Here is a 69,917-nt window from a genome sequence, read left to right as displayed (position 1 = left end):
AATTGCGACGCGTCTTCGCGAGAGTAAACAAATCGGATTTACACTATCTACTCTTCACCGCGCAAACCAGCCTCACTCCTAAATTCACTCCAGCTGCCAAGGCGGCCAATAGATCGAGAAAAGCTCTGAACTCGCCTCGCTCGACAACACCGTCGTCTCCACGAGCGTCGGGTCGCAGCAGCAGGCCTTAAACGAGCCTGGGCCGCACCCCCAGTTCTCACCGCAACAAAGCCCCACTCGCTTCCTGCTTCGGCTCAGCCTTCACCGCGGCTCTCCCGGCCGCAGCGTCGTATGCAGCCGGACCTCTAGCTTCTGCTTCCAGCATGCGCGAGGCAGCTCCCGCTAGCGGCGCAACTACCAGTGTTGCCAAATAATTCTCAGGTAAAATCGCTAAAGGCAAGTAATTTGTTGATTAAAGTGTTAAAAGACGTCACGACATCATTGGATGTTAATGTCACTATGTAACTGTGACACCCTAAAGTACGTGCACATTTTGGGTATTGTGATTTTGGAAGAAAAGGTTTATTTTCCATATACTGTGTCGTATCTTACATGTATTTTATGTCAAATGTATTGATAAGCTGAAAATCGTTGTCTATTGTTGAGTGAGATCGGGACTCTTATTTTATAAATGAGGACTCGTACAGGGCAGTAGTGTTTGTGCTTGCGCCGGCGTTCTCACAATTTCTGGAGATGATGTGCGACACAGACACGCTTGCTCCGGTCTTCTCAATTTTTCCTGTTTCTACAGGACTTTTTGATCTGTCAACACAGCCTTCTGTGTGGGGTGCTTAACGTAACCATGACACAAGTGCTCAGGATACAGACTGGATTTACTCAAACTTCCTTATTTTTCACCAGCATTTTTTTTTTTTTTACCTATAATTAATTTACACATTGCATTTCAATAAATGGATATAAAATGGATAAGATTAATTTCGTTTTATGGTTAAAACCAACAGTGGAAGATAATTTCACAGTTGATCACAGTGGACCAACAGTAAATGATTAACAATAGATACAAAAAAATAAAAATTCTGGCAACAAGCGCAAACTGCAACTTAATTCACCGGTATTAAAGTGTGCCAAATCATTTTTTAAATCACCATTTGTTGCTAAGTTGCTTGAAAAACAAGTTACTAGGGTAGTGCAACAAATGGCTAAATCGGCAATACTGCAAGCTACCTGGACATTCCAGCATGTCCAGCTAAAAGTCTCAAACCATTTTTCCGTGGCCTACAGCTACAGCAGCAGAAGCAAACACGAGGCTGCCTCCGCTTGCAACACAGGCCCACACATCTCAGTCTTTTTCCTCACGTTACTAATAACCCCCTTTTCTTTTTCAGTGGCCTCCAGCTCCCGAAGCAGACACTAGCGTGAGGCTACCTCCGCTAGCAGAGCAGGCTTCTCAAATTATTCAGGACTCCCTTCCTGTGGCTTATAGCTACGGCAGGTGAAGCAAGCGCGAGGCTGCCTCCGCTCGCAACAAACCCACACATCTTTCTTTTACCCCCTTTTTCTCTTTTGCTTCCATCTGTTTCCCACCTCAAGCCCCAGAGGCTGATATTACGCATGAGGCTGCCTCTGATAGAAATTTGGGCCCCTGCTCCTCTCTCTCTCAGCTCTCTACTTCATTTAAAGTCACAATATCCTCTTTTACAGAAACATCACTGCCCGTCCCACCAAATGCTGTTGCCTCGGAGCCACCGCTAGTGGCTTACAACATCCGAGTACGGTTCCCGGCAGGTGCGGGCATAGACCCCTCATCCTAGGCTATCACTAACGAGCAATTGGGTAACAGATGCATTGCAGGCCACAATAGGCCATAATAATCATTTTGAATAAAGTATCAAAAGTAAGTAACTTATGGTTCCGTTGAACTAACTTAATAATGTATCAAACAATATAATATGCATACGCATTCCATCAAGCCTACAGAAGACTCAAATAGCCCGACAATCGTCTACTTGTCACTGTGCGACCTAATCCCCATTCGGCTAAACAACTCTTAATCCAAATGTCCACTTAATCTTTAATATTTGGCCATTTATTTATGATAGAAATGCTGCAACAATCGTAAATCATTGTACGTGGACATCAAAAGTTGCCATTTTTAGGAGTTTTTCATTACGTTCAGCTGTTTCACCGTTGTAATCTGTTCATCTTTTCCCCTATAGGCGGCGCAATTAAACAAGGGTTCATGATCAGCCTTTTCAATGAACACCTTCTCAGTATTAGCCCATTGGAGTGGCTGCTAGGAAAATTTCCGGGGTAAGAAATGCATTCTAATCGATCTATCAGCTCTGCATAACTCCCCGTTTCAAGCATAAACGGCTCGATTTACTCTCGACGATTCTCTCACAATACCAGGACATCGATCAGGCAATCCGTTTGATAAAATCATTGGTCTCAGCGCCTGGCTGTCAAAAGTCGACATCACCTCCACTTCCAAAGCCATGCCTATCCATCCAGATTCATGGAATTTATTTGGGCTACGCTAGCACAGGAAATCCTATTTTTCATATGCTTAACTTTCGAACGCAAGTAGCACCAATATTTTTTACGTGTTATCAGAAGAAGCTTATTGGATTTGTCTACTTTTGCGCAAGTAATCCTCATAGCATCTCCCCTTTTAGCCGACTCAAATTATCCTTAGTATTGAACTCTCCGTCATATACGAAAGCAAATATGTTTCTCTGTCGACTACCGGTGAGGCTCACCCATCCGACGCTTTGATTATTGAATTCCTATCGAATGCCGGCGAGAGCCTCCCGGCCGAGCGCTTATCCATTCGATACTGTGAGTATTGAACTCCCTTCGAACATGGCGACAGCCTCCGGTCAAGCAAACCTTGGCCTTTCCCACTCGACTACCAGCGACGCTCATCCGTCCGATGCTGCGAGTATTTATCTCCCGTCAGATGCCGGCGAGAGCCTCCCGGCCGAGCAAACCTTGCCTTTTCCACCTAACTACCAGCTAAGCTTCTCCGTCCATTGCCGTGAGTATTGAACTCCCGTCGAACGTGGCAAGAACCTTCCGAATATGTTTGTCTTTCAACAACCGGTGATGCCTACCCGCTCGTGCCATGACTATTGAACTCCCGTCAAACGCTACAACAGCCTCTCGGTCAAGCAACCTTGGCCCTTTAGTCGGTCTACCGGCGAGGCTCAACCATCCGACGCAGTGAGTATTGCATATCTCCTGTCGGATGCCGCAAGACAACCCTAACCTTTTCCATCCCACGGTCGGCGAGGCTTACCCATCCGACACCGCGAGTCTTGATCTCCAGTCGGACGTCAGCGAGGGCCTCCCGACCACACAACTTTACCCTTCCGTCTTACGTTTCAGCGAGGCTTGCCCATCCAACGCCGCGAGTATTGATCTCTCGTCGAATGCCGGCGAGAGCCTCCCGGTCGAGCAACCTTGCTTCTCCGGCCGACTACCAGCTAATCTTATCCATCCGAAGCCGCGAGTATTGAACTCCTGTCGAACGCTTCAAGAACGTTCCGAAGATGGTTTTCTTTCAACTACCGGCGAGGCTTACCTATCTGACGCCGCGAGTCTTGATCTCCAGTCGGACGTCAGCGAGAGCCTCCCGGTCAGACAAACCTTACCTTTTCAAAGTCCCACATTCGGCGAGGCCTACCCGTCCGACACAGCGAGTCTTGATCTCCCGTCGGATGTCGTTAACAGCCTCCCGGCCACTCATCTTTACCTTTCTGTCTTATTTGTCCGATGCCGTGAGTCTTGATCTCCCATCAGACGCCGGCGAGAGACTCCCGGCCAGACAACCTTACCTTTTCAAAGTCCCACACTCGGCGAGGCCTACCCGTCCGACACAGCGAGTCTTGATCTCCCGTCGGATGTCGGCAACAGCCTCCCGGCCACTCATCTTTACCTTTCTGTCTTACCTGTCCGATGCCGTGAGTCTTGATCTCCCATCAGACGCCGACGAGAGCCTCCCGGCCAGACAACCTTACTTTTTCAAGTCCCACGCTCGGCGAGGCCTACCCGTCTGACACAGCGAGTCTTGATCTCCCGTCGGACATCGGCAAGAGCCTCCCAGCCAGACTGAACTACCCTATCCATTTATGGTCGGCGAGACTTACCCGTCCGACACAGCGAGTCTTGATCTCCCGTCGGACGTCGGCAAAATGAGTAAAGATGGCGCCGGTGAGATCGGCTGCCGTCACGACTGCTCCGACCAAACCTTGTCTTCTTTTGTTATTTTTTCGTGTTGTAAACTATAAACACCGGTTTCTTTTTGTAAGATGGCCATTCTTACATACGACAGGGCCACTCTTATTTCTATTGGTGCACAATGCACTCACTTTTCGCCGTTTTTGAACCCGGACCCATCCTGGCCGAGCGAGATCCTGAGGAGGAACAAAGGACGCGACCCGTACCGGCATCCTCGAGGGAAACGAGCCGGCGTCAGGAACAGGCTGAGGGCACGCGCACACCGCGCTCCCTTACCAAGTGTCCTGCTCGCCAATGTCCAGTCGCTGGATAACAAACTCGATGACCTCAGGGCAAGAGTCAAGTTCCAGAGGGACATTCGGGACTGCAACCTTCTCTGCTTCACCGAGACATGGATGAACCCAGCGGTACCAGACCACGCCATCCAGACGGCCGAGTTCTTCTCGGTTTACCGCATGGACAGAACGCTGGACTCAGGGAAGACTAGGGGAGGTGGAGTATGTCTGATGGTGAACAAACACTGGTGCGACAGCGCGAGCATTGTTCCCCTCTCACGCTCCTGCACACCCAATCTTGAACTTCTGACCATCAAATGTCGCCCTTTTTATCTCCCTCGGGAATTTAGCTCGGTCATCGTCAGTGCCGTTTATATTCCACCTCAAGCGGACACGGACACTGCGATATGGGATTTACATGAAACACTACACCTTCACCAGACACAGCACCGGGACGCCGCATTCATTGTTTTGGGAGATTTCAACAGTGCCAACCTCAAGCGTGCACTGCCGAACTTCCATCAGCACATCGGTCGCCCCACCAGGGACGAAAGGACATTAGATCACTGTTACACCCCATACAAGAACAGCTACAAGGCACAGTCACAACCACCGTTTGGGAAATCGTACCATTCCTCATGCCTGTTTACAAACAGAGGCTGAAACAGGAAGCCCCGGTGCAGAGGACCAATCGGTGGCCGCTCTGCTGGACGCGCTAGATGACACAGACTGGGACATGTTCCGGCGCAGCTCTGATGACGTCAGCTTGTTTACGGAAGCGGTTGTGGGATTTATAGAGAAACTAATGGATGATACGGTGCAGAAAACCATCATCAGGACGTTTCCCAACCAGAAGCCGTGGGTGGATAAAACCATCCGCGACGCCCTGAGATCCCGCTCCGCTGCCTACAACACAGGGCTCATCACCGGGAACATGGATGACTACAAGGCTGCATCTTACAGCGCGCGCAGAGCGGTGAAGGAGGCGAAGCAGCACTACGGGAGGAAACTAGAGTCGCAATTCCAACATGGTGGCTCTAGGAGCCTGTGGCAGGGACTTAGAACCATCACGGACTATAAAACACCACCCTCCAGATCGGGGAATGCGGGCGCTTCTCTGGCTGACGAGCTGAACACTTTTTATGCTCGCTTCGAGGCTGCAGCTAATCACGCTAGCGATGCTAGCAGTGCTAACTGCATGCACGCTGAGGAAGCCGGTGAGGACAACGTGTTCACCATCACGGAGCATGACGTGAGGAGGGCATTCAGGAGAGTGAACATCAGGAAGGCAGCAGGACCAGATGGCATCACAGGTCGTGTTCTGAAGGCCTGCGCTGACCAGCTAGCACCGGTGTTCACTGAGATCTTCAACCTCTCCCTGGAAAAGTCCATAGTCCCCTCATGCTTTAAGCAGTCCGCCATTGTTCCTGTCCCCAAGAAACCCCAGCCCACCTGCCTAAACGACTATCGCCCTGTAGCCCTCACATCAGTGGTGATGAAGTGCTTTGAGAGACTGGTCAGAGACTTCATCATTGCATCACTACCAGACACACTTGATCCACTACAGTTTGCATACAGGCATAAACCACTCCACGGAGGATGCCATCTCACACCTCCTCCACACCACAACAAGTCACCTGGACTGCAGAAAAGGGAATTATGTAAAAATGCTGTTTGTGGACTACAGTTCAGCGTTTAACACCATAATTCCCTCCACACTCACCTCCAAGTTGGAGGTCCTTGGTCTCAGCACATACTTGTGCCAATGGATCTCCAGCTTCCTGAAGGACAGACAGCAAGCCGTACGGATGGGTAAACACACCTCATCCTCCATCACCCTAAGTACTGGAGCCCCTCAAGGTTGTGTTCTGAGCCCCCTGCTGTACTCACTGTACACTTATGACTGTGTGGCCACTTCCAACTCCACCACCATCATCAAGTTTGCTGATGACACTGTTGTGTTGGGCCTGATCTCAGACAACGACGAGACGGCCTACATACAAGAGATTAAGAACCTGGAGAGTTGGTGCCAGGTGAATAGTCTACACCTGAACATCAGCAAAACTAAGGAGCTGATAGTGGACTTCAGTACGAAGCAGGAGCGGTCATACCAGCCGATCACGATCAACGGGACTCCAGTGGAGAGAGTGGACAGCTTCAGATACCTGGGTGTTCACATCACGCAGGACTTGACTTGGTCCTGTCATGCCAGCACCCTGGTGAAGAAGGCCAGGCAGCGTCTGTACCATCTGAGACGCTTAAGGGACTTTAGACTTCCCTCTCAGGTGCTTAAGACTTTTTACACCTGCACCATCGAGAGCGTCCTGACGGGCAGCATCACTTCCTGGTTCGGGAACTGCACTATGCAGGACAGACGAGCCCTCCAGAGGGTGGTGCGTTCAGCGGAACGTACCATCCACACCGAGCTCCCTGATCTGCAGGAGATCTACAGCAAGCGGTGCCTGACCAGGGCCAGGAAGATAGTGAAGGACCTCAGCCATCCCAACAATGGACTCTTTTCTCTGCTGCATTCAGGGAGGCGCTTCCGCTCCATGAAGGCGAACACAGAGAGAATGAGGAGGAGCTTCTTCCCGCAGGCCATTCGGAGTCTTAACCTCTCTCCACTCTAATCACATCACCCCACACTTCCACTTTGCACATTTTCAATTACAATCTGCACTAATTTGTAGAAGGTTACGTAAGGATAAATGAGTGGGATTTACATACCATTTGTCTTTAGCAATCCTTTTACTCACTTATACACTTTACTGCACTGCACAGCACACGGACACTTTATCACTGACATACACTTTACTTTTTATAGAATCTATATAGAATCATATTCTATTTTTATTCTTCATATCTATTTTTATTCTCATATCTATTTGTTATTTTATTTTATTGCTAGTTTATTTCTATATATATGTTTACTGTACTTTTTCTATTTGTATTTTTGTAAACTTGAGGTTTTTCTTAATTTTGTTGGACAATTTGTTGGACAGTCGTAGAATACATTTCACTACATGTCGTACTATGTATGTATACAGGTCCTTCTCAAAAAATTAGCATATTGTGATAAAGTTCATTATTTTCTGTAATGTACTGATAAACATTAGACTTTCATATATTTTAGATTCATTACAACACAACTGAAGTAGTTCAAGCCTTTTATTGTTTTAATATTGATGATTTTGGCATACAGCTCATGAAAACCCAAAATTCCTATCTCAAAAAATTAGCATATTTCATCCGACCAATAAAAGAAAAGTGTTTTTAATACAAAAAAAGTCAACCTTCAAATAATTATGTTCAGTTATGCACTCAATACTTGGTCGGGAATCATTTTGCAGAAATGACTGCTTCAATGCGGCATGGCATGGAGGCAATCAGCCTGTGGCACTGCTGAGGTGTTATGGAGGCCCAGGATGCTTCGATAGCGGCCTTAAGCTCATCCAGAGTGTTGGGTCTTGCGTCTCTCAACTTTCTCTTCACAATATCCCACAGATTCTCTATGGGGTTCAGGTCAGGAGAGTTGGCAGGCCAATTGAGCACAGTAATATCATGGTCAGTAAACCATTTACCAGTGGTTTTGGCACTGTGAGCAGGTGCCAGGTCGTGCTGAAAAATGAAATCTTCATCTCCATAAAGCTTTTCAGCAGATGGAAGCATGAAGTGCTCCAAAATCTCCTGATAGCTAGCTGCATTGACCCTGCCCTTGATAAAACACAGTGGACCAACACCAGCATCACTGACTGTGGGTACTTGACACTGGACTTCAGGCATTTTGGCATTTCCCTCTCCCCAGTCTTCCTCCAGACTCTGGCACCTTGATTTCCGAATGACATGCAAAATTTACTTTCATCCGAAAAAAGTACTTTGGACCACTGAGCAACAGTCCAGTGCTGCTTCTCTGTAGCCCAGGTCAGGCGCTTCTGCCGCTGTTTCTGGTTTAAAAGTGGCTTGACCTGGGGAATGCGGCACCTGTAGCCCATTTCCTGCACACGCCTGTACACGGTGGCTCTGGATGTTTCTACTCCAGACTCAGTCCACTGCTTCCGCAGGTCTGGAATCGGTCCTTCTCCACAATCTTCCTCAGGGTCCGGTCACCTCTTCTTGTTGTGCTGCGTTTTCTGCCACACTTTTTCCTTCCCACAGACTTCCCACTGAGGTGCCTTGATACAGCACTCTGGGAACAGCCTATTCGTTCAGAAATTTCTTTCTGTGTCTTACCCTCTTGCTTGAGGGTGTCAATGATGGCCTTCTGGACAGCAGTCAGGTCGGCAGTCTTACCCATGATTGCGGTTTTGAGTAATGAACCAGGCTGGGAGTTTTTAAAAGCCTCAGGAATCTTTTGCAAGTGTTTAGAGTTAATTAGTTGATTCAGATGATTAGGTTAATAGTTCGTTTAGAGAACCTTTTCCTGATATGCTAATTTTTTGAGATAGGAATTTGGGGTTTTCATGAGCTGTATGCCAAAATCATCAATATTAAAACAATAAAAGGCTTAAACTACTTCAGTTGTGTTGTAATGAAGCTAAAATATATGAAAGTCTAATGTTTATCAGTACATTACAGAAAATAATGAACTTTATCATAATATGCTAATTTTTTGAGAAGGACCTTTATGTATGTGACAAATAAAATTTGAATTTGAAAAGAGTCTCCCAACCACATAACTCTGCCCTTCCGTCCTTCGCGTGGCGACACATTCCTGACAGACGCCGCGAATCTTAATCTCCCGTCAAACACAACAAGAGCCTTCAGAATACGTTTCTCTTTCAACTACTGGTGACGTTTGCTTTTCGTGCCGTGAGTATCGAACCACGTCGAACGCTAAAGCAGCCCCCGGCCAGGCAATCTTGGCTTTCAGTCTGCCACCGGCGAGGCTTAACCATTCCGATGCAGCGAGTATTGATCTCCCATCAGATGACGCAGAGCCTCCCGGCCTGACAACCTTACCTTTTCCATGCTATGGCCGGCGAGGCTTACCCGTCCGACACAGCGAGTCTTGATCTCCCGTCGGCCATCAGTAAGAGCCTCCCGACCACTCATCTTTACCTTTCTGTCTTACCTGTCCGATGCGTGAGTCTCGATCTCCCATCGGACGCCGGCGAGAGCCTCCCGGCCAGACAACCTTACCTTTTCAAGTCCCACGCTCAGCGAAGCTTACCCGTCCGACACAGCGAGTCTTGATCTCTCGTCGGCGAGAGCTTCCCAGCTAGACTAAACTACTCTATCCATTTTTTCGGTCGGCGAGACTTACCCGTCCGACACAGCGAGTCTTGATCTCTGATTCGACGTCGACGAGAGTCTCCCGGCCACCCTACATTAACCTTCCGTCCGATGGTCAGCGAGGCCCAGCCGTTTGACGCCAAAGGTCTCGTCCCGCCCGCCGCACACTGTCCGAACCTCTGTGAAAACCTCACATCTTTTCCCCCGCCTGGCGAGGCTTACCCGTTCGATGTCTCGAGTCTTGATCTCCCCATCGGATGCTGCGAGAGCCCTCCCAGTACCGGTTTTCCTTTTCTCCCTACCCGCCCGGCGAGACTTACCCATCTGACACAGCGAGTCTTGATCTCACGTCAGACGTCGGCGAGAGTTCTCCCGGCGGGGCTCCTATACTCGACGCCCGCAAGCGAGGCTCATCCATCCGATGCTGTGAGTCTTGATCTCCCGTCCGATGTCGCGAGAGCGTCCTTGCCGGGCGTCCCAAACTCTTTTTACCTGTCAGGCCGATAGGACCCACTCATCCGACGTCCGGAGTCTTGATCTCCAGTCGGAGGCTTCATGGGCTCTCTCGGTCAGCTACCTGCCCTCTGTCCTCTGATTAGCAGGGGCCAACGGCCAGCAGGGTCCACACGCAGACTCCGTGATCAGGGCCCCCCTGGTCAGTGCCAATGACGCCGCTCCTCCTCCATCGGCCGGTAGGGCTCACTCGTTCCAACCCAGTGAGCACACTGTCAAGCATTGGTTCGAGCCCTCCCGACCGAGCACCAACCACGCAATCCACCAGCGGCCGGTCGAGCCTACCAATCCTATACCAAACCGCTCCCACGGAGCACGCAAATCCGGCCTATCATACAAGTTATTCTCAAAACTACCTCCCGCCAGACCTCAGTGCGTATTTGGGGGGTTCTTAGTCTGGCGGCTGTCCAATACAATTGCTTTTTGGGGGGTACTCTGGGTTCGGGCCATTCCTGGGCCTGGAGCCCTTCCCCAGCACAGCACGCCAACTACGCATTACTATACACGCCAAATACGCATTACCTTACTTGTGCTAAATATATGTAAGTGTGAACTCGTGAAATGATGTTTTATTAACAAGGTTCGGGAGGAGCGCGTCAGATACTTAGCCTAATTAACACAGGAGGTTCCCACTCCAGTTAATCAATGTCCGGCTATAAATACAGCTGACATACCTCTGTTCACTCGACGGATAATCAGCATCCCTCCTCCACCCCTTCTCCACTCAAAGAAGGTATCAGTGTGCAGCATCCAAGTGGATGCTGCACACTGGTGGTGGTTGAGGAGAGACCCCCCACATGATTGTAAAGCGCTTTGGGTGTACAGCAATACACAATAAGGCACTATATAAATGCATCATTCATTCATTCATTCATCACTAGAGTTCTCACCACACTACCAGGGGGGTACTCTGGGTTCGGGCCATTCCTGAGCCCGGAGCCCTTCCCCAGGACAGCACGCCAACTATGCATTACTATACACGCCAAGTACGCATTACCTTACTCGTGCTAAATATATGTAAGTGTGAACTCGTGAAAGCATAATTAAATCAGAAACAGGACGAAGACCTTGGTGTCTGGAAAGGCCCCAGCACCGACCCTCTCGGATATCTCCTGACAATTAACGCATAAATTCAATGATGTTATCAACCAGGAGAAACGGTTTTACAACCGACGTCCGAGCTAAGGAAATTTCCATATCTTCACAAACTCCTCCTCACATTCCAAAGGAAACGCACCTTTTCTTCTCAAAAGACTCAAATCTTGCTTAAGGATAACAAAAAGAACAAATTATAATTGTTCCTGCTATTAAAGCAATATACTCAAAAGCAATATGTACAATATATTTACAATATATATTCAGGTTGTATTTCATGGAATTAAGCTTGCTGTGTTATTGGAATCTATGGTATTGTTGTAATCTTTTGATGTCTAATTTTTCCCGATCACTATTGTTTAGTTTCACATGCTTGGTGTGATTATTTAGAATTTAGGATTGTTTAATCTATGCCTTAACCGCGTAATAGATAAAATTGATATATGTGCTTTGGGTATGCAAAATACTTTGTGTTTGATTTTGAATGAAAGCTAGTTGCGTCAGCAATAATTTGGTGTAGATTAACCCTCTGGGGTCTGAGGTAATTTTGGGGCCCTTGAGATGTGTTGACATGCCCTGATATTTGTGCTTATTTCAGCTACTTATAATATACTATTGACCAACATGTATTTTTTTTGTATTCAGCACAAACTATGCTACAATAATATGTGACCAAGGTGGATGTACATATTTGCATTTGTTAGAAAAAAAATATTATGCGTGGTTAGTAAGTTTTGGGGAAAAAAATGTAGCTGAAATAAGGCATAAAAGCCACACTAAATCGTCCTGAATAAGACTTTTGTGTAATCAGTCTTCTAGGCTAGAATATTTACTTCACAATTATGTGAAAATCATTCAGCTTACTCATTCACAGAAAACAATATATTGATTTAAATTTTTAAAGACATGTTTTGTGATAGAAAGCGTATATGCGAGGGAGTGGTAATGTCCTTGAATATTAAGTGATTCTCACCTGAGAGACAAAGGGCCCTCCCCTAAAGCTGCTAATGGGCCATCAGTGTGACTGTGACTGAGGCAGGTAAGACAGAGAGTGTGAGGAGACTGAAAAACTGGGGTTTTAAAATTATTTGTATTTTATTTACAACACAGTATAATCAAAACATACATAATGAAGGTCAAAGACACATTATTGTGCACACTGATCTAACCACAGAGATGTGAACAGACTTTGAGTCATTCCTGCAACAGATTCTGTTCAACAAGTGGAACAAGTACCTTACATTTACTTATTTCCATGGATTCAAGAAGAAAAAAACATAATCAGTAGTCAAGGATCTTGTTTTACCATAGAATATCAGTGTAGTTGACCATCTGATGTTGGTACAGCGCTCTCAGAGGAAAACATCTTGAAGAAAGTCATCAGGATTCATCTGTGGTTCAGGCACCTGATTCAATAAAATACAAACAACCAAAAACATTTGTGAGCATAGACTCATGCATGCTTTGTACTATCGTACACAAAAAAATACATTTTATATCTGAGAAACTAATTATTATTGTTTAGTACGTTATTAAAATCTATTTTTGAACAGAGTAGGCTATTAATAATAAACATGTTGTAAACATGCTTAGACTCGTAGCATTCATCATGTTACAATGTACTCTCATATTACTTTTATTGTTTTAAATAGAGCATGAAAACAACAGTTTGGGGGAAAACCCCCCCCCAAAAATACAACTATGATTTTGTAGTCATATAGTCTAGTATGCATGATTTTATAGAAGCTGTTATGATTCTGCAGCCATAGACTCATGTATGCTGTGAACCACAAAAGGATGTACTTTGTACTATAAAAAATATTTTATATCTGAGAAATTATTTATTATTGTTTAGCACGTTATTTAAATCTATTTTTGAACAGAGAAGACAATTAATAATAAACATGTTGTAAACATACTTAGACTCGTAGCATTCATCATGTTACAATATACTCTCATATTATTGTTTTATATAGAGCATGAAAACAACATCATATAGTCATATAGTCATTGCAGTCATATAGTCTAGTATGTATGATTTTATAGAAGCTGTTATGATTCTGCAGCCATAGACTCACGTATGCTGTGAACTACAAAAGGATGTACTTTGTACCATTAAAAAAAGGATATTTTATATCTGAGAAACTAATTGTTATTGTTTAGCACAATATTAAATCTATTTGTGAACATTAAACATTCTTAGATGCGTAGCATTCATCATGTTGTCGTTTGGGGAAAACCCAACTAAACGCGTTCAGATTTGTCACAATAACACGCTAACTAATGCAAAAAAGAAGCATTTACTTACTTATCAGATCGATCGATGTATTCTGGAAGAACTCTTGGCTCTTATTCTGAGGTAAATCCAGCCTTTACTCAGCGCGTCTTCTTCCAGAAACTAACAGCAGCAGATATGAACGGAGTCTCGTGACTGTGTGTTTGTTGTTGGGCGTCTCCAAGTGCGCGCGCGTCACGTGGTTATTTACATGTGAACACGAGGGGGGCGGGATCACATTAGAAATAATGAGTTAGACCGGACAGACTGAACATCGTGTCGGTGTCATACGGATTATTTTATCACAGTGTAGGATATCAGAGACTGAATCAGACAAAGTGAAGCTGCGATCAGAACATTGAAACATGAGAAGCTGAGATTCCAGAAAGAGAGGCTCCAAGAAACAGGATATCATAAATCTGTCCGGAGTCCTAGCTCCAACTAGCTGAAGCAATCCTAACTTAACAAGCCTCTTTCATCAAACAGCTTACAACCTTGAGACAAACGAACACTTATTGATAATTCCAATTCAAGAAGGAGACTGTCAAATTGGTTGCAAGTAATCAAGACTGATGTTCACACGTAAACCTGTGATAGAAAATCATTAGCTACAGACTCTTTCGGGCGTGTCTCCACACATAAAAGACCGTCCAAACCAACATTCCTTCGTTCTCCTTAGAACTATACAAAGACTTTATTTTTCATATGCACATAAAATCATCCTAAAAGGACATTTTTATGCAGAACCCCACATATGATTTTAATATCCTTGTTTTAATCACTCATTGTGTATGCCTTGCTTTTAATCATTATTGAATAGCTCGAGCCTTAAAGATAAATATTGCATATTTAGTATGTATGAGCTCGAAAATTCATGCTGTGAATGTTTCTTCCAATCAATTCTTTGTCAAAGGCATCATAGTCTTATTATGAAATCATGTTCAAAAAGGTATACTTTGCCAAAGCCTGTAAAATTCGGACCATGTGACTGATAACAAGCTGATTTATGATGTAAAGAACACACCCTAGCTAAGCAAGGACAGTTTCTAATTGGTCAAGACGTCCAGATGGGACGGTCCAGAAGCTGAGTTTAAAACCTCAGGACATCGTAAAATACACTCTCTTACTCCTCTCTCTGTTACATCACTCTTCGTACCCTTCTCTCTGACTCTCGTCTCTGGTCCCTCTCACCGCGTGCTCTGGCCTCATGTGCCATAATGAGAAGGAAAACAACTTAGTCTCGTTACATCATTTTATTTTATTATTTTACGTTAGTTTCTTTTCTTTCCGTGGAGTTTCGTGTTCTAATGTACGTTTGCTACAAAGTCCAGTTCCGACTGCACTCAAACGTCAACCAAACTTCAACTCCACACCCAAGAGACATCACTTCAAAGACTACTGAACTTCCAGCCAATCAGACACTTCGGGAACCCCCTTGTCTGCAACGAGGACACAACCCCGTTACACAGGCAAAGCAAGCAACACACACCTCCAGATTCTAACAGGTTCTAATTGGTGTATTTAATATAAATTTTAGCCTCATTGAGAAACTCAAAGCGAGGGTTAAATAAGTGATTGATGGTTGTTCAAGTCTATGCAATTGAACATATTGCTGTGAATTTGGGATTTCACATTTCCATTCTCTTAAACTCATCCTTTCCTCACTCTCTCTCTTTCTGCAACGTGTGAATGTGTGAATGCTTGTGTTCATGTGTTAGATTAGTTTATGTCTTAGGTTTATATAAATAAAATCTGATTTATATTTTAAAAGAGAAGTATCTTGTGTTTTCTGCTCACAAGTTAATGCCTTAATCTGTCGATTTCGTTACTGTGCTATTTAATAGTGTTTTCACTATATTTGGGATTTTAATATCCAGTGCAGAGTTTGTCATACGGCTCGTTCAGTGAATCGCCGTAACACGGACTCTGTTCAAATCCCTATTAAATCATAAATGATTCCCTTTGAGCTAAATTAAACTATTTGTTTAAATTACGTATTAATATTATAAAATGTAATAACCCCTAACCCTACAACAGAACATTTGTTTTCGACAACAAAAAGTTGTTTTCAACTTCAGTTGCTAAGCAGACACTTTAGGCTTTCTATAGATATAACTCTCATGTTTCTGTGTTGAGTATTTGCTGAGTTACACTTAATTTTAGTGACGCGTTACTATAAATATATCGCGGAGAAGGAGAAGACAGACAGCGCACCCTGTTTGTTTTCTTTTTTCCCCAAAACCACAAAGTTTTGTTGTAATCGTGAATGTACTCAAAAAAAAGTAGACACTTAACAGTTTCGATTGATGTATAACACTTATTTGTGTGACCAAAATCAACAGAGCATTTTTAGTGTCTTTTGCACTTATCTTAAAAAAACCGAGTTCGTATCGCCGGCGATACAGCCGACCCCAAAGGGTTAAAGTTAACCTTTCTCATCATAATGTATGATTAAAACACTTATAGGAATCTGCTAGGATATGCTCTTTATTTTATTAAATAATGCAGCAACGGATCTATGCACGGAAAACTGAGCCGTGCAGGGCAGGGCTCCGCCCTACAGAGAAACTTGTGATTGGATCAAACGGCAAAAGTGCGGACTGAAGTCAGCCCGTTAAAAGACTCACCCAACTTTGGTGAGTTCTCTTTTTGCTTGCTCGCGCGCTGTTTGAAACTTCGGCTCCTGCTCTGATCGCGCTGTTAAGCGCTTCCAGCCATTAACATCTGGTCGAGCATTGAACAACTATCAAGACTTAGTCAAACTTCTAAAGAAACATCTTTAACATCTGAAGCCGTAAGAACTGAAACAGACTTCCTAAGAGCGTCATCACGTCACAGAGAAACCAACCAATCGCAAGAGGGCATCCCCAGTGACATCACGCAACAGCGATTTCAGCAGCCAATCCGCACCCGGGGTTCCCTCAACCAGGAAAGGGACGGAAACTCAACTTAAAGCAAGTACAATCAAACAAATCCTCTTAATTCTGCTGGAAACTGGTTGAAGTCATTTAAGAGCAAAGACAGACAAGTTTTCTGTTTGAAATTCCCTCAGGGCAAAGTTTTCAGTAACTAGCAAAATAGTGCTGGTTTAAGCTTTCTTCAAGTTCATTGCCTGCAATGTGTGTGTTTGTGTGTTAGGTATTATGTTTTGTGTTATGTTAGCTTAGTAGTGTTGTAGAGTAGAAAATAAACTTTGGTTTATTAAGAAATTTTTGTCTGGTGCTGTGTGATTTCCAAGGCTTAAACTATTTGCCAAAGTTCGCGTTACCGATGCAAAAAATGTACCTAATCAATTCTGTGTTATTACTGTGGCCACGGGGAATAAAACGGAATTATTAAGAGATAACGTACTGATTTTAATGCCTGCTGGACAAGTCGTTAATGAGGTATTGTTAACAAGGTATAAGTTGGACGTTTTGATTAATATCGATTAATCATTTAAATCTCAATATCGAATCTTGAGTATAGATACTGTAAAAGCTTTACAATATATAGGTTTAACCCTCTGAGCCCGACAAACGCGAATACGCGTTTTGGGGCAGATTTTCCTGATAAGGCAGAAATGAGCTTGCATTTCTCTGCCATTTTTGATTGTTCAGATAAGAGCAATACACCATTCGAATCTGTAAGGGGTCTTCTTTTATTTGTATACACTCATAATAACAACTAAACGTTGTGCTTTTGAAGAATAAAGAAAACAAACAGGGTGTGCTCTCTGTCTTCTTCGTCTCCGCGATCTGTTTTCAGAAATGCGTCACTAAAATGAAGTGTAACTCAGCGAATACTCAACACACAGACATGAGAGTTATCTCTATAGAAAGCTTGAAGTGTCCACTTTCAAATGAAGTAAGTCATATCGAAAACAAATATTCTGTGATGAAGTAATCCGTATGAAACCAACACGATGTTCAGTCTGTCCCGTCTAACTCATTATTTTTAATGAGATCCCGCCCCCTCGCGTTCACATGCAAATAACCACGTGACCCGCGCGCGCGGAGCATAAACAAAGCGTCAGTGAAGAGTTCATCGCTGCTACTGTTACTTTCTGGAAGAAGACGCGCTGAGTAAAGGCTGGATTTCCTCAAGAGTTTGATGAATAAGTAAGTAATGTTTATGTTTTGCATTAGTTAACTGTTATTGTGACATAAACTTGAACACATTACTAGATGGGTTTTTCCCAAATTACAACACGATAAATGCTAGGCATCTAAGAATGTTTAGACCATGTTTATTATTAATAATATCTGTTCAAAAATATATTTTAATAGCGTGCTAAACGATAACAATTAGTTCTCAGATATAAAATATATTTTTTATAGTGCAAAGTTCATCCTTTTATAGTATAAAGCATGAGTGAGTCTATGACTGCATAATCATATCCTCTATACTATAAAATAATACATGATGTTCAGGATGGCTATATGACTACAAAATCATAGTTGGGTTTTCCCCAAACTATAATTCCTGACTAAAATGTTTGAAATCCAGTAAAACATTTTGAATATGATGGGCAATTCATTGTATTTAAATTTCTTACTGCACGAGTATGTTTTCATGCTCTTTATAAAACAATAAAAGTAATATGAGAGTACATTGTAACGTGATGAATGCTACGAGTCTAAGTATGTTTAGAACATGTTTATGATTAATAGCCTACTCTGTTCAAAAATAGAGTATAATTGCATGCTAAACAATAATAATTAGTTTCTCAAAAATAAAATGTCTCTTTTTTTTTACGACAATACAAAGCATGAATGAGTCTATGACTACAAAACCTATATAAATATATATATATATATATATATATATATATATATATATATATAGATGCTCCTGTTATAAACATGCTCACAAATGTTTTTTCTCTTTTTTTGGTTGTTTGTATTTTATTGAATCAGACACCTGCACCACAGATGATGAATCCTGCTGACTTTCAGTCTCTTCCAACTGTTTTCCTCTGAGAGTGCTGCACTAACATCAGAAGTTCAACAGTTTCTTCTTGAATCCATGGAAAGTAGCAGAAACACTTAAATAACACGTAAATATCAGGTATGATTTATCTGTTTCACTTGTTGAACAGAATCTGTTGCAGGAATGACTCAAAGTCTGTTCACATCTCTGTGGTTAGATCAGTGTGCACAATAATGTGTCTTTGACCTTCATTATGTATGTTTTGATTGTACTGTGTTGTAAATAAAATACAAATCATTTAAAAACCCCATTTTTTCAGTCTCCTCACACTCTCTGTCTTACCTGCCTCAGTCTCAGTCACACTGATGGCCCATTAGCAGCTTTAGGGGAGGGCCCTTTGTCTCTCAGGTGAGAAACACTTAATATTCAAGCCCATTACCACTCCCTCGCATATTGGCTTTCAATCACAAAACATGTCTTTAAAAATTTAAATCAATATATTGTTTTCTGTGAATGAGTAAGCGGAATAATTTTCACATAATTGTGAAGTAAATATTCTAGCCTACAAGTCTGGTTCTCAAAAGTCTTGTAAACAATTGTTCTGTATGTGTTTTATGGTCTTATTTCAGTGACTTCAAAATTTTAGTTTTTCACTAACCACGCATAAACGTTGTTTTCTCAAAAACACAATCATGTACACAAATGCTGCTAACATAACATTGTAGCCCAGTTTGTGCTGTTTACAGTGTTATTAGACTTTAGCCATTTATATTTTTATAAGCAACTGAAAAAAGCACAAATGTCAGGGCATGTCGAAAGTTCTCCAGGCCCCCAAAACACCCTCAGGGCCCAGAGGGTTAATAGACTCACGCATGCTTTGTACTATCGTAAACAAAAAAAGACATTTTATATCTGAGAAACGAATTATTATTGTTTAGTATATTATTAAAATCTATTTTTGAACAGAGCATGCTATTAATCATAAACGTTCTAAATATACTTAGACTCGTAGCATTCATCATGTTACAATGTACTCTCATATTACTTTTGTTTTACATAGAGCATGAAAACATCATCGCACCGTAAGAAATTTAAATACAATGAATTATCCATCAATTTCAAACATTGTAGTCTGCAATTACAGTTTGGGAAAAAAAAACAATTATGATTTTGTCGTCATATAGCCTAATATGTATGATTTTATAGTAGCTGTTATGATTCTGCAGCCATAGACTCATGTATGTTTTGTATTACAAAAGGATGTACTTTGTACCATAAAAAAGGATATTTTATATCTGAGAAACGAATTATTATTGTTTAGTACATTATTAAATCTATTTGTGAACATTAAACATTCTTAGATGTGTAGCATTCATGTTGTCGTTTGGGAAAAACCCAACTAAACGTGTTCAAGTTTATGTCACAATAGCACGTTAATTAATGTAAAAAAGAAACATTACTTACTCATCAGATAAATCTTCTCTTCTGGGTGAACTCTTGTTCTTATTTTGAGGGAAATCCAGCCTTTACTCAGCTCGTCTTCTTCCAGAAATGAACAGTACCCCAGAAGGGCGACCTCCTGACTCTTTGTTTATGTTGGGCGTCTCCACGCGCACGTGGCGCGAGCCGCAAAGGGATTGGACCGCATTAGAAATAATGAGTTAGACGGTAAAGACTGAACATCGTGTTGGTTTCATACGGATTACTTTATCACAGAATATTTGTTTTCGATATGACGTACTTCATTTAAAAGTAAACACTTCAAGCTTTCTATAGAGATAACTCCCATGTTTCTGTGTTGAGTATTTGCTGAGTTACAGTTCATTTTAGTGACATGTTTCAAAAAGCAGTTCACGGAGATGGAGAAGACAAAGAGCGCACCCAGTTTGTTTTCTTTTTTTTCCAAAACCACAAAGTTTTGTTGTAATCGTGAGTGTACACACAAAAAATAGACCTTAACAGTTTCGATTGGTGTATAACACTTCAGAGTATCAACAGAGTATTTTAGTGTATTTTGCACTGATCTTAAAAAAAAATTAGCTGGTATCGCTGGTGATACCGGTGACCCCAGAGGGTTAACTCTTTCCATGCCAAACCCATACACTCATTATTACACATCTTCTGAAGGAGTCTAGAATCACTTGATCAAAAACATGAGGAAGATGCAGAAATGAGCGATATCATATGTAAGCAGATAATGCTGTCATCAACAATAAACTGCACGATAATGAAAACTGGCATAATGTTAAAGAGTGAACTGTTGATCCATGAAGTGGTAAAGGATTGTACAAGTTTTGGGAGTGCTGATGGAAGTGATCTACTGCATCTATGCTTTGATCACTGTACTGAATATGATTCAAATGTAATATTTGATAAAACCACGATCTTCTCAGTTTCTTGCTCAAAAATTATGCATTTTTAATTCAATTTACCTTCATTCAAGTGTTATACTGTTTTATTCAAGCTAGAATAAAACAGATTTTCATTCATTAATTTATTTTTAGAGTAGAGGCTTTGATATTTATTTTGGAGTATTGCACTTTCAGATATTGATACAACAAAATATTCTGGGGGCCATGAAAGTAAGTGAAAATGATGACAAATGCTGACGGTGGCTGGTAACTTTTTTCCAAAATGCTAGCAGGGAAAGAGTTAATAACAATGTAGCAAGGGGAGGACCAAAGACACAAGAAACTGAAAGAGAAGCATATAAGGAAAAAACAAAACAAAGGTCAAGTGCTACATAAGTGTGCCATGACCGTGCCACAAAATGTTTCAAAACAAACAACCAGACCGAAGTGTCAAGACTTTGAAACAGGTGTCCTAATAGAGTAACCACAGGTCTAGTTTTCACATCACAATGGACGTTTCACAATACTTCACTGTGACACAGTGTCTTTATTTTCATTACTATAGTATATTTATGATTTTGTCTTTATTTTACATAAATGCCATTTAGTTTTATATTTGCATCTAATGCACTGAAATTCAGAAAATGTATGTGTGACTGTTTAAAGCATATAGGTTATTGCCAAGTATAGGATTTGCACCTGTTTTGGGTTCCACTGAGAAGTAGGGCTCCCCTTCCAAGATGGAATAGATGAGTTTTGCATTGTTCCCAAACATAGGGTTATCAGCATCTGTGGCTGTCACTTGGATAACTGTAGTTCCTGTAGAGGAGAGAGAAGGGTTACTGAGCAAACACTGTTTTATCTTCACACATATTAATGTGTTACTTTCATGGATTTTGCTATTGTATGTCTGTCTCTTATTTATGAAAAGTCCTTCAATGAGTCTATTTTTTATTCTTTCTATTACGGTACACTTGCTCTTTGCTGTCTTCTGTCCTGTCTCTTCTTTGCTGCCTTTGTATATATTTTTGTTACTGTTGGTAGGTAACATATGTTGCCAACCTCTGTTGGCTCATATTAAAAGCATATTATTGAAACTAACATGAACTAAAGCTAAAATTGACTAAAGTTTCAACATCTAAGGGTGCCTTTTGTCCCTTAAACCTGATCACATTGTCTACTGACAGACATTGTCACTGATTATGTAAATGTCATCTCCATCTTTCTACATAAATTGTAAAAAAAAAAAAAAAAAAAAAGCAACCAGACAATATATAATATGTATATATATATATATATATATATATATATATATATTGTGAGGCGTGGCCCGAGCACCTATCAGCGTCGCCCTGGCAACAGAGGAGAAACACCTGCTCCCAATCACCACGGGCTGATCGGTCCCAGCTGAGAGGACTTCACACACGGCTACAAAAGCCGTGTGGATGCACACATGGGTGAGCAATGTCTCCCGACGCAAGGAAACTACCTATCAAACAAACCTATCTTCTGTCCCGCAGAGAGCTCGGAGTGACCGATCAGCCCGACACCTCCCGCACTGTCTCCCGAAGCACCGAGCACAGCAGCACGAGGAGGAACGCGACACTCTGCACGCCCCACGGACACGGGAGTTGTTAGCACCTGCACCTTTTCTGTTTGAGCACAATAAATACACCCTCCGGGGCATTTATTGCACGTTCGCCTGTCGTGTGATCCTTCAGCCCGCTACACTGGTGGAGAATGCGGGCAGATTGCTGAAGGATCGCCGACTTTCATAACAGCCCCAAGTAATTTTTAGTTTTTTTTGCTCTTCACTCTGTTTCAGACAGGTATCGGCGGCCGCCGCTCCCCAGCCATGGAGGAACTGTTAAAGCATCTAACAGAAGTAAGCATTCGCCAGCAGCAAATAGTGGAGCACATGGCCGCTCGCCAGGGAGAGACGGAGAGAGAGATCGCTGCCCTCCGCCTGTCCACTGCCCAGCGGGTTCCGCTGCCCGACCCCCGCGTACAAGCCACCCAACTTTTGCCGAAGATGACGGCACACGATGACATCGAGAACTATCTGAAGATGTTCGAGGCCATCGCGACGCGGGAGGCGTGGCCGCGGGAAGAATGGGCACGGGTACTGGCACCGCTTCTCACCGGAGAACCGCAGCAGGCGTATTTCTCACTTCCCACCACCCTAATGGAGTCATACGATGAGTTGCGGAAGGAGATCCTGGCCCGCGTCGGCCTCTCCCCCATTTCGGCCGCCCAGCTGTTTCACACATGGGAGTACAACAGCCGGTTGCCAGCCCGTGCCCAAGCTGCCGAACTATCGCGTCTCTCCCAACACTGGCTATTGACTGGGGAACCCAGCGCCGCCCAGGTCGCCGAACGAGTCGTGGTGGACCGGTTCCTTCAAGCACTTCCACGTCCTCTTCGGCAGGCGGCGGGTATGCGGAACCCGCAAACCATCGGGGAATTAGTGGAGGCCATCGAGCTGGCGGAGGCAACGCAACGGCGGGAGGCTGGGGAGCGAGCACCGCCTTTTCCCCGGAGGGTGTTCCCGGAGCGACGCACGCCGGAGGGCACCCAGCACGCAGTTGGCAGGCCAGCGGTTCCCGGCGCCCAGGATGAGCCAATGCCCACAGATCCACCGCGCTCCCCGGACCGGGCCTGGCTGGCAGGTTGTACGGTACATCGAAGGCCACCCCCAGAGGGACCGCACGCCAGGGTAAAACTAAACGGCCGTCACTACCAGGCCCTCCTGGATTCCGGCAGTGCCATCAGCCTGATCCGCCCCACGGTGTTGCCACCGCCGACGAGGGCCAAAGCGCACATCCCCATCACCTGCGTTCACGGCGAAACCCGTCGTGTGCCAGCCAGACAAGTTACCATCACAGCGGCCCCGGGCACCTGGCCAGTCGAAGTCGGCGTCGTTGACGATCTCCCCGTCCCCGTTCTTCTCGGACGAGACTGGCCAGGGTTCGACCGTCTGCTCGCCACTGCTGCTCAGCCTGCCAGCCCAGCCGGGAACCGCCGTCGCAAGAAGCCGAGCCGAGGTCCCCGACGACGACCGGCCCTCGTGACAACCGACAGCGCCAGAGATGGTGAGTCCCTCCCTCAAACCGCTAACCTCTTCTATGATGTGTTCCAACAGGCTAGGAGGGAGGGAACCTTTGCGAAGGAGCAACTCGGGGACGATCGGCTCAAACACTGCTGGGCCCAAGTGAGGGTAATCGAAGGGGAAAACGCGCATCCGCCACCCCACCCAACGCCCCACTTTGTGGTCCAGAATGGCCTGCTATACTGTGTCGCCCAGCGGAGGGGGGAGGAAGTGAAATTGTTGGTGGTACCTCGCTCCAAAGTGGCGACGATTATGGAGTTAGCCCACTCTCATCCGATGGCTGGCCACCTGGGGGCGCAGAACACCATCCAACGGATCAGAGACCGATTCCACTGGCCCGGCTTGGATGCCGACGTTAAAAGATTCTGCCAGGCGTGCCCGGTGTGCCAGCGGACGTCGCCACGGACCCCTCCCCCCACTCCGCTAATCCCGCTTCCTATAATCGAGATGCCCTTCGAGCGGATAGGAATGGATTTAGTAGGGCCGCTGCCAAAGTCTGCCCGGGGACATGAACACATCCTCGTCATCGTGGACTATGCGACCCGCTACCCAGAAGCCATCCCTCTTCGCAAAGCCACCTCGAAGGCGGTTGCCCAGGAGCTCTTCCTGCTGTGTAGCCGAGTCGGCATCCCCAAAGAGATCCTGACCGACCAGGGCACCCCCTTCATGTCCCGGATGATGGCCGACCTCTGCCGCCTCCTCAATATCAAGCAGCTTCACACCACGGTATACCACCCGCAGACCGATGGGCTGGTAGAAAGATTCAACCAGACGTTGAAGCAGATGCTCCGTCACGTGGCTGCTGAGGACTGTCGGGATTGGGACCGTATGCTTCCGTATGTCCTCTTTGGCATACGAGAGGTGCCCCAGGCCTCCACCGGGTTCACGCCCTTCGAGCTCCTATTTGGACGACAGCCCCGGGGGCTGCTCGACGTTGCCAAAGAGGCCTGGGAGCAGCAGCCCGCCGCCCATCGGTCCACCATTGAGCACGTCCGGGACATGAGGGAGAGGATCGACCGAGTCATGCCGCTCGTCAGGGAGCATCTCGGGAGGGCCCAAGAAGCGCAAAAACGCCATTACGACCGGGCGGCCCAACCACGGGAGTTCCAACCGGGGGACCACGTGCTGGTCCTAGTCCCCACCACAGCCTGTAAATTTCTCGCCCAGTGGCAAGGCCCGTACACGTGACGGAACAGGTGGGGCCGGTCACCTACCGCGTCCGCCAACCCAGGAGGAGAAAAGAGGAACAAATCTACCACATCAACCTCCTCAAGCGCTGGGTCGGGACTGGGGCCCAGCTATCTGCACTGGCGATCACGAGTCCCGTGGTTGTGGATATCAGCACCCACCTCTCGGCCGCCCAGAAGACGGAGCTCCAACATCTGGTCGGTCAGTTCTTGGATGTGTTCTCCCCACAGCCCGGGCGGACCAATGTTCTCGAACACAACGTGCACACACCGCCAGGGGTCGTCGTCAGGCAGCGCCCCTACCGAATCCCTGAGGCTCGGCGGCACGCCATCGAGGAGGAAATACAGGAGATGTTGAGGTTAGGAGTAATTGAGCCCTCTCGCAGCCCTTGGTCCAGCCCCATCGTGATGGTCCCGAAGCCGGATGGCACCCTCCGGTTTTGTAACGACTTCCGCCGGCTCAACGAGGTCTCCGAGTTTGACGGCTACCCCATGCCTCGGGTCGACGAGCTCCTGGACCGTCTGGGGAGGGCCCAGTTCATCTCCACGTTGGACCTCACAAAAGGGTATTGGCAAGTACCCCTGTCGTCCCAGGCCAAGCCGAAGACTGCCTTCTCCACCCCCTCGGGGCACTGGCAATACCGGGTTCTCCCCTTCGGGCTGCACGGGGCGCCCGCGACGTTCCAGCGAATGATGGACATCCTGCTGCGACCACACCAGGAGTACGCGGCGGCCTATCTGGACGACGTCGTGGTGCACTCGGAGACCTGGAACGACCATCTTGAGCGGTTACGGAGGGTGCTGTTGGAGCTGCGACGGGCTGGGCTCACCGCCAACCCAAAAAAAAATGTCATCTCGCTCTGCCTGAAGTTAAGTACCTCGGGTATCAGGTGGGTCGTGGCCTGATCAGACCCCAGGAAACGAAAGTGGCAGCGATTCTCTCGGCCCCCCGGCCTACCTCAAAAACTCAGGTACGAGCATTTTTGGGTTTGGCGGGCTACTATCGCTGCTTTATTCCTAACTTCTCCTCCTTAGCAACCCCTTTGACAGACCTGACAAAGAAGGGGCGGCCGGAGAAGGTACCCTGGGGACCCGCCGAGGAAGAAGCCTTCCGGCTGATAAAGGCAGCGCTCACCTCGGAACCGGTGTTGTGTGCACCCGACTTTAACCGCCCCTTCTTGTTACAGACGATGCCTCCAACACCGGGTTGGGAGCCATTCTCTCCCAGGTACAGAACGGTGAGGAACACCCGGTGATGTTCATCAGCCGAAAGCTGTCCCCCACGGAACAACGCTACGCCGCAGTAGAGAAGGAAGCGTTGGCCGTCAAGTGGGCAGTCCTGGAGCTCAGGTATTACCTCCTCGGCAGAAAGTTTACCCTGGTCACTGACCATGCCCCGCTGCAGTGGATGGCCCGGGCCAAAGACACCAACGCCCGGGTAACTCGCTGGTTCCTGGCGCTCCAGGACTTCCACTTTGACGTACGTCATCGGGCCGGGACCGCCAATGCCAACGCCGACGGACTCTCGCGGATGAGGCCAGCTTTCGCAGGTCTGTCAAAGGTTCCCCCTCCCTCAATCCCCATCTCTCCCCTTGTTCGCAGGACCAGGACGTCGCTTGGGGGGGGGGGGGGGGGGTGAGGCGTGGCCCGAGCACCTATCAGCGTCGCCCTGGCAACAGAGGAGAAACACCTGCTCCCAATCACCACGGGCTGATCGGTCCCAGCTGAGAGGACTTCACACACGGCTACAAAAGCCGTGTGGATGCACACATGGGTGAGCAATGTCTCCCGACGCAAGGAAACTAACAAACCTATCTTCTGTCCCGCAGAGAGCTCGGAGTGACCGATCAGCCCGACACCTCCCGCACTGTCTCCCGAAGCACCGAGCACAGCAGCACGAGGAGGAACGCGACACTCTGCACGCCCCACGGACACGGGAGTTGTTAGCACCTGCACCTTTTCTGTTTGAGCAAAATAAATACACCCTCCGGGGCATTTATTGCACGTTCGCCTGTCGTGTGATCCTTCAGCCCGCTACAATATCTATATATATATACAGTCGTGGTCAGAATTATTGCCACCCTTGGTAAATATGATCAAAGAAGGCTGTGAGAATTAATCTGCATTGTTAATCCTTTTGATCTTTTATTTAAAAAATTCACAAAAATCTAACCTTTCATTGGAGAATATGAATTTAACATGGGGGGGGAAATATCATTATGAAATAAATGATTTTCTCTAATACACATTGGCCACAATTAAAGGCACCCTTTTATTCAATACTTTTTGAAACCTCCATTTGCCAGTTTAACAGCTCTAAATTTTCTCCTATAATGCCTGATGAGATTAGAGAACACCTGACAAGAGATCAGAGAACATTTCTTCATCCAGAATCTCTCCAGATCCTTCAGATTCACAGCTCCATGACGGTGCTTCTTCTCTTCAGTTCACTTCACTCAGTTTCTACAGGATTCAGGTCAGAGGACTGGAATGGCCATGGCAAAAGCTTAGTTTTGTGCCCAGTGACCCATTTTTGTGTTGTTTTTGAGGTTTGTGTTTGGATTATTGCCCAGCCATCAAAAATACAGCAGTATATTTCATTGTACACATGGAGTACTTTTTATCCCCGTGTTCACCAAACCTATCTTGAGTGTTTGCTGCTAAAAAGCTATTTATTTAGTTTCATCTGACCATAGAAGCCATCGTTTCATCGTTGGATGAGCTAGGAGAATTTGTCTTTAAACCCTCCCAAAGAACATGTGGTGATGTAGGTGCTGTTTGACAATTTTTTTTTAAGGTTTTCTGACCCAAGACTCAACTATTTTCTGCAATTCTCCAGCTGTGGTCCTTGAGTTTGAGTCTTTAGCCACTCAAACTCTCCTCCTCACCGTGCATTAGGACGATATAAACACACATCCTCTTCCAGGCAGTTTCGTATCGTTTTCCGTTGATTGGAAATTCTTAATTATTGCCCTGATGGTGAAAATGGGAATTTTCACTGCTCTAGCTCTTTTCTTAAAGCCACTTCACTTATTTGTGAAGCTCAATTATCTTTTCCTGCACATCAGAAATATATTCTTTGGTGTTTCTCATTGTGATGGATGATTAAGGGAATTTGGGCTTTTTTTCCCCTCCTATTTATATTTCTGTGAAACAGAAAGCCATGGCTGGATAATTTCATGTTCATAATCACCCTGGAGTGCTCAAAATTGTGAATATGAATGGGAATATACATCAGAGATATTATACTCATAAGAATTTCTAGGGGTGCCAATAATTGTGTCCAATGTGTATTTGAAAAAAACATTTATTTCATAATGAGATTTTCCCCCATTCTCAATTGTTTTAGTTCAGTGAAATATTAGATCTTTTGTGATTTTTTTTTTTTTAAATAAAAGATCAAAAGGATTATTTATTTTCAGAGCTTTCTTTGATCATATATACCAAGGGAGCCAATAATTCTGACCACGACTGTGTGTATATATATATATATATATATATATATATATATATATATATATATATATATGTATCTATGTATGTATGCATGCATGTATGTATGTGTGTGTTTGTATATAATAAGTATTTGATCACCCTGTGATTTTGCAAGTTCTCTTACTTAGAAATCATGGAGGGGTCTACAATTTTCAGCATAGTTGCATTTCCACTGTGAGTGAGAGAATCTAAAAATAAAAATCCGGAAATCACATTGTATGATTTTTTAACAATTTATTTGTGAATTACTGTGTCAAATAAGTATTTGATCACTTGCTTATCCGCCAGATTTCTGACCCTCAAAGACCTGTTATTTTGCTTTTAAATAGTCCAGCTACACTCTGCTCATGATTCTAAATTAGTAGCACCTATTTGAGGTCGCTAGCTGTCATAAAGACACCTGTGCACCCCACAATCAGCCAAAGTCTAAGTAGCAACATGGGCAAAACCAAAGAGCTGTCAAAAGACACAAGAGACAAAATTGTAGACCTTCACAAAGCTGGAAAGGGCTGCGGGGCAATTGCCAAGCAGCTTGGTGAAAAAAGAACAACTGTTGGAGCAATTGTCAGAAAATGGAAGAGGCTAATGATGACTGTCAATGTCCCTCGGACTGCTGCCCCACGGAAGATCTCTCCTCGTGGGGTATCAATGATGCTAAGAATGGTGAAGAATCAGCCCAGAACTACATTGGGAGGAGCTGGTCAATGCCATGAAGAGAGCTGGGACCATCGTTTCCAAGGCTACTATCACTATTACACTAAGACGTCATGGTTTAAAATCTTGCATCGCACGGAAGGTTCCCCTGCTTAAGTCAGCCAATGTCCAGGCCCGTCTGAAGTTTGCCAGGGACCATCTGGATGATCCAGAGGAGTCATGGGAGAAAGTCCTGTGGTCAGATGAGACCAAAGTAGAACTTTTTGGTCTTAACTCCATTCGCCGTGTTTGGAGGAAGAAGAATGATGAGTATCATCCCAATAATACCATACCTACAGTGAAGCATGGGGCTGGAAGCATCATGCTCTGGGGGTGTTTTTCTGCACAGGGGACAGGACGACTGCACTGTATTAAGGAGAGGATGAACGGGGCCATGTATTGTGACATATTGGGCAAAACCCTCCTTCCCTCAGTCAGAGCATTAAAGATGGGTCATGGCTGGGTCTTCCAATGTGACAATGACCCAAAGCACACAGCCAGGAAAACCAAGGAGTGGCTCCATAAGAAGCATATCAAGGTTCTGGAGTGGCCTAGCCAGTCTCCAGACCTAAATCCAATAGAAAATCTTTGGAGGGAGCTGAAACTCCGTGTTGCTCAGCGACAGCCCCGAAACCTGACAGATCTAGAGAAGATCTGTATGGAGGAGTGGGCCAAAATCCCTCCTGCAGTGTGTGCAAACCTGGTGAAGAACTACAGGAACCGTTTGACCTCTGTAATTGTTAATAAAGGCTTCTGTACCAAATATTAAAAAATTTTGACTCAAGTGATCAAATGCTTATTTGACGCAGTAATTCACAAATAAATTGTTAAAAAATCATACAATGTGATTTCCGGATTTTTATTTTTAGATTCTGTCTCTCACAGTGGAAATGCACCTATGCTGAAAATTGTAGACCCCTCCATGATTTCTAAGTAAGAGAACTTGCAAAATCACAGGGTGATCAAATACTTATTGACCTCACTGTATGTATATATATATATATATATATATATATATATATATATATATATATATATATATTAGTAAACTAATGTTATTCATTAGCATGCAGGTAAAGGTCTGCGTCAATATTAAATAAGCAGCATGACTGAATAATCTAGAAAGATTACACAGCAATGGCAGCATGAGTTAATTTATATAAATTTTCTTTATTTAACCATGTTAAATTAAAAAAAAAAAAGTTGCGATTAAAATCTCTTTTGAAAGTGTGACCTGGCTAAGAAAGCAGCAACAAATAACATAGCATGTGCAGGTTTACATCATAACAACAACACACAAATCAAAGATCACAACAACGTACATTCAGTGTATCAGTCTCTGCAGCAGATATCCATCTTTGTCCCACCTCCATTTTAAAATGAATGTCTTAAATTGTCTATAATGCACTAGATTTGTGACTTCTGTTAGTATTTCTCCTCATGTTGTTCTTTGTTTTCTCCAATATGATTTACTGCAATAAGCACATTATGCAGCTCCATGACATTACATACAATTTAAAAGTTTTATATATGCATTCTTGAATTGATTGTGCTTAATAAAACGACAACATGCATGGTCATGTAAACATGTTAAACTGTTCACCTTTATCGTAAAAGGTCATAAACAATTTAAGAATAAACTGATCGACACAGCTAGATTTTTGCCAGTACCCCCGATTTCACCAGGCATGTAAACACCTTTACCTGCATTTGTCGGCTTATTAAAGTGCACACATTACTTTCATATTCCAGGTTCAGTGCAATTTTAATGCTTTTTTTTTTTTTTTACTAGCAAGTAAGTTTTGAGCTCTGCAGCACATTAAAACAATAATAGTACAATTACTTTGTGTCAAAAATATCAGGGAAATTTGTATTTCTCATATGTTTTACAAGTGCCTCACCTGATTTTCTATATAAACAATATACTTATTTTAATGATCTAGGATGTTATTAGGTGTTCAACAATTCTATTCATATGTCAAATACCAACCAAGCTTTCTGTGAATATTTGGTTGTGAGTCCTGAACATTGAAGGTAGTAACTCAAACTATTTTGTTGTCTCTCTTTTTTAGCAATTGTCAAAAAATATATAGAACACAGAGGTCGACGCACCTGTGGGACACATCTCTGGGATGCTGGATACATAGGGCTCATTAATGAATTCTGGAGCGTTGTCATTGATGTCCTGGACGTTAATGATAAACTCAGACTCAGGTTCCACAGGCTGTTTGGAGCTGCGGTTGATGGCCTGGGCTTGTAGTATGTAGAAAGGCTTCAGCTCACGGTCCAGACGTTGCGATAAGTAAATATCACCTGTGTACTCATCAATTTTGAAGATTTCACCAGCTCCTTCACCTGAGAGGATATACTTGATAGTAAAGTCCCCTGTGTCGTAATCTGATTTCAGCTGAAAGAAAATAAACAGGATTTAAAGGAGATTTCGCTAGATATATCAACTATATATCTCTGTATATAATTTTATACCAACTCTATAAACCAGTGATTCCCAGTGGGGGGTATGTAAGTAGGTTCCAGTGGGTAAGTGAAAACATTTCAGATTGGGACAAGGGTCAGAAATTAACAAGAGTGTATGGCAAACATACCAGCAAAATGAATAAAAATGCCTCAGAATGCAAGAAATGGTGGCAAATATGCCCCGCAATGAATTTTAGTTTAGTTTATGTGCAGCTTCAAAGTGTTAATACCATTTAACCCTCTGGTCCTCTTCTGAAAAATTTTACTTTTTTTTTCTTCTTCAAGCCAATACGTTTATTTATTGTTATATTGTGTTATAAAATCACTATATACCACTAGAAAATACACATTTTATTCATGTAAATAGATTAGTCTATGTAGAAATAGATTTTTTCTTCAACGTTATTTTTAAGCCTTAACTGGCACAAAATACAGTGTATCACAGATTACATCAGGTCATCTGTAATAGTCCAGGTGATAAGTTCACTTTTTCATAAAAGCATGAAATTTGGTACTCTTGTATAGTTTGCGGCCCTAAACATTTTCAGAAATGGAGTCAATGCAAAAACACCTTGTGGTTGCCATGGCGACTATTTTACTTTCCACCATAACCAAATTATGTATTTTGTGACATATCTTCTAAAATGAACATGATAACAAAGAAAAAGTTATGTCTACCCCAATGTTTTGATGGTCAAGGATTACAGTGATACCATATACAACAACATAAACTGTTCAAGTGAAGAGTTAATGGTAAAGTCAGCAAGGAGCATCACAGCATTTACAAAAGTCCATATTATGGCTATTCATTTTTTTCTTTCTTTGAAAATTAACTAATATTTTATTCAATATTACATTAAAAAAATTTTTTTTCAAGAATACTATCACATATTTCAGAGATATATAAAAATAAATCATCTCAGGTAAATGTATTTCCAATACATTCTTGTTCTCTCTCAACAATGCTCTAACATCACATACAGACGGCAACACAATCAGGTGAACAGTTAATGGTTAATTTAGTGACTTTATGAGAAGGATTACAAGGAAATCTCAGAAGATGCAGAATGAAATTTCAAACATATTTCATGTAAATTTAATTTACAACCACTCTCTGGGGCCAGAGTTTTCTATTATGTTGTCCACAAGGGGAAAGCCAGAGTCCTGCATGCGGGCGGGTGCGCGCAGGTGAATCGCTAATATTTGATGTAACAGGTGGAATAATATTTAGGTGTAGCGTGTGGTGCAGGTGCAGGCTGGAGGGTGACAAGCACAGGCAGGGTGAGGTTCCAATTACCAAGACTATTTTGACTCGGTCCAGTACACGGTGAGCAGTGTAGCCAATCGCGCTGCCACTGATTGACAGCTGTAGTGAAGGGGCGCTCTTTGCTTGCTTTCTGTATTTAATCTATTCACAATTTGAATAAAAGTTTTTATAAATAAGTTTTTACTACCTCATGTTGGAGATTTAATGCATATGTCATTCGGCTTGCAGTTTTTATGTCAAATGGGTCGGGTATAGGATTAAATTAGTGTTGCTGTCAGATAACGTGTCGGGTGTTCTGTTAAGTACTGAATGTGTTGGATGATCATATCACCAGCCAGGAAAGGTGAACGAAAAGGCCTCTCTGTGATGTTACCGCAAGGCATCACTTACTCACAGATTTCAGGCTTATGGAGGGGATGTAGATTCGTAAGAGTGAGGAGGAAGTAGGAGGGTTCTGAACCTGTGGCTATTCAATGTCTTGAACCTGATGCGGACCACAACCGGTAGCCAGTGCAGGGAAATAAAGAGAGGTGTGAAGTGGTCCCTTTTGGGCTCATGGAAGAACCAGTTGTGCCACTGCATTCTGAAACATTTGTCGAAGTTTGTTTGTAGTTTTGTTTGGAAGACCAGCTAGAAGAGGATTGCAATAGTCCAGCCTAGAATTGACAAGGACCTGGGCAAGAAGTTGTTCAGCATGCTCTGTTTGGAAGGGCCTGATCCTCCATGATGTTGTGCAATGCAAACATGCATGATTGAGCTGTCTTTATAATATGGTCCTTGAAGGTCAGTTGGTCACCAAAGAATAATTTTTGATGAACCTAGCAGGATGATGAAATCATGCTGTAGAGTCAGAGTGGCAGGGAAAACGAGAAGCTCAGTCTTTGCCAGGTTGAGCTGCAGGTGATGTTCTTTCATTCATGCAGCTACTATTGGACTGTCTGGTTGAAAGGAATGACAGAACTGTATGTCATCAGCATAGCAATTGTAGGAGAAACCATGTGCTTGTATAATGGGTCCCAGTGATGTAGTGTATATTGTGAAGAACTGATCCCTGAGGAAACCCTGTGGCCAGTTGATGTTATTTGGATAACTCTCCTCCCCAGGAAACCCTGAAAGACCTACCTGTGAGATAATATTCAAACAGTAGAGTACAGATCCTCTGATGGTAGACAGGATAATCCGATGATTCACAGTATCAAAAGTGGCAGATGGATCCAGCAGAATAAGAACTGATGATTTGGAATCAGCTTTCACTAACTGCAGGGCTACAGTGACCGACAGCAAAGCAGTCTCAGTTGATTGGCTGCTGCTGAAACCTGACTGGTTAAAATTCAGGAGGTCATTCTGTGAAAGAAATAATGTAACTGTGTCTATAAAGGTGTGAACCAAATGGTTCATTCTATTATAATAATTTGTTGCCCTTGTGGGCTTGCATACGTTGGTAAAGCGACAAGACAATTACGTACTCGCATCAACGAACGTCGCAGTAATATTAGAACTGGAGATATGCGTAGTCCTATAGCGTCTCACTTCAGACAAGTAGGCCATAATGTCAGTGTTTTACAATATATCGGTATAGAGAAGGTAATTAAACCCTCAAGAGGAGGTGATTACGAGAAGAAATTATTAAAGAGGCAATTGTCACGTTCCCTCTCAGGAGACAAGGGGCGCGGAGACAAGGAGATTCAATAAAGCCTTTTATTGAACACACACAGGACGAGGAGCTTGGGGAGAGATGAACACATATGACGTTCAATACCGGACACAGGGGCAGGGAAACACAGGGCTTATAAACACAAGTATAAACACACTTTATAAACACTTATAAACACACCCTCCAGGTGTCTGGGAGGTCGATGGGGAAGTGGAAACCGGCCCCGAGCCGGAACAGGTGGAGGATCGCCGCGTAATGGAGCTCCGAGCTCCTCGCGAGCCCGCAGAACTCCTCGGCAAACTTCACAAATGGTAGCTCGCGGAGGATAAGGGCGCGGAGGCGGGTGGCGAACTCCATCGCCGCAGAGGGGAAAAAAAACAGGAACAAACAAAAACTTTTCAAACACCGGAAAACAAAACGGGGGAGGAGAAGCGCCGCTTACTGTTTTGGGTCTGGTATTCTGTCACGTTTCCTCTCGGGAGACAAGGGGCGCGGAGACAAGGAGATTCAATAAAGCCTTGGGGAGAGACGAACACATCTGATGTTCAATACCGGACACAGGGGCAGGGAATCACAGGGCTTATAAACACAAGGAAATCAACAAGGAACAGGTGTGGACTAATCAAACGGGGCTCGGGACTAATTAACTAATAATGACAGGAACAGGAAGGCAAAATAGAGACACGGGAGGAGGGGGAAACAGGACACAGGACTGACAGGAATGTATTATATTTATACCTTAAATACTTTTACTTAATCGTCATCAGGGTTGAATGAGGATTTTGATATCAAGCCTTTTTTATAGTGGTTGAACCAATACGTCATTTGTTGTTGATTATTAGTTAAGCTGTATGTGATTATTATTATTTTTTTTGTCATATGACTTGTATTACTTCTCACATGGTTTTTTTTTTGTGTGTGGACCCAATTAAGGTGATTACCTGTTGCTATTTAAAGCTGATTGTATTTCATGTGGGTATTGAGCCTGATGAAGACCTGACGGTCGAAACGTTGCTGTTATTAAATTCATTTGGAGTAGCTATTTTCAGTGTGCGGACTTCTCTCCTTTTTCTTCATTCTATTATAATAACAAAGGAACAGCATTCATCAGGAACATCTTGAAGATCTCCAGTGGGAAGGTCCTAACAGTATTGTTTCTAGCCCTTTTGTCTTCAGGTATACAATTATATCCCACAGTCAGAACTTTTAGAAAAGCTAGGATTCATACAAGGGCTAAGATTGTTTGTAGGAAGACATGCTAACATCGCTATTGAAGAACTGCTACACTACCGTCTTCAATAAAATCTTCTCCCCAAAAAAGTTTTGGTGAAGCATACTTAATTTTTTATATTAGAGAAATCTATCACATTGGTGAGCCACCCAAAAGACTGCTCAGCAAAAATACAGTAAAGATGATGATACATGGGGGAACTTTTTAGGTTAGAAGGGATAGTATGCACTGGCCTGTCTAGACAGATATTGTCTTGACATGAAGTTAAAGTGGACTAATTGAAAGAGAACAACTGCACACTCACGTAAGCATAATAAATAGCCCATGTTTAACTGAATGTGCAGTTGTTCTCTTTCAATTAGATCATATTTTTTTCCTCCAACTTGCACCTCTATAGGTGTGCGTTTGCTTTGCCTCACTTGCTCAATGAAGTTAAAGTTACAGAGTGACCGAGAGAGCTCAACGTGCTGCAAATAGATAAAACACCTGCAAATAAAGAAAAAACTTCCTCAAATTGACAACACACACGCTGCAAATGCTCACAACACAACCAAACAAAGAAACGTGCTGCAAATAGAAAAAAACACTTGCAAATTAAGAAAACAACTTTCGTCTATTTGGCTGCAAATGCTCACAATGCAACCAAAAAAAGAAATGCACTGCAAATTAAATGTATTTGGTTGTGTTGTGAGCATTTGCGGTGCGTTTCTTTATTTGTTTGTGTTGTGAGCATTTACACCCCCTGCTGTCAAACTGATGAAGATGTTTTCTTGATTTGCTTGTGCTTTGTCTGTTTGCATGTGTTTTCTGAAGTTGCAGCGCATTGAGCCCTCTCAGCCACCGTATAAATTGGATCATAAAGTGTCACTTGCTGTATTTACATCCAGAGATGAGAAATAGGTGGGTGAGGGAAGAGAGGATGCCACTACAGGGAAGAGAGGGTAGGGTGAAAAGGAGTGTAGGTTTTGCTTAAAAGTAACTGGTAGAGGAATTGGTGGCCCATACAGCTCCTCTATAAAGGATTATATATGACCAGGAAGGTGATCAATCATTACAATATGGAGTTTAACTACTCAGTAGTTGAAACTCAAAATAATTTTTAATGCATAGGGAAGAGTGGGTTGAGTATTTCCAATTATTAGAAATGAGAAGACTAGTACCCTTCCAACCTGCCGGGGGGTGTGAGAGAAAGGGAAGTTGTTAGACAGAACAGCAGGGGTTGCAGAGTCTTCTGGACAAATCCAGGTCACAGTCAAGCCCAAGATACTAATAGACTGAGAAGCAATGGCCAGAATGAAGTTTGTTGACCGCTGACTGACAATTTCAGAGACCCAGAGAAAATGACAGAGGTGCAGCAGAAGAGGTGCAGATGGGACACAGTTTAGCAAGATTGCGTTGCCATTTGCATGTGATGTTAGAACATTGTTGAGAGAGAACAAGAATGTATTGAAGAATCTTATCTCTTTCGGCTTCCCAAAACAACAGACAGCTTGGCAAGGTTGTTCTGGAATCTAACTCCCCGGATGAATACTGCAGAGAGACGCTCTTTCTTCCCTCCCCCCTCAACAAACACCTTGTGATTGTCGAGCGTTTGGGTTCCGGCCAAGGTCGTTTCCATGGCAATACAATCTGCGGACTGAGACAACTTGTCTGGAGTGCCAGCGTGGCGGATCTCTAGGCACACGAACTTACACATACACACATACAGATATTCACCTCCCTACCCCCATCCCACGCCTTCGTCGCTTCATCCCGTCAGTTGATAACGGGTCTGTGTTCGCGCTGTAATGGCTGCAGGCCGGATGGCTGTTTTCGTCTGAATTGGATTACTATGCAAGTTATGTTCCTGTGTTGACTGTGCTCTATGCTGAGGTTTTTGTCTGTTCTCACACTGCACTCTCGTTCAGGAGCGTAGTGTGAGGACTATTTTTTTCTCCTCTCTTTCCTCATGCTGTGCTGTATTCTCTTCTTTATTGCATTTCGTTGCCTTGTACCTACATGTGCAATGACAATAAATTGAATCCAATCCAATCCAATCCAATTGGAGCCTGCCATTTTTTCTCGATCTGCATACTGAGGTTTGTAGATCGTGGGGAAGACCGTACTCAGCCCGCCTCTTCATTCCTGCATCTGAATATTATGGGAATGTCGCTGGTTTGAATGAGCGCGGCTATAGGGCAATGCCAAAGGTAGAAAAGACGCTCGCGAGCTATCTGTCTCCTGACATGGCATTGTCCTTGAAGGCTCCGGCCCTGCCCACAAAACCTTTACGCACAAAGCCTCGGCAGCGGGTCAAGCTGGTGCGTGTCTGCACACAATGTCTGTGTTACAGGCGTACCAAGCTGATCTGCTGAAAGAGCTCGATGAGTGCGAGAAGGTGAGCTCCAATGATTTCGTGGAGCTCAGGAGGACCGCTGACTTGTCTCTATGCGCCACTAAGGAGACTGCCTGTGCAGTTGGGAGCTCTATGGCTGCGATGGTGGCAGCAGAGAGACATCTGTGGCTGACCCTGTCAGACATGAAAGACAAGGACAGGGTCTGCCTACTGGACGCCCCACTCTCGTCTTCTGGCCTGTTCGGCAATGCTGTCAACTCGGTCGTCGACAGGTTTCAGGAGGCAAGGAAGCAAGAGGCGGCGTTCCAGTGGTTCCTCCCTCACTGCTCTCGGGCTCAGGGGGCTGCTGGGCGGGAGCAGCCCTCGACGAGTACCGGCTCCACATACAGGGAGGCTCAAAAAGAGAGCGCTGCCACTCGTCCTCCCCCGTGGCGGGGCCAGAAACTACTCGTCTGGGGCTTCGAAGTCGAAGCCGGATGTGAGGTCTGTACTTACGGCTAGGAGGTCCCAGAAGACATATGGGGGTGCAGGACTTCTGAGGGCAGGCCCCTCTGGTGAAGAGAGAGATTTACATGGTGCCTATCTCTCCCCAGTGCCCTCGACTCTGCGCTCAGTCCTAGGCAAAGGGACTGAGATGCGCGTCACCCCTGAGGGGATCTATAAAACGGATAGTTCGGGCCCCGCTTGGCGGTGCACCGTCACAGGGGTCCGAGCTACCGCCTCTAACAGCAGAGGCCAGCCTCGAGAGGCTGGTTCCCTTAGTAGATTAATTAGCAGCGTTGAAACTACTGCCAAATATGTCTCAATGGGTCCTGCAGACTGTAGAAAAGGAGTATTGAATTCAGTTCGCTTTTCCACCGCCGCACTTCTGCGGCGTGACTCCCATGCTGGTGGGCCCCGAGCAGGCTCTGGTTATGGAACAAGAAGTGAAAACCCTGTTAAGGAAGGAGGCCATTGAGGTGGTCCCTCCTCACGAGAGGGAATCCGGGTTTTAAAGCCGGTATTTCATAGTTCCCAAGAAGGATGGCGGGTTGCGTCCGATCATCAGTCAGTCAGCTGAAGTTCAAGATGCTCACGCTGAGGCAAGTCGTGTCACAAATCATGTCCGAGGACTGGTTTGTCACGATAGATCTAAAAGACGCATACTTCCACATATCCATTCTTCCATGTCACAGGAAGTTCCTAAGGTTCGCTTTTGGGGGCAAAGCGTACCAATATCGGGTTCTTCCCTTCGGTCTAGCACTCTCACCCCGCACGTTTACAAAAGTAGTGGATGCAGTCAGTCAGGCCTGCTGTACATGAGACCCCTGCAGTTTCCCCCGAGGGGAAATCCACTTCGCATGATCAGGGTCTCTCGACAGTGTGTGCAAGCCCTAGACATGTGGAGGAAACCTTGGTTCTTAAATCAGGGCCCAGTGCTGGGAGCTCCGTATCGCCAGTTATCGTTAGCGACGGACGCGTCTCTCACCGGTTGGGGAACAGTCATGAGGGGCCGCTCAGCCCGCTGTCTGTGGAGTGGTCTCCATCTCCTATGGCACATCAATTGTCTGGAGATGCTAGCAGTCTATCAAGCACTGAAATATTTCCTCCCAGACCTGAGAGGTCACCATGTTGGTGCGCACCGACAACACAGCAGTGGTCTCTTACATCAACCACCAGGGGAGTCTGCGCTCGCGCCTGTTGTACACACTGGCACACCAGATCCTCTTGTGGTCCCAGGGCAAGGTGGTGAAGCAGATATGGAGAATGTTTTATCAGGCAGAGGTGGACCTCTTCGTGACTCGAGTGAATGCGCTATGTCCCCTCTGGTTCTCTCTAGCTCCTCCAGCTCCCCTGGGACTGGACGCCATGGTACAACATGGCCGAGGCTTCGTCTGTACTCCTTTCCCCCGATCGCTCTGCTCCCGGGAGTTCTGACGAGAGTGCGCCGAGACAGTGTTCACCTACTGTTAGTAGCCCCGTTCTGGCCGGGCTGAGTATGGTTCTCGGACCTGATTTCCCTCCTAGACGGTTCTCCATGGGAGGTTCCCATCAGGAGGGATCTCCTCTCACAAGCAGGGGGCGCCATTCTGCAACCCCGCTTGTGAGAGGCGCCATTCTGCACACCCACAGTTTATGGAAACTGTGGGTGTGGCCCCTGAGGGGGCACAGCTCATAGCTTCTGGTCTCCCAGCTGAGGTGGTAGAGACCATTCTCCAATCCAGAGCTCCCTCTAAAAGGAAAGTGTACGCCCTGAAGAGGAAGTTTTTCACTTCATGGTGCAGAGTTTGCCAGCAAGACCCTGTTAACTGCCCAGTTGGTACAGTTCTTGAGTATCTGCAGGCTAGATTCTCTGCAGGGGTATCCCACTCCACAGTGAAGGTGCATGTGGCGGCATTATCGGCTTACCACTCATTGCTCGATGGAAACACAGTGGGCAAACATCCCCTGGTGACATGCTTCCTCCACGGCACGCTGAGGATGAGGCCGCCAGTGCGTTCTCGTGTCCCCTCGTGGGACCTGGTGGTGGTGCTACCGGGTCTGTGTAAGCCACCTTTTGAGCCCATAGAGAAGATTTCAGATCGTCATTTTTCCCTCAAGACTACATTCTTGTTAGTGATCACTTCTCTGAAGAGAGTGGGTGACCTTCAGGCCCTATCAGTGGCCCCTTCCTATCTCGACTTTGCGCCCGGACTGGCGAAAGCATTCCTGTACCCTCGAGCGGGTTACACCCCTAAGGTCCCCACTACTGCACCACGGCCAATAGTACTGCAGGCCTTCCATCCTCCTCCCTTTCTGATTCAGACCAGGCGAAGCTTAACTCTATGTGTCCTGTGCGAGCACTTGACACATATGTCCACAGAGCTGCCCTGTGGAGAAGGTCGGACCAACTGCTTGTGTGCATTGGTCCACCCAGGAGGGGTCTCCCTGCTACCAAGCAGACTATCAGCCGGTGGATTGTCGAGACAATCACGGTCTGTTTACGAGTCCTCTGGCCTCCCTTCTCCTCTGGGGGTCAAGGCACACTCCACTAGAGGTATGGCGGCCTTCTCTGCAGGTGTTCCTGTTTTGGACATCTGCAACGCTGTGGGTTGGTCCACCCCTTCCACCGTTGCCCGGTTTTATGGCCTAGACATCGGTACTACCCCAGGTTCTTCAGTCCTCTCGTCCTAGTCGTTTATGTTGAGACATACACACAGGGCAGGGATTTGTAATTCTGGCGGCGTAGGCATCTCGTTCCCAAAGTGTGGTGATGCAGCGTCTCGTTCCCGAGAAGGAACGTCTCCAGGTTACGCATGTAACCATGGTTCCTTGAGGGAACGAGACGCTGCGTCACGTTGCCATACTTCCGGCATCCTTGCCAGCGCAGTTCTTCATGACTTGAGGCTGACGCCGGCTTTGCCGCACATGCTTTTATGCTTCCTGGTCTCGGACGTCACCCGCCTGTGACTTCGCGATCTTCCATTGGATAGATTACAACGCAGATTCGCAGCCGGTCACGCAGGGGCGTTCCCAAAGCGTGGTTACACAGCGTCTCGTTCCCTCAAGGAACCATGGTTACACTCTTTCTTCTTCTTCTTCTTCTTCTGTGGATTTATTGGCGGGTCGCATACCAACTTTTTAGGTGCATACCGCCACCTCCAGTGATTTCAATCTAGGTATATATTATGATATCTATCTATGTTCTATTCTTAAGTCCACTATTCTTAATTAATTTTAAAATTGTTTTTATTATTTTACCAGATCCTTGTTTTGTATTTAATATGTTGCACATTGAAAATTCATTGCTTTCTAAATTCTGCAATTCTCTTTGTAGTTCATTCCTTTCCTGTTCATACCTTGGACAGAGTAACAGCACATGATCATCTGTTTCCTTTACTTGGCATATTTCACATAATGCAGTACTGTGTTTTCCTATTATATGAAGTGTAGAATTAAGTTTTGTATGACCCATCCTTAGTCTTAAAATGACCTGATCTTCTCTACTTAAGTTTAATATCATTTTGCTTTGACTTACCGTTTTGTATATTATAAAAATGTCTTCCTGTTCTACTATCATTCCAATTCCCTTGCCATTTACAGTTGCAAGCTTCTTTAATTATACTTTTCCCCTCCATCCTGCTTAGTGAAACTGAAATAGTAGGATTGTTCAGATTAAGTGACTCTTTAGCCATTTTATCAGATTTTTCATTTCCTGGTATATCAACATGTGCTGGAACCCAAACAAAATTAACTATTATTCTAGCATGTCTTAATCTATACAATATATTCATAATTTCTATAAAGATATCATTTCTAATGGTTTGAAAAGTTTGAAGACTGATAAGTGAAGCCATTGAATCTGAACAAATCACAACCTTGTTTGGCATCACTTCTTCTACCCAACTAAGTGCCATCTGAATTGCCACCATTTCGGCAGTGTATACTGAAGTCCCATCTGTTAACCTCCCATATTTTCCGATTTTAAATTCTGGAACATAGAATGCAGATCCAGTACAACCTATCTCTGGGTTTCTTGAGCCATCTGTGTATATTGGAAGAAATGCATAATAAACGCTTCTGATATATTCTGTTGAATATGTTTTGGTATTATTGTCAATCTGTCCTTTTTGAATACATTCATGAATTTGTAAATCAACTTCAGGTTGACTGAAAAATCAAGGAGGTATTGGGGAAATTGCAACTGTTGATGAAATGTAATAATATTTTGTGACATTTTTTGCAGCCCAATCCTTTAACTTCCCATGCAAACCCTGTTCCTGTTAAGTTCATTGTCTCCCAACTCCCCTCTAATACTGATTTTGTAGGATGATCTAAATTATGCCCTTGTAAATTGATCCAGTAAGCAACAGATAATTTTTTACGTCTAACATCTAATGGGGACTCTCCTGTTTCTGACAAAGAGGTTGGCTGTGGTGCAGGTTTATATCAAGGGTGGCATATTAGATAACTGATGATGGTCCAGGTGGTGGTGATTAGTATTCTAGAGATGGTGAACGTTGAGATAAAGTGAGGGTGGAGCCTGGCAATTCCAAGACAGTGAGGAGCACCAGAGTGTTAATCTTAGTTTGGTTTACCATTCAAAAATATAGAAAATCAGGTAAAACATTGCTTACATACTTTACTGAAATAATTGCAAACAGCTTTTTAAAGAGCTAATTGCAGTTGTACCTGACCAATTTTCCTTGGTGTTGGATCTTCTTCTTCAACAAATATCTGGCTCCAAATCCAGCCTCGTCTCACTCTCAGATTGGACCCGCGAGATATTTTACTTGAACGGAACTCATGCTGTTTTTTTGAGATTATAATATCACCCCCTAGCCAGCCAGGCATGATGGAGATCATGAGAAGCACATGAAGAGCAGAACAGTTGTCCATTGTTGAGAAGTTGTTTGAAACAGTGTTTCATTGAATGTTAGGGCTGGATGTCATGGTGATGATGCCAAGGAAGGAGACGGAGTCAAACAGGACATGTGGCAAAACTCCATTAGAAGGAAATGATGACTCTTCTGTTACTGAGAAACAGGAAAAAGATTGTTAGAGTGATTCATAGGGTTGTGGCGAATGTGAACAGAATTCTTCAATGGACTGAACTGTTGGAGTCAATATGGGGCACAAATCAAATAACCTATTAGAGTGAGAATTCTGGGTAATCATAAGACCAGGTTTAATCTGTTCTTATTTTCTGCATTGATTTTGAGGAACAATATCTAAAAGTTTCGTTTAAAATATTTTAAACATGTTTTAAATATATGAGCTTTAAATATATGAGCTCATAATAATAATAATAATAATAATAATAATAATAATAATAATTATTATTATTATTATTATTTTTTTGCATGGATAAATCATTTATAATAATCACTGCAACATTCCATTAAAAAATAAGATGGAAAAAATAGAACAGTCAACTGTGATTTCGTGGGGTCTTTAAAAATATATGCACCAGTTAAACGCAAACTGCCCTGCAGCCAATTCTAAAGATTTCAATCACAGGACTGATTGTAAACACAATGCTGAAACAAATACTAAACCCTCACCCCTAACCTTAGTATAGCTTTAGTAGCACATACTGATAGATAGCATTACTTATGTCTGAAATGACTGAATTCTTAACCAAATCCATGAGATCTGGCCTGTTGTTGACAGCTGACTATGTGATGGGGCTGCGAGGCAAAGTTTGTGCACATACTTTGTTAACAGTCCGGTTTGTCTTTTCAGTGAATAGCATAATGGGGTGCTGTTTGGTTTGTATTTATTTGTTGCATCCTTTTGTGGACTAGTGACTTAAAAATCTGAACTAATTTTTTTCCCTAGCTGACATAATGTCTTAGAATATATTTTAGACAGATAAAAGTAACAATCTCAATAGCTTCTCACTCAAACTGTTTGCTGCCATATTTACCAAAAATGTCACTTAAATTTTGCTAATCAAATGCCAAAGGCAAGCCTCCAGGGTTAGCAAAAAGCAAAACACAGCAATATACTATCAAGGAGATAAGGCGTTTTCTTTAAAATTATATCAGTAGAGGAGAGGCTTCAGTACACTGAGGATGCTGTTTTTTGTTTGTTTGTTTGTTTTCACTTATCACTTAGTGTTGTGAAGTGACAGCCTGTCAACTAATCTTTAATGTGCTTGCCATGAAAGAGTTCTAATAAATTATTTTATAAGAGAAGTGAATGATAATTTTATGACACAAAGGATTCCATTTACTGCTCTTTTCCTGCTAAAGGACTTAGTTTGCCAATTTCAAATGTTTGAATCTGACTACAGGCACAAAATATGATCTATGCATAGTGATTCTATTCCAGACCATTTCCTCACAGACAGTTAATGTATTAAAACTAAATAAAGTAATGATTAAATCATGATAGAGCATTCGTTCATTTTTATAAATTTTAACATTTTTAGTGGCTTGAACAAAATTATGGTGTTGACCCTGACACCAGAAATCCCACAGAACAAAATGAAATCGTTATAATGTGGTATAAGGTAAATGCGTTAAACAGATGATGACACTATACATATCTCATTGATAAAATTTTATAAAATCAACCTAATAATTTCATGATTGTAATATTGAAAAGAGAAAATATATGTATATGATTTTTTTTTGTTATACATATAAATGTTGACGGTTGATTAATGTTATAATGTTATAACATTATAATGATTTCTGGAATTTCATAATTTGGAATACAATCTAAGATTGTGTATATGTATGGGTAATTCGACTGTTGAAAATATGACATTTTAACTCAGTTAAAATCTACAAAAAGAATAAAGATTTGTTTATTTTACTAAACAAAAACCCTGCATTTTAGGGACAACAAATGGTGCACTGTATGTGTGTCATGAATCGGACCTCTGTGGCTCTCTCCGATGGCCACCGGAGGCACCCTCTCCTGAGCATTGACTTTCCCGGACTCCATTTCCCATACACCCCGTTCAGAGACTAATCACCTGCACAGGTGTTCCCCATTATCCACACTACTTAAACTGCTTTCCCTCTCATTCTCATTGCGAAGTCTTGTTTTGCCCCGGCTGACATTTCTAAGTGGTTACCGTGTGATTCTGTGACCCTTCTGTGTATGACTTTGGATTGTTTGACTACTGTTGATTCTCTGCCACCTGCCCTTGTGATCTTGCTTTCTGGAATTCTGACTGCTTTGCTGCCTGCCCTGACTCTAGCCCGGTATCGTTTATGTCTCTGCTCTGCCTCTGATATTCCTGCCATTGTTGTTTTGAACACTGCCTGTTTGACCCTGACTTTGATTATTAAAGATATCTGCAAATGGATCCACACGCTTCTGACCCCCTCATTACAATGTGAATGAAGACTAAACTATTTTGAACACAGTTTATTTAGTATGACACAGAGTTTTATATCTTGGGAAAATAAGTTTTAATTCAGTTATGGTGCCAGAGAGCAATAATTCACAAAATAGACTTTCTTTATTTCTATAAAAAATAATTCAGACCATACTGTATGAGTATTTCTACAGCTTTCCATCTTATAAAACTGTTTAGTAATGTCATATAAATTAACCTTTTTCATTACATTTTCAATGTCTCAAAAATGAATTATATTGCAAAGCCATGAAACAATTATATCACAAAATCAAACAAACTAATAATAATAATTATTATTATTATCCTAACCAGACAGAAATTCCTGCAAAACACTTAAATATATCTTGGGTCAAAATGCTTAATAACTCTATGGTAATGAATGTGTCATGAATCTGGTCTATGAACTTCCGTTAACTCACCACCAGAGGTCACTCGCTCACCACATGGACTCTTGCACCACACTAACTGTTGCAGGCCACCTCAGACTACAATTCCCATCATCCATTGCACTGACGACACACGGCTGATTGCACTGATCACACAGCTGATTGCACTGATCACACACCCTACATAAACCATGGACTTCCTCTTCCTCTCTGCCGAATATTGTATTGTATTTATCATTCCCCTAGTGTTAACTGCCTTACCGAGCCATTCTGTGTTTTTCTGTTTAGTTCCAGTATTGTTCTGCATGTATAACTCTTAGTTTTAGCTGTGATACGGAACCCACTTTGTTGTCATAGTCTTGCCTTGTGTGTTTTTCTAGTGTTTTGATTCTTGCCCGCGTTTCCTGGATTTAACCCTTTGCCTTGCTGTTTGGACTCTGTTTGCACCTCTCTTGGACTACTGCTCGTATACCTGGATTATCTGTCTGCCTTGCCCTATTGGATATTGTTCGCCGATCATCGACTCTCGCTAGCCCTAGGATTGCTGTGTCTTTCCCGTTCCATATCTGTTTGCCGTTGTTTGACCCTGCCTGTTTATTGACTGTTTATAAATAAAAGTTTGCACTTGGATCCTCACGTCTCGTTCGCCCCGTTACAGAATGTAAACTCATTAAATTCAAAGCAATTTAATTCATTTGTTATTCACGTACACCTGTTCCTATATTTTTGGGTGCATTTTAATCTACAAAATTTATAAATGTCCAGTATGCTCATAAAAAGATTTTAAAGTTTAAGGAAGTTAAAGAGAACTAATTATCATATATATTCAGTGGTTATAATCTCAGAAATGTCAATCAATAAATGATCCTTTTTTTCAGGATATTGCATTTTAAATATAATTTAGTAAGTTCAAAATAAGCTGTATAGATATTTATTGGCAAGGGTTTGAACAATAGTTTCATGCTTGTTCAATAAACCATAAAGAATTATTGCACATACACCTGTTAGAATTACAACATTTACAACTCAGGACTTTTTTTAGTTTTTTCTTAATGTGTAGACTGTAAAATCTAACAGACGTGTTAATTCAATACTTTTTGTTGGCTATACGTAAAGTGCTATTATTTGTTTAACTTACTGATGTAGGTGCTAAAAGTCCTAGTTACTCAAATGTCTCTAGTTAAGGATACATGATTTGTTTGAGTGCTGTGCAAGCCATGTGACCACTGATGTCATCAGTTGAGAATGTTCTGATCAAAGGTCATCTTGTTTTGTGGAAGACCTCGGCTGATAAACAATAAAACTTGGTGAGTATTTATACATATAAGTTTGATTTTAATGTTAAGGAACTTGATTATATGATATTAAAGTCAAAGTTAATGGAATAATGCACTCGTTTTGTCGAATGTAAAGTGTCAATATATACAGTATATTTTATGTAGTCTATGTCACGCCTGGTAAATATATCCATGCAGTGTTCAGTGTTTGAATTACAGACACATTAGAGTGATGAAACATGGATGAATGGAGATTAAAGAACGGGACGTGGTTGATTGAAAATTTAAAAGTGCGCATTAAGAAAACTAAGCTCGACACTCGCTGACGGATCTCTGTGCACACGCGTGCGCACGCTGATGCCTGTCAGCATTCAGCTTCAGAAATGTGTTCTGATTCGCGGCATTTGAATGACATGAAATAAACACACAGATATGTAAAATACCAATCTTTCTTAGTATTCACATAAACACAGTCAGTTATGTCTAAAATGAACGTGAACAGTTAGGAGAAAACAGATGTGGATCGTCTGCTAAATGACTAAATGTAAATGTACAGCTCTTAACATTTAATTTGGGATTTTTTTCTGATTCAAGCATCATTAATGAACAACTATTACAAATTACCATGTTGATTTACGTTATTTTTCTTCATTTTTAAAAATAAATGTTTTGAAATGTGAATGGAGAGCTGTGTTTTTTATACAGTGCTCCTCAGATCGCAGATTCAATTAAGTTAACTAAACTTAAATGGCTTAAGTAAATAGGACTTAAAATAAGTAAGAAATACTTTTGATATATTAGTAAATAAAATTTATATTACACTTAATTCAATTAAGTTAAGATTACTTAATTGAATTAATGCAATGGTTTTGCACAATGCAATTAAGTAAACTTAACAAATTACTTTTTACAGTGTGCTTCGGTAGATATGTCTCTATGCATGGACTGAATTGTGGTTGTTGCTGTAACAATATTACTTCCTGTGAAGGACTAATAAAGTATTTAATAATAATAAAGAGACCTTTCTACTGTCCAGGGTTCCAGATCACCTGAGTGAACATGCCATAGTCCTGCTGTTCGGAGGCATGAGGACTGCAGGACCCTTTGTTCACAGACTCGTTGTATTTCTGTTTGCCAAATGCATGAGAAACTTGTTCAGTATATGTCTGTTTTTTTTTATTTATTTATTTTTTTATAGATTTTAAAATGTAATTTATTCCTGTGATGAAAAGCTAAATTTTCAGCATCATTACTCCAGTCTTCAGTGTTGCATGATCCTTAAGAATTCATTTGAATATGATTTCTAATGATATCTGGCTTCATAATATTTGTCCATGCTACGTCTGCATTTCCAAACAAATAACTTGTGATTAGATGCTAAATAAAATAAATGTTAAGTTGTTAATGTTTAGGATTACTATTTGGATGTCATATTTACTGTGTGTCTTTTTAAATGTACTTCACTCTGGACTCTGGAGTTGTTTAAAAAAAATAAAATAAATGATGACAAGACAAAATAAATCTCGTAGACTCAAATAAATTCTACTGTTTTGTTGAACCAGAGCATTATTTTGACTTCCCACACATCTTTGCATCACTCATGTTACAAATCCAAAATGCTTTACCCAGTCAGTTAACTCTGTTGAAAATAAATATACACGCACATTCAGAAATGTGTGTTTATCATTGGGTATATTTTGATGTTTAATATATTAAATGCGTATTTATAATACTGCACACATCTTTTTTGAAAAGACTGTGAAGACACAACTGAACATTGTCAAACTTTATCCCAACCTACAGTCAAATCTTCAGCAAACTTTAATTAGTCATTAGGGGGATCATGTTGTGATGTGTTGTTTGTTTGTTACGCTTCACAGGTAATGAGACCCTGTGCTTTTCAAGTGTAACTATATTTAAAAAAAGAAAAAAAGAAGATATTTATGCATGTAAAACTAATTTGTAAGTTAAAAGATTTCAAATGTTGTGTTCATGAACTGTAAATTGTTTTTGAATAGCTTTATGTTTTAAATATTTCAATGTGTTTATTCAATTGAATATTACTGCCAAGCTAACCAATAAATAAATGAATAAATCTAATTCTGATTGTATGGTTTTCTGTATCTGTTAATTAGGTTAGTCACATTTACAATCCAGATGTTTACCAGTATGTAATGGTGATGTTTTTGAACAGCGTCAAGCATATCGATATATTCAAAATAACATCTGAATACTAATTCTAAAGTTCTTGTAAATTTTCAGATTTAGTTGGTTAAAAGAGCTCACCTGTATTTCTGAACAACATCAGCAACTCTCTCAATATCACCATCTGTATTTCTTCAATAGTTTATTAACACAATTTTGATCTGTTAACTGGTCAGCTACTGCAGTGCTAATGTTCACTGCTCTCAAACTGGTTTGTCCCTCCAATGACCACCTCCCATTTCTCCCCCATTTGTCTTTTTTACTCATACATTCTGGAGGAGAGCAAACAGTGCTTGTATTGTCAGAGCACAGTGACACACACACATCATTCTTCTTCATGCAAACAGCCTCGACCAGTGGCTACACATCTCAAACCTCTGTTTCCAACAATACAGCATTTATTAGCTTTATCCCACTGCAGGCCTGCAGTACATTCAGCTGAGTGCAAACTGTTCCAGAGACTGAAAGGAAAAATGTTTCTGACATTTAAATGCTCCATGAGCCCCTTTTCCTTATTAAACCCATTACGACACCACATTCAAAAATATGAAAATATCAAAAACATGAAATATTTGTTTTATCATAAGTTAAACAACTTGTTTCACATGCACTTGATGCACAGAAATAAGATATTGAGTCCTTGAATGGGGAGGGAGTTAAATAATTAAAATATAATAATGATTTACCACTTGTAAGTTTTATATGCCAATCAATGAACACATGCGGACACACTTTTGGCAGAGGCCTAGTTTCCTTGTGTAACTGTGCCTATAGGTTTTGTATTCATGTTGATTAACTTTGAAATCTGGCATCAAGATGGCGCCCTGCATGTGGCAGCCTGTTGTAGCAGCTCTGAATATTTTTAATTTCTTGTATTTGTTGTACTTTTTTTTTTTTTTTTTATCAATGTTTGAGGACTGTGTTGTGCAGCCTTGGGTTTGAGAGCATCAGAAAGCACTGGATTATAATTTAATTGGAACTTCAGGGGCAGCGTCAAGTGCGGAAAACTTTGAATCTGTGATTTACTCAAGAGAACAACTTTTGGCACTTCAGCATACTGCGATGTCATCTGTACCAGGAATGAATATTCCTGTGGATCTGAGGAGGAGAAGAAGGGGGTGCAGAGCAGGAGGGAAACGCCGATTAAAGAAAAGAAGATACAAGCCATTGTTACCTGTTATCATATTGGGAAACGTTCGATCACTGGGGAACAAGATGGAGGAGTTGACGGCACTTGCAAGGACGCAATGGGAGTATCATGAGTGCAGTTTTATGTGTTTTACTGAGACGTGGTTGAAGGTTAGGGCTTAAAAAAAATTAAAACAAAGTCCAATTCCGATCGTCCGCAGAATCCGGTCCGGGTTTTCCTCCAATCCAGAATACCGCAGAATCCGGTCGTCCTGAAAATCCGGTCTGGGTTTTGCTCCAGTACATGATTTATGAAAATGTTTTTTTATGAAAATGTTTTACGAAATCCGGTTTTCCTCGGAATCCGGTCCGGGTTTTCCTCCAATCCAGGATACCGCAGAATCCGGTCGTCCTCGGAATCCGGTCTGGGTTTTCCTCCAATCCAGGATACCGCAGAATCCGGTCGTCCTCGGAATCCGATCCGGGTTTTGCTCCAATCCAGGAGACCGCAGAATCCGGTTTTCCACGGAATCCGGTCCGGGTTTTGCTCCAATCCAGGAGACCGAAGAATCCAGTCGTCCTGAGAATCCGGTCCAGGATTTGCTCCAATACATGATTTATGAAAATGTCCATCTGAAACACATGATTTTTTAAAACAATTTCAATTTGAAATACATGATTTTTGAGAATTATTTCCTTCTGAAATACATGATTTTTTTAAACAATTTCCAATGTGAAATACATGATTTATGAAAATATCCATCTAAAACACATGATTTAAAAAAAAAATTCCATCTGAAATACATGATTCATGAAAATGTCCATCTGAAACACATGATTTTTGAAAACAATTTCCATCTGAAATATATGGTTTATGACAACGATTTATGAAAATGTCCATCTGAAACAGGGTTAGGGCTTAAAAAAAATTAAAACAAAATCCAATTCCGATCGTCCGCAGAATCCGGTCCGGGTTTTCCTCCAATCCAGAATACCTCAGAATCCGGTCGTCCTGAAAATCCGGTCTGGGTTTTGCTCCAGTACATGATTTATGAAAATGTCCATCTGAAACACATGATTTTTTTAAAACAATTTCCAATGTGAAATACATGATTTATGAAAATGTCCATCTGAAACACATGATTAAAAAAAAAATTCCATCTGAACTACATGATTCATGAAAATGTCCATCTGAAACACATGATTTTTTAAAACAATTTTAATCTGAAATAAATGGTTTATGACAACGATTTATGAAAATGTCCATCTGAAACAGGGTTAGGGCTTAAAAAAAAAAAAAAAAAGTCCAATTCCGGTCGTCCTCAGAATCCAGTCCAGGATTTGCTCCAATCCAGGAGACCGCAGAATCCGGTTTTCCACGGAATCCGGTCCGGGTTTTGCTCCAATCCAGGAGACCGAAGAATCCGGTCGTCCTGAGAATCCGGTCCAGGATTTGCTCCAATACATGATTTATGAAAATGTCCATCTGAAACACATGAATTTTTAAAACAATTTCAATTTGAAATACATGATTTTTGAGAATTATTTCCTTCTGAAATACATGATTTTTTAAAACAATTTCCAATGTGAAATACATGATTTATGAAAATGTCCATCTAAAACACATGATTTAAAAAAAAAAATCCATCTGAAATACATGATTCATGAAAATGTCCATCTGAAACACATGATTTTTGAAAACAATTTCCATCTGAAATATATGGTTTATGACAACGATTTATGAAAATGTCCATCTGAAACAGGGTTAGGGCTTAAAAAAAAAAAAAAAAAAAAAAAAAAAAGTCCAATTCCGGTCGTCCTCAGAATCCGGTCCGGGTTTTGCTCCAATCCAGGATACCGCAGAATCCGGTCGTCCTCGGAATCCGGTCCGGGTTTTGCTCCAATCCAGTAGACCGCAGAATCCGCTCGTGCTCAGAATCCGGTCCGGGTTTTGCTCCAATCCAGAAGACCGAAGAATCCGGTCGTCCTGAGAATCCGGTCCAGGATTTGCTCCAATCCAGAAGACCGCAGAATCCGGTCGTCCTCGGAATCCGGTCCAGGATTTGCTCCAATACATGATTTATGAAAATGTCCATCTGAAACACATGATTTTTTAAAACAATTTCAATTTGAAATACATGATTTTTGAGAATTATTTCCTTCTGAAATACATGATTTTTTAAAACAATTTCCAATGTGAAATACATGATTTATGAAAATGTCCATCTGAAACACATGATTTAAAAAAAAAATTCCATCTGAAATACATGATTCATGAAAATGTCCATCTGAAACACATGATTTTTGAAAACAATTTCCATCTGAAATATATGGTTTATGACAACGATTTATGAAAATGTCCATCTGAAACAGGGTTAGGGTTTAAAAAAAAAAAAAAAAAAAAAAAAAGTCCAATTCCGGTCGTCCTCAGAATCCGGTCCGGGTTTTGCTCCAATCCAGGATACCGCAGAATCCGGTAGTCCTGAGAATCCGGTCCGGGTTTTGCTCCAATCCAGGATACCGCAGAATCCGGTCGTCCTGAGAATACGGTCCGGGTTTTGCTCCAATCCAGGATACCGCAGAATCCGGTAGTCCTGAGAATCCGGTCCGGGTTTTGCTCCAATCCAGGATACCGCAGAATCCGGTCGTCCTCGGAATCCGGTCCGGGTTTTGCTCCAATCCAGGATACCGCAGAATCCGGTCGTCCTCGGAATCCGGTCCGGGTTTTGCTCCAATCCAGAAGACCGAAGAATCCGGTCGTCCTGAGAATCCGGTCCAGGATTTGCTCCAATACATGATTTATGAAAATGTCCATCTGAAACACATGATTTTTTAAAACAATTTAAATTTGAAATACATGATTTTTGAGAATTATTTCCTTCTGAAATACATGATTTTTTAAAACAATTTCCAATGTGAAATACATGATTTATGAAAATGTCCATCTGAAACACGATTTAAAAAAAAAATTCCATCTGAAATACGATTCATGAAAATGTCCATCTGAAACAGGGTTAGGGCTTAAAAAAAAAAAAAAAGTCCAATTCCGGTCGTCCTCAGAATCCGGTCCGGGTTTTGCTCCAATCCAGGATACCGCAGAATCCGGTAGTCCTGAGAATCCGGTCCGGGTTTTGCTCCAATCCAGGATACCGCAGAATCCGGTCGTCCTCGGAATCCGGTCCGGGTTTTGCTCCAATCCAGGATACCGCAGAATCCGGTCGTCCTCGGAATCCGGTCCGGGTTTTGCTCCAATCCAGGAGACCGCAGAATCCGCTCGTGCTCAGAATCCGGTCCGGGTTTTGCTCCAATCCAGAAGACCGAAGAATACGGTCGTCCTGAGAATCCGGTCCAGGATTTGCTCCAATCCAGGAGACCGCAGAATCCGTTCGTGCTCAGAATCCGGTCCGGGTTTTGCTCCAATCCAGAAGTCCGAAGAATCCGGTCGTCCTGAGAATCCGGTCCAGGATTTGCTCCAATCCAGAAGACCGCAGAATCCGGTCGTCCTCGGAATCCAGTCCAGGATTTGCTCCAATACATGATTTATGAAAATGTCCATCTGAAACACATGATTTTTTAAAACAATTTCAATTTGAAATACATGATTTTTGAGAATTATTTCCTTCTGAAATACATGATTTTTTAAAACAATTTCCAATGTGAAATACATGATTTATGAAAATGTCCATCTGAAACACATGATTTAAAAAAAAAATTCCATCTGAAATACATGATTCATGAAAATGTCCATCTGAAACACATGATTTTTGAAAACAATTTCCATCTGAAATATATGGTTTATGACAACGATTTATGAAAATGTCCATCTGAAACAGGGTTAGGGCTTAAAAAAATAAAAAAAATAAATAAAAGTCCAATTCCGGTCGTCCTCAGAATCCGGTCCGGGTTTTGCTCCAATCCAGGATACCGCAGAATCCGGTAGTCCTGAGAATCCGGTCCGGGTTTTGCTCCAATCCAGGATACCGCAGAATCCGGTCGTCCTGAGAATCCGGTCCGGGTTTTGCTCCAATCCAGGATACCGCAGAATCCGGTCGTCCTCGGAATCCGGTCCGGGTTTTGCTCCAATCCAGGATACCGCAGAATCCGGTCGTCCTCGGAATCCGGTCCGGGTTTTGCTCCAATCCAGGAGACCGCAGAATCCGGTTTTCCTCGGAATCCGGTCCGGGTTTTGCTCCAATCCAGGAGACCGCAGAATCCGCTCGTGCTCAGAATCCGGTCCGGGTTTTGCTCCAATCCAGAAGACCGAAGAATCCGGTCGTCCTGAGAATCCGGTCCGGGTTTTGCTCCAATCCAGGATACCGAAGAATCCGGTCGTCCTGAGAATCCGGTCCAGGATTTGCTCCAATACATGATTTATGAAAATGTCCATCTGAAACACATGATTTTTTTAAAACAATTTCAATTTGAAATACATGATTTTTGAGAATTATTTCCTTCTGAAATACATGATTTTTTAAAACAATTTCCAATGTGAAATACATGATTTATGAAAATGTCCATCTGAAACACATGATTTAAAAAAAAAATTCCATCTGAAATACATGATTCATGAAAATGTCCATCTGAAACACATGATTTTTGAAAACAATTTCCATCTGAAATATATGGTTTATGACAACGATTTATGAAAATGTCCATCTGAAACAGGGTTAGGGCTTAAAAAAAAAAAAAAAAAAAAAGTCCAATTCCGGTCGTCCTCAGAATCCGGTCCGGGTTTTGCTCCAATCCAGGATACCGCAGAATCCGGTAGTCCTGAGATTCCGGTCCGGGTTTTGCTCCAATCCAGGATACCGCAGAATCCGGTAGTCCTGAGAATCCGGTCCGGGTTTTGCTCCAATCCAGGATACCGCAGAATCCGGTTTTCCTCGGAATCCGGTCCGGGTTTTGCTCCAATCCAGGAGACCGCAGAATCCGGTTTTCCTCGGAATCCGGTCCGGGTTTTGCTCCAATCCAGGAGACCGCAGAATCCGCTCGTGCTCAGAATCCGGTCCGGGTTTTGCTCCAATCCAGAAGACCGAAGAATACGGTCGTCCTGAGAATCCGGTCCAGGATTTGCTCCAATCCAGGAGACCGCAGAATCCGTTCGTGCTCAGAATCCGGTCCGGGTTTTGCTCCAATCCAGAAGACCGAAGAATCCGGTCGTCCTGAGAATCCGGTCCAGGATTTGCTCCAATACATGATTTATGAAAATGTCCATCTGAAACACATGATTTTTTAAAACAATTTCAATTTGAAATACATGATTTTTGAGAATTATTTCCTTCTGAAATACATGATTTTTTAAAACAATTTCCAATGTGAAATACATGATTTATCAAAATGTCCATCTGAAACACATGATTTAAAAAAAAAATTCCATCTGAAATACATGACTCATGAAAATGTCCATCTGAAACACATGATTTTTGAAAACAATTTCCATCTGAAATATATGGTTTATGACAACGATTTATGAAAATGTCCATCTGAAACAGGGTTAGGGCTTAAAAAAAAGAAAAAAAAAAAAAAGTCCAATTCCGGTCGTCCTCAGAATCCGGTCCGGGTTTTGCTCCAATCCAGGATACCACAGAATCCGGTAGTCCTGAGAATCCGGTCCGGGTTTTGCTCCAATCCAGGATACCGCAGAATCCGGTAGTCCTGAGAATCCGGTCCAGGTTTTGCTCCAATTCAGGATACCGCAGAATCCGGTCGTCCTGAGAATCCGGTCCGGGTTTTGCTCCAATCCAGGATACCGCAGAATCCGGTCGTCCTCGGAATCCGGTCCGGGTTTTGCTCCAATCCAGGATACCGCAGAATCCGGTCGTCCTCGGAATCCGGTCCGGGTTTTGCTCCAATCCAGGAGACCGCAGAATCCGGTTTTCCTCGGAATCCGGTCCGGGTTTTGCTCCAATCCAGGAGACCGCAGAATCCGCTCGTGCTCAGAATCCGGTCCGGGTTTTGCTCCAATCCAGAAGACCGAAGAATCCGGTCGTCCTGAGAATCCGGTCCGGGTTTTGCTCCAATCCAGGATACCGAAGAATCCGGTCGTCCTGAGAATCCGGTCCAGGATTTGCTCCAATACATGATTTATGAAAATGTCCATCTGAAACACATGATTTTTTAAAACAATTTCAATTTGAAATACATGATTTTTGAGAATTATTTCCTTCTGAAATACATGATTTTTTAAAACAATTTCCAATGTGAAATACATGATTTATTAAAATGTCCATCTGAAACACGATTTAAAAAAAAAATTCCATCTGAAATACATGATTCATGAAAATGTCCATCTGAAACACATGATTTTTTAAAACAATTTCCATCTGAAATATACGGTTTATGACAACGATTTATGAAAATGTCCATCAGAAACAGGGTTAGGGTTTAAAAAAAAAAAAAAAAAAAAAAAAAGTCCAATTCCGGTCGTCCTCAGAATCCGGTCCGGGTTTTGCTCCAATCCAGGATACCGCAGAATCCGGTAGTCCTGAGAATCCGGTCCGGGTTTTGCTCCAATCCAGGATACCGCAGAATCCGGTCGTCCTGAGAATCCGGTCCGGGTTTTGCTCCAATCCAGGATACCGCAGAATCCGGTCGTCCTCGGAATCCGGTCCGGGTTTTGCTCCAATCCAGGATACCGCAGAATCCGGTCGTCCTCGGAATCCGGTCCGGGTTTTGCTCCAATCCAGGAGACCGCAGAATCCGGTTTTCCTCGGAATCCGGTCCGGGTTTTGCTCCAATCCAGGAGACCGCAGAATCCGCTCGTGCTCAGAATCCGGTCCGGGTTTTGCTCCAATTCAGAAGACCGAAGAATCCGGTCGTCCTGAGAATCCGGTCCGGGTTTTGCTCCAATCCAGGATACCGAAGAATCCGGTCGTCCTGAGAATCCGGTCCGGGTTTTGCTCCAATCCAGGAGACCGCAGAATCCGCTCGTGCTCAGAATCCGGTCCGGGTTTTGCTCCAATCCAGGATACCGCAGAATCCGGTCGTCCTCGGAATCCGGTCCGGGTTTTGCTCCAATTCAGAAGACCGAAGAATCCGGTAGTCCTGAGAATCCGGTCCGGGTTTTGCTCCAATCCAGGATACCGCAGAATCCGGTCGTCCTGAGAATCCGGTCCGGGTTTTGCTCCAATCCAGGATACCGCAGAATCCGGTCGTCCTCGGAATCCGGTCCGGGTTTTGCTCCAATCCAGGATACCGCAGAATCCGGTCGTCCTCGGAATCCGGTCCGGGTTTTGCTCCAATCCAGGAGACCGCAGAATCCGGTTTTCCTCGGAATCCGGTCCGGGTTTTGCTCCAATCCAGGAGACCGCAGAATCCGCTCGTGCTCAGAATCCGGTCCGGGTTTTGCTCCAATCCAGGAGACCGCAGAATCCGCTCGTGCTCAGAATCCGGTCCGGGTTTTGCTCCAATCCAGAAGACCGAAGAATCCGGTCGTCCTGAGAATCCGGTCCGGGTTTTGCTCCAATCCAGGATACCGAAGAATCCGGTCGTCCTGAGAATCCGGTCCAGGATTTGCTCCAATACATGATTTATGAAAATGTCCATCTGAAACACATGATTTTTTTAAAACAATTTCAATTTGAAATACATGATTTTTGAGAATTATTTCCTTCTGAAATACATGATTTATGAAAATGTCCATCTGAAACACATGATTTAAAAAAAAAATTCCATCTGAAATACATGATTCATGAAAATGTCCATCTGAAACACATGATTTTTGAAAACAATTTCCATCTGAAATATATGGTTTATGACAACGATTTATGAAAATGTCCATCTGAAACAGGGTTAGGGCTTAAAAAAAAAAAAAAAAAAAAAGTCCAATTCCGGTCGTCCTCAGAATCCGGTCCGGGTTTTGCTCCAATCCAGGATACCGCAGAATCCGGTAGTCCTGAGATTCCGGTCCGGGATTTGCTCCAATCCAGGATACCGCAGAATCCGGTAGTCCTGAGAATCCGGTCCGGGTTTTGCTCCAATCCAGGATACCGCAGAATCCGGTTTTCCTCGGAATCCGGTCCGGGTTTTGCTCCAATCCAGGAGACCGCAGAATCCGGTTTTCCTCGGAATCCGGTCCGGGTTTTGCTCCAATCCAGGAGACCGCAGAATCCGCTCGTGCTCAGAATCCGGTCCGGGTTTTGCTCCAATCCAGAAGACCGAAGAATACGGTCGTCCTGAGAATCCGGTCCAGGATTTGCTCCAATCCAGGAGACCGCAGAATCCGTTCGTGCTCAGAATCCGGTCCGGGTTTTGCTCCAATCCAGCAGACCGAAGAATCCGGTCGTCCTGAGAATCCGGTCCAGGATTTGCTCCAATACATGATTTATGAAAATGTCCATCTGAAACACATGATTTTTTAAAACAATTTCAATTTGAAATACATGATTTTTGAGAATTATTTCCTTCTGAAATACATGATTTTTTAAAACAATTTCCAATGTGAAATACATGATTTATCAAAATGTCCATCTGAAACACATGATTTAAAAAAAAAATTCCATCTGAAATACATGATTCATGAAAATGTCCATCTGAAACACATGATTTTTGAAAACAATTTCCATCTGAAATATATGGTTTATGACAACGATTTATGAAAATGTCCATCTGAAACAGGGTTAGGTCTTAAAAAAAAAAAAAAAAAAAAAAAAGTCCAATTCCGGTCGTCCTCAGAATCCGGTCCGGGTTTTGCTCCAATCCAGGATACCACAGAATCCGGTAGTCCTGAGAATCCGGTCCGGGTTTTGCTCCAATCCAGGATACCGCAGAATCCGGTAGTCCTGAGAATCCGGTCCGGGTTTTGCTCCAATCCAGGATACCGCAGAATCCGGTCGTCCTGAGAATCCGGTCCGGGTTTTGCTCCAATCCAGGATACCGCAGAATCCGGTCGTCCTCGGAATCCGGTCCGGGTTTTGCTCCAATCCAGGATACCGCAGAATCCGGTCGTCCTCGGAATCCGGTCCGGGTTTTGCTCCAATCCAGGAGACCGCAGAATCCGGTTTTCCTCGGAATCCGGTCCGGGTTTTGCTCCAATCCAGGAGACCGCAGAATCCGCTCGTGCTCAGAATCCGGTCCGGGTTTTGCTCCAATCCAGAAGACCGAAGAATCCGGTCGTCCTGAGAATCCGGTCCGGGTTTTGCTCCAATCCAGGATACCGAAGAATCCGGTCGTCCTGAGAATCCGGTCCAGGATTTGCTCCAATACATGATTTATGAAAATGTCCATCTGAAACACATGATTTTTTAAAACAATTTCAATTTGAAATACATGATTTTTGAGAATTATTTCCTTCTGAAATACATGATTTTTTAAAACAATTTCCAATGTGAAATACATGATTTATTAAAATGTCCATCTGAAACACGATTTAAAAAACAAAATTCCATCTGAAATACATGATTCATGAAAATGTCCATCTGAAACACATGATTTTTTAAAACAATTTCCATCTGAAATATATGGTTTATGACAACGATTTATGAAAATGTCCATCAGAAACAGGGTTAGGGTTTAAAAAAAAAAAAAAAAAAAAAAAGTCCAATTCCGGTCGTCCTCAGAATCCGGTCCGGGTTTTGCTCCAATCCAGGATACCGCAGAATCCGGTAGTCCTGAGAATCCGGTCCGGGTTTTGCTCCAATCCAGGATACCGCAGAATCCGGTCGTCCTGAGAATCCGGTCCGGGTTTTGCTCCAATCCAGGATACCGCAGAATCCGGTCGTCCTCGGAATCCGGTCCGGGTTTTGCTCCAATCCAGGAGACCGCAGAATCCGGTTTTCCTCGGAATCCGGTCCGGGTTTTGCTCCAATCCAGGAGACCGTAGAATCCGCTTGTGCTCAGAATCCGGTCCGGGTTTTGCTCCAATTCAGAAGACCGAAGAATCCGGTCGTCCTGAGAATCCGGTCCGGGTTTTGCTCCAATCCAGGATACCGAAGAATCCGGTCGTCCTGAGAATCCGGTCCGGGTTTTGCTCCAATCCAGGAGACCGCAGAATCCGCTCGTGCTCAGAATCCGGTCCGGGTTTTGCTCCAATCCAGGATACCGCAGAATCCGGTCGTCCTCGGAATCCGGTCCGGGTTTTGCTCCAATTCAGAAGACCGAAGAATCCGGTAGTCCTGAGAATCCGGTCCGGGTTTTGCTCCAATCCAGGATACCGCAGAATCCGGTCGTCCTGAGAATCCGGTCCGGGTTTTGCTCCAATCCAGGATACCGCAGAATCCGGTCGTCCTCGGAATCCGGTCCGGGTTTTGCTCCAATCCAGGATACCGCAGAATCCGGTCGTCCTCGGAATCCGGTCCGGGTTTTGCTCCAATCCAGGAGACCGCAGAATCCGGTTTTCCTCGGAATCCGGTCCGGGTTTTGCTCCAATCCAGGAGACCGCAGAATCCGCTCGTGCTCAGAATCCGGTCCGGGTTTTGCTCCAATCCAGGAGACCGCAGAATCCGCTCGTGCTCAGAATCCGGTCCGGGTTTTGCTCCAATCCAGAAGACCGAAGAATCCGGTCGTCCTGAGAATCCGGTCCGGGTTTTGCTCCAATCCAGGATACCGCAGAATCCGGTCGTCCTGAGAATCCGGTCCGGGTTTTGCTCCAATCCAGGATACCGCAGAATCCGGTCGTCCTCGGAATCCGGTCCGGGTTTTGCTCCAATCCAGGAGACCGCAGAATCCGGTTTTCCTCGGTATCCGGTCCGGGTTTTGCTCCAATCCAGGAGACCGCAGAATCCGCTTGTGCTCAGAATCCGGTCCGGGTTTTGCTCCAATTCAGAAGACCGAAGAATCCGGTCGTCCTGAGAATCCGGTCCGGGTTTTGCTCCAATCCAGGATACCGCAGAATCCGGTCGTCCTCGGAATCCGGTCCGGGTTTTGCTCCAATCCAGGAGACCGCAGAATCCGGTTTTCCTCGGAATCCGGTCCGGGTTTTGCTCCAATCCAGGAGACCGCAGAATCCGCTTGTGCTCAGAATCCGGTCCGGGTTTTGCTCCAATTCAGAAGACCGAAGAATCCGGTCGTCCTGAGAATCCGGTCCGGGTTTTGCTCCAATCCAGGATACCGAAGAATCCGGTCGTCCTGAGAATCCGGTCCGGGTTTTGCTCCAATCCAGGAGACCGCAGAATCCGCTCGTGCTCAGAATCCGGTCCGGGTTTTGCTCCAATCCAGGATACCGCAGAATCCGGTCGTCCTCGGAATCCGGTCCGGGTTTTGCTCCAATTCAGAAGACCGAAGAATCCGGTAGTCCTGAGAATCCGGTCCGGGTTTTGCTCCAATCCAGGATACCGCAGAATCCGGTCGTCCTGAGAATCCGGTCCGGGTTTTGCTCCAATCCAGGATACCGCAGAATCCGGTCGTCCTCGGAATCCGGTCCGGGTTTTGCTCCAATCCAGGATACCGCAGAATCCGGTCGTCCTCGGAATCCGGTCCGGGTTTTGCTCCAATCCAGGAGACCGCAGAATCCGGTTTTCCTCGGAATCCGGTCCGGGTTTTGCTCCAATCCAGGAGACCGCAGAATCCGCTCGTGCTCAGAATCCGGTCCGGGTTTTGCTCCAATCCAGGAGACCGCAGAATCCGCTCGTGCTCAGAATCCGGTCCGGGTTTTGCTCCAATCCAGAAGACCGAAGAATCCGGTCGTCCTGAGAATCCGGTCCGGGTTTTGCTCCAATCCAGGATACCGAAGAATCCGGTCGTCCTGAGAATCCGGTCCAGGATTTGCTCCAATACATGATTTATGAAAATGTCCATCTGAAACACATGATTTTTTTAAAACAATTTCAATTTGAAATACATGATTTTTGAGAATTATTTCCTTCTGAAATACATGATTTTTTAAAACAATTTCCAATGTGAAATACATGATTTATGAAAATGTCCATCTGAAACACATGATTTTTTAAAAACAATTTCAATTTGAAATACATGATTTTTGAGAATTATTTCCTTCTGAAATACATGATTTTTTAAAACAATTTCCAAAGTGAAATACATGATTTATGAAAATGTCCATCTGAAACACATGATTTAAAAAAAAAATTCCATCTGAAATACATGATTCATGAAAATGTCCATCTGAAACACATGATTTTTGAAAACAATTTCCATCTGAAATATATGGTTTATGACAACGATTTATGAAAATGTCCATCTGAAACAGGGTTAGGGCTTAAAAAAAAAAAAAAAAAAAAAGTCCAATTCCGGTCGTCCTCAGAATCCGGTCCGGGTTTTGCTCCAATCCAGGATACCGCAGAATCCGGTAGTCCTGAGATTCCGGTCCGGGATTTGCTCCAATCCAGGATACCGCAGAATCCGGTAGTCCTGAGAATCCGGTCCGGGTTTTGCTCCAATCCAGGATACCGCAGAATCCGGTTTTCCTCGGAATCCGGTCCGGGTTTTGCTCCAATCCAGGAGACCGCAGAATCCGGTTTTCCTCGGAATCCGGTCCGGGTTTTGCTCCAATCCAGGAGACCGCAGAATCCGCTCGTGCTCAGAATCCGGTCCGGGTTTTGCTCCAATCCAGAAGACCGAAGAATACGGTCGTCCTGAGAATCCGGTCCAGGATTTGCTCCAATCCAGGAGACCGCAGAATCCGTTCGTGCTCAGAATCCGGTCCGGGTTTTGCTCCAATCCAGAAGACCGAAGAATCCGGTCGTCCTGAGAATCCGGTCCAGGATTTGCTCCAATACATGATTTATGAAAATGTCCATCTGAAACACATGATTTTTTAAAACAATTTCAATTTGAAATACATGATTTTTGAGAATTATTTCCTTCTGAAATACATGATTTTTTAAAACAATTTCCAATGTGAAATACATGATTTATCAAAATGTCCATCTGAAACACATGATTTAAAAAAAAAATTCCATCTGAAATACATGATTCATGAAAATGTCCATCTGAAACACATGATTTTTGAAAACAATTTCCATCTGAAATATATGGTTTATGACAACGATTTATGAAAATGTCCATCTGAAACAGGGTTAGGGCTTAAAAAAAAAAAAAAAAAAAAAAAGTCCAATTCCGGTCGTCCTCAGAATCCGGTCCGGGTTTTGCTCCAATCCAGGATACCACAGAATCCGGTAGTCCTGAGAATCCGGTCCGGGTTTTGCTCCAATCCAGGATACCGCAGAATCCGGTAGTCCTGAGAATCCGGTCCGGGTTTTGCTCCAATCCAGGATACCGCAGAATCCGGTCGTCCTGAGAATCCGGTCCGGGTTTTGCTCCAATCCAGGATACCGCAGAATCCGGTCGTCCTCGGAATCCGGTCCGGGTTTTGCTCCAATCCAGGATACCGCAGAATCCGGTCGTCCTCGGAATCCGGTCCGGGTTTTGCTCCAATCCAGGAGACCGCAGAATCCGGTTTTCCTCGGAATCCGGTCCGGGTTTTGCTCCAATCCAGGAGACCGCAGAATCCGCTCGTGCTCAGAATCCGGTCCGGGTTTTGCTCCAATCCAGAAGACCGAAGAATCCGGTCATCCTGAGAATCCGGTCCGGGTTTTGCTCCAATCCAGGATACCGAAGAATCCGGTCGTCCTGAGAATCCGGTCCAGGATTTGCTCCAATACATGATTTATGAAAATGTCCATCTGAAACACATGATTTTTTAAAACAATTTCAATTTGAAATACATGATTTTTGAGAATTATTTCCTTCTGAAATACATGATTTTTTAAAACAATTTCCAATGTGAAATACATGATTTATTAAAATGTCCATCTGAAACACGATTTAAAAAACAAAATTCCATCTGAAATACATGATTCATGAAAATGTCCATCTGAAACACATGATTTTTTAAAACAATTTCCATCTGAAATATATGGTTTATGACAACGATTTATGAAAATGTCCATCAGAAACAGGGTTAGGGTTTAAAAAAAAAAAAAAAAAAAAAAAGTCCAATTCCGGTCGTCCTCAGAATCCGGTCCGGGTTTTGCTCCAATCCAGGATACCGCAGAATCCGGTAGTCCTGAGAATCCGGTCCGGGTTTTGCTCCAATCCAGGATACCGCAGAATCCGGTCGTCCTGAGAATCCGGTCCGGGTTTTGCTCCAATCCAGGATACCGCAGAATCCGGTCGTCCTCGGAATCCGGTCCGGGTTTTGCTCCAATCCAGGATACCGCAGAATCCGGTCGTCCTCGGAATCCGGTCCGGGTTTTGCTCCAATCCAGGAGACCGCAGAATCCGCTCGTGCTCAGAATCCGGTCCGGGTTTTGCTCCAATCCAGAAGACCGAAGAATCCGGTCGTCCTGAGAATCCGGTCCGGGTTTTGCTCCAATCCAGGATACCGAAGAATCCGGTCGTCCTGAGAATCCGGTCCAGGATTTGCTCCAATACATGATTTATGAAAATGTCCATCTGAAACACATGATTTTTTAAAAACAATTTCAATTTGAAATACATGATTTTTGAGAATTATTTCCTTCTGAAATACATGATTTTTTAAAACAATTTCCAAAGTGAAATACATGATTTATGAAAATGTCCATCTGAAACACATGATTTAAAAAAAAAATTCCATCTGAAATACATGATTCATGAAAATGTCCATCTGAAACACATGATTTTTGAAAACAATTTCCATCTGAAATATATGGTTTATGACAACGATTTATGAAAATGTCCATCTGAAACAGGGTTAGGGCTTAAAAAAAAAAAAAAAAAAAAAAATTCCGGTCGTCCTCAGAATCCGGTCCGGGTTTTGCTCCAATCCAGGATACCGCAGAATCCGGTAGTCCTGAGATTCCGGTCCGGGTTTTGCTCCAATCCAGGATACCGCAGAATCCGGTAGTCCTGAGAATCCGGTCCGGGTTTTGCTCCAATCCAGGATACCGCAGAATCCGGTTTTCCTCGGAATCCGGTCCGGGTTTTGCTCCAATCCAGGAGACCGCAGAATCCGGTTTTCCTCGGAATCCGGTCCGGGTTTTGCTCCAATCCAGGAGACCGCAGAATCCGCTCGTGCTCAGAATCCGGTCCGGGTTTTGCTCCAATCCAGAAGACCGAAGAATACGGTCTTCCTGAGAATCCGGTCCAGGATTTGCTCCAATCCAGGAGACCGCAGAATCCGTTCGTGCTCAGAATCCGGTCCGGGTTTTGCTCCAATCCAGAAGACCGAAGAATCCGGTCGTCCTGAGAATCCGGTCCAGGATTTGCTCCAATACATGATTTATGAAAATGTCCATCTGAAACACATGATTTTTTAAAACAATTTCAATTTGAAATACATGATTTTTGAGAATTATTTCCTTCTGAAATACATGATTTTTTAAAACAATTTCCAATGTGAAATACATGATTTATCAAAATGTCCATCTGAAACACATGATTTAAAAAAAAAATTCCATCTGAAATACATGATTCATGAAAATGTCCATCTGAAACACATGATTTTTGAAAACAATTTCCATCTGAAATATATGGTTTATGACAACGATTTATGAAAATGTCCATCTGAAACAGGGTTAGGGCTTAAAAAAAAGAAAAAAAAAAAAAAAGTCCAATTCCGGTCGTCCTCAGAATCCGGTCCGGGTTTTGCTCCAATCCAGGATACCACAGAATCCGGTAGTCCTGAGAATCCGGTCCGGGTTTTGCTCCAATCCAGGATACCGCAGAATCCGGTAGTCCTGAGAATCCGGTCCGGGTTTTGCTCCAATCCAGGATACCGCAGAATCCGGTCGTCCTGAGAATCCGGTCCGGGTTTTGCTCCAATCCAGGATACCGCAGAATCCGGTCGTCCTCGGAATCCGGTCCGGGTTTTGCTCCAATCCAGGATACCGCAGAATCCGGTCGTCCTCGGAATCCGGTCCGGGTTTTGCTCCAATCCAGGAGACCGCAGAATCCGGTTTTCCTCGGAATCCGGTCCGGGTTTTGCTCCAATCCAGGAGACCGCAGAATCCGCTCGTGCTCAGAATCCGGTCCGGGTTTTGCTCCAATCCAGAAGACCGAAGAATCCGGTCGTCCTGAGAATCCGGTCCGGGTTTTGCTCCAATCCAGGATACCGAAGAATCCGGTCGTCCTGAGAATCCGGTCCAGGATTTGCTCCAATACATGATTTATGAAAATGTCCATCTGAAACACATGATTTTTTAAAACAATTTCAATTTGAAATACATGATTTTTGAGAATTATTTCCTTCTGAAATACATGATTTTTTAAAACAATTTCCAATGTGAAATACATGATTTATTAAAATGTCCATCTGAAACACGATTAAAAAAAAAAATTCCATCTGAAATACATGATTCATGAAAATGTCCATCTGAAACACATGATTTTTTAAAACAATTTCCATCTGAAATATATGGTTTATGACAACGATTTATGAAAATGTCCATCAGAAACAGGGTTAGGGTTTAAAAAAAAAAAAAAAAAAAAAAAGTCCAATTCCGGTCGTCCTCAGAATCCGGTCCGGGTTTTGCTCCAATCCAGGATACCGCAGAATCCGGTAGTCCTGAGAATCCGGTCCGGGTTTTGCTCCAATCCAGGATACCGCAGAATCCGGTCGTCCTGAGAATCCGGTCCGGGTTTTGCTCCAATCCAGGATACCGCAGAATCCGGTCGTCCTCGGAATCCGGTCCGGGTTTTGCTCCAATCCAGGATACCGCAGAATCCGGTCGTCCTCGGAATCCGGTCCGGGTTTTGCTCCAATCCAGGAGACCGCAGAATCCGGTTTTCCTCGGAATCCGGTCCGGGTTTTGCTCCAATCCAGGAGACCGCAGAATCCGCTCGTGCTCAGAATCCGGTCCGGGTTTTGCTCCAATTCAGAAGACCGAAGAATCCGGTCGTCCTGAGAATCCGGTCCGGGTTTTGCTCCAATCCAGGATACCGAAGAATCCGGTCGTCCTGAGAATCCGGTCCGGGTTTTGCTCCAATCCAGGAGACCGCAGAATCCGCTCGTGCTCAGAATCCGGTCCGGGTTTTGCTCCAATCCAGGATACCGCAGAATCCGGTCGTCCTCGGAATCCGGTCCGGGTTTTGCTCCAATTCAGAAGACCGAAGAATCCGGTAGTCCTGAGAATCCGGTCCGGGTTTTGCTCCAATCCAGGATACCGCAGAATCCGGTCGTCCTGAGAATCCGGTCCGGGTTTTGCTCCAATCCAGGATACCGCAGAATCCGGTCGTCCTCGGAATCCGGTCCGGGTTTTGCTCCAATCCAGGAGACCGCAGAATCCGGTTTTCCTCGGAATCCGGTCCGGGTTTTGCTCCAATCCAGGAGACCGCAGAATCCGCTCGTGCTCAGAATCCGGTCCGGGTTTTGCTCCAATCCAGAAGACCGAAGAATCCGGTCGTCCTGAGAATCCGGTCCGGGTTTTGCTCCAATCCAGGATATCGAAGAATCCGGTCGTCCTGAGAATCCGGTCCAGGATTTGCTCCAATACATGATTTATGAAAATGTCCATCTGAAACACATGATTTTTTAAAACAATTTCAATTTGAAATACATGATTTTTGAGAATTATTTCCTTCTGAAATACATGATTTTTTAAAACAATTTCCAATGTGAAATACATGATTTATTAAAATGTCCATCTGAAACACGATTTAAAAAAAAAATTCCATCTGAAATACATGATTCATGAAAATGTCCATCTGAAACACATGATTTTTTAAAACAATTTCCATCTGAAATATATGGTTTATGACAACGATTTATGAAAATGTCCATCTGAAACAGGGTTAGGGTTTAAAAAAAAAAAAAAAAAAAAAAAGTCCAATTCCGGTCGTCCTCAGAATCCGGTCCGGGTTTTGCTCCAATCCAGGATACCGCAGAATCCGGTAGTCCTGAGAATCCGGTCCGGGTTTTGCTCCAATCCAGGATACCGCAGAATCCGGTCGTCCTGAGAATCCGGTCCGGGTTTTGCTCCAATCCAGGATACCGCAGAATCCGGTCGTCCTCGGAATCCGGTCCGGGTTTTGCTCCAATCCAGGATACCGCAGAATCCGGTCGTCCTCGGAATCCGGTCCGGGTTTTGCTCCAATCCAGGAGACCGCAGAATCCGGTTTTCCTCGGAATCCGGTCCGGGTTTTGCTCCAATCCAGGAGACCGCAGAATCCGCTCGTGCTCAGAATCCGGTCCGGGTTTTGCTCCAATTCAGAAGACCGAAGAATCCGGTCGTCCTGAGAATCCGGTCCGGGTTTTGCTCCAATCCAGGATACCGAAGAATCCGGTCGTCCTGAGAATCCGGTCCGGGTTTTGCTCCAATCCAGGAGACCGCAGAATCCGCTCGTGCTCAGAATCCGGTCCGGGTTTTGCTCCAATCCAGAAGACCGAAGAATCCGCTCGTGCTCAGAATCCGGTCCGGGTTTTGCTCCAATCCAGAAGACCGAAGAATCCGGTCGTCCTGAGAATCCGGTCCAGGATTTGCTCCAATACATGATTTATGAAAATGTCCATCTGAAACACATGATTTTTTAAAACAATTTCAATTTGATATACATGATTTTTGAGAATTATTTCCTTCTGAAATACATGATTTTTTAAAACAATTTCCAATGTGAAATACATGATTTATGAAAATGTCCATCTGAAACACGATTTTAAAAAAAAATTCCATCTGAAATACATGATTCATGAAAATGTCCATCTGAAACACATGATTTTTGAAAACAATTTCCATCTGAAATATATGGTTTATGACAACGATTTATGAAAATGTCCATCTGAAACAGGGTTAGGGCTTAAAAAAAAGAAAAAAAAAAAAAAGTCCAATTCCGGTCGTCCTCAGAATCCGGTCCGGGTTTTGCTCCAATCCAGGATACCACAGAATCCGGTAGTCCTGAGAATCCGGTCCGGGT

The 69,917-nt window shown here is 43.5% G+C and overlaps 1 protein-coding gene across 1 annotated transcript; it reads right to left on the bottom strand.

Annotated features, from left to right (window-relative positions):
* Positions 1–20,900: 20,900 nt before the first annotated feature.
* Positions 20,901–43,793, bottom strand: LOC306864811 (cadherin-7-like). Its single transcript, XM_079409048.1, has 4 exons — positions 43,450–43,793; positions 31,449–31,743; positions 21,552–21,671; positions 20,901–21,195 (listed from the first exon to the last, which is right to left on the bottom strand). Exons 1-4 carry the CDS (start codon positions 43,654–43,656, stop codon positions 21,044–21,046), a joined length of 774 nt encoding a protein of 257 aa, XP_079265174.1. The 5' UTR covers positions 43,657–43,793; the 3' UTR covers positions 20,901–21,043.
* Positions 43,794–69,917: the final 26,124 nt, after the last annotated feature.

This window comes from Barbus barbus, assembly GCF_936440315.1.
Source record: "Barbus barbus genome assembly, chromosome: 46".
NCBI lineage: Eukaryota > Metazoa > Chordata > Actinopteri > Cypriniformes > Cyprinidae > Barbus > Barbus barbus.
The sequence above is the reverse complement of the archived record's forward strand: the minus strand, read 5'-3'. Positions and strand labels throughout refer to the sequence as shown.

What these genes read in the sequence shown, in the direction of transcription:
- LOC306864811 (XM_079409048.1), bottom strand. Translation starts at nt 43,656, where the DNA reads ATGGACAACTGTTCTGCTCTTCATGTGCTTCTCATGATCTCCATCATG. An exon ending in CACCAAGGAAAATTGGTCAG is followed by an intron (nt 31,744 to 43,449) that starts GTACAACTGCAA and finishes ATTTTCTTTCAG; the next exon opens with CTGAAATCAGATTACGACAC. An exon ending in CTCAGTGGAACCCAAAACAG is followed by an intron (nt 21,196 to 21,551) that starts GTGCAAATCCTA and finishes CTTCTCTTTCAG; the next exon opens with TTTCTTGTGTCTTTGGTCCT.